Source organism: Theobroma cacao, chromosome 9 (genome assembly GCF_000208745.1).
Source record: "Theobroma cacao cultivar B97-61/B2 chromosome 9, Criollo_cocoa_genome_V2, whole genome shotgun sequence".
In the NCBI taxonomy this organism is placed as follows: domain Eukaryota; kingdom Viridiplantae; phylum Streptophyta; class Magnoliopsida; order Malvales; family Malvaceae; genus Theobroma; species Theobroma cacao.
Genome location: NC_030858.1, coordinates 2,262,098 through 2,329,881, shown reverse-complemented (window position 1 = coordinate 2,329,881; position 67,784 = coordinate 2,262,098). Strand labels below are relative to the sequence as shown.

At 36.1% G+C, this 67,784-nt stretch overlaps 11 protein-coding genes and 1 pseudogene across 18 annotated transcripts in view; 6 read left to right on the top strand and 6 right to left on the bottom strand.

Annotated features, from left to right (window-relative positions):
- The window catches only part of LOC18587987 (homeobox-leucine zipper protein ATHB-8), a 7,012-nt gene extending 2,233 nt beyond the window's left edge, over positions 1–4,779 (bottom strand). The window contains exons 1-14 of one of the 2 annotated variants that reach the window (XM_018128333.1): positions 4,158–4,779; positions 3,820–4,042; positions 3,490–3,649; positions 3,079–3,179; positions 2,857–2,947; positions 2,145–2,240; positions 1,942–2,055; positions 1,754–1,837; positions 1,507–1,662; positions 1,343–1,417; positions 1,053–1,159; positions 768–960; positions 270–455; positions 94–174 (exon numbers count right to left, since the gene is read on the bottom strand). In XM_018128333.1, the coding sequence (XP_017983822.1) occupies positions 94–174; positions 270–455; positions 768–960; positions 1,053–1,159; positions 1,343–1,417; positions 1,507–1,662; positions 1,754–1,837; positions 1,942–2,055; positions 2,145–2,240; positions 2,857–2,947; positions 3,079–3,179; positions 3,490–3,649; positions 3,820–4,037 (1,662 nt within the window). In that variant the 5' untranslated portion in view covers positions 4,038–4,042; positions 4,158–4,779. The remainder of the gene's footprint in view (positions 1–93; positions 175–269; positions 456–767; positions 961–1,052; positions 1,160–1,342; positions 1,418–1,506; positions 1,663–1,753; positions 1,838–1,941; positions 2,056–2,144; positions 2,241–2,856; positions 2,948–3,078; positions 3,180–3,489; positions 3,650–3,819; positions 4,043–4,157) is intronic. The other variant, XM_007012092.2, reaches the window with a different exon arrangement.
- Positions 9,387–11,950, bottom strand: LOC18587986 (thioredoxin-related transmembrane protein 2). Its single transcript, XM_007012088.2, has 10 exons — positions 11,620–11,950; positions 11,487–11,531; positions 11,335–11,391; positions 11,182–11,251; positions 10,997–11,038; positions 10,816–10,889; positions 10,363–10,433; positions 10,192–10,277; positions 9,974–10,080; positions 9,387–9,764 (listed from the first exon to the last, which is right to left on the bottom strand). Exons 1-10 carry the CDS (start codon positions 11,776–11,778, stop codon positions 9,702–9,704), a joined length of 774 nt encoding a protein of 257 aa, XP_007012150.1. The 5' UTR covers positions 11,779–11,950; the 3' UTR covers positions 9,387–9,701.
- On the top strand, positions 16,240–18,163 carry LOC18587985 (GATA transcription factor 12). Its single transcript, XM_007012087.2, has 2 exons — positions 16,240–16,768; positions 17,170–18,163. Exons 1-2 carry the CDS (start codon positions 16,466–16,468, stop codon positions 17,956–17,958), a joined length of 1,092 nt encoding a protein of 363 aa, XP_007012149.2. The 5' UTR covers positions 16,240–16,465; the 3' UTR covers positions 17,959–18,163.
- LOC18587984 lies at positions 21,815–24,666 on the bottom strand. Of its 5 annotated transcripts, none has more exons than XR_001929582.1 (4): positions 24,232–24,666; positions 23,890–24,071; positions 23,285–23,342; positions 21,815–22,151 (listed from the first exon to the last, which is right to left on the bottom strand). XR_001929582.1 is itself a non-coding variant. In XM_007012085.2 (3 exons), the coding sequence occupies exons 1-2, from the start codon at positions 24,360–24,362 to the stop codon at positions 23,921–23,923; spliced, it is 282 nt and encodes a 93-aa protein (XP_007012147.2). In that variant the 5' UTR covers positions 24,363–24,665; the 3' UTR covers positions 21,815–22,151; positions 23,890–23,920. The 5 variants fall into 5 exon arrangements, 3 of the variants coding, with proteins under 3 accessions (XP_007012147.2, XP_007012148.2, XP_017983697.1); XR_001929583.1 differs by having other exon boundaries at positions 23,908–24,071; XM_007012085.2 differs by lacking the exon at positions 23,285–23,342 and having other exon boundaries at positions 24,232–24,665.
- Positions 24,820–27,503, bottom strand: LOC18587983 (peptidyl-tRNA hydrolase 2, mitochondrial). 2 transcript variants are annotated; one of them, XM_007012081.2, is made up of 8 exons: positions 27,336–27,503; positions 27,040–27,246; positions 26,599–26,659; positions 26,359–26,395; positions 26,129–26,206; positions 25,942–26,014; positions 25,493–25,532; positions 24,820–25,228 (listed from the first exon to the last, which is right to left on the bottom strand). In XM_007012081.2, exons 1-8 carry the CDS (start codon positions 27,372–27,374, stop codon positions 25,179–25,181), a joined length of 585 nt encoding a protein of 194 aa, XP_007012143.2. In that variant the 5' UTR covers positions 27,375–27,503; the 3' UTR covers positions 24,820–25,178. The 2 variants fall into 2 exon arrangements, with proteins under 2 accessions (XP_007012143.2, XP_007012144.2); XM_007012082.2 differs by having other exon boundaries at positions 27,040–27,243; positions 27,336–27,499.
- LOC18587982 (mitogen-activated protein kinase kinase kinase 1) lies at positions 28,107–29,443 on the top strand. The gene has a single exon (XM_007012080.2). It carries the CDS (start codon positions 28,553–28,555, stop codon positions 29,288–29,290), a length of 738 nt encoding a protein of 245 aa, XP_007012142.2. The 5' UTR covers positions 28,107–28,552; the 3' UTR covers positions 29,291–29,443.
- Positions 30,963–33,495, top strand: LOC18587981 (ultraviolet-B receptor UVR8). Its single transcript, XM_007012077.2, has 5 exons — positions 30,963–31,117; positions 31,248–31,406; positions 31,563–31,598; positions 31,717–31,841; positions 31,923–33,495. The coding sequence occupies exons 1-5, from the start codon at positions 31,021–31,023 to the stop codon at positions 33,219–33,221; spliced, it is 1,716 nt and encodes a 571-aa protein (XP_007012139.2). The 5' UTR covers positions 30,963–31,020; the 3' UTR covers positions 33,222–33,495.
- LOC18587980 (nuclear pore complex protein NUP85) lies at positions 34,033–39,177 on the top strand. Its single transcript, XM_007012074.2, has 18 exons — positions 34,033–34,550; positions 34,645–34,747; positions 34,841–34,951; positions 35,059–35,142; positions 35,301–35,372; positions 35,487–35,543; positions 35,883–35,999; positions 36,094–36,294; positions 36,386–36,496; positions 36,596–36,633; positions 36,825–36,981; positions 37,243–37,344; positions 37,460–37,516; positions 37,692–37,838; positions 37,993–38,063; positions 38,165–38,252; positions 38,519–38,575; positions 38,688–39,177. Exons 1-18 carry the CDS (start codon positions 34,174–34,176, stop codon positions 38,880–38,882), a joined length of 2,145 nt encoding a protein of 714 aa, XP_007012136.2. The 5' UTR covers positions 34,033–34,173; the 3' UTR covers positions 38,883–39,177.
- Positions 38,717–44,464, bottom strand: LOC18587979. 2 transcript variants are annotated; one of them, XR_001929498.1, is made up of 6 exons: positions 43,798–44,343; positions 42,410–43,276; positions 41,723–42,178; positions 40,688–40,877; positions 39,362–40,595; positions 38,717–39,071 (listed from the first exon to the last, which is right to left on the bottom strand). XR_001929498.1 is itself a non-coding variant. In XM_018127599.1 (5 exons), exons 1-5 carry the CDS (start codon positions 44,341–44,343, stop codon positions 39,661–39,663), a joined length of 2,994 nt encoding a protein of 997 aa, XP_017983088.1. In that variant the 5' UTR covers positions 44,344–44,464; the 3' UTR covers positions 39,123–39,660. The 2 variants fall into 2 exon arrangements, 1 of the variants encoding a protein (XP_017983088.1); XM_018127599.1 differs by lacking the exon at positions 38,717–39,071 and having other exon boundaries at positions 39,123–40,595; positions 43,798–44,464.
- On the top strand, positions 48,162–49,476 carry LOC18587978 (annotated as a pseudogene).
- LOC18587977 (probable transcriptional regulatory protein At2g25830) lies at positions 50,927–53,778 on the top strand. Its single transcript, XM_007012069.2, has 6 exons — positions 50,927–51,228; positions 51,500–51,561; positions 51,784–51,940; positions 52,083–52,360; positions 53,034–53,154; positions 53,330–53,778. Exons 1-6 carry the CDS (start codon positions 50,968–50,970, stop codon positions 53,420–53,422), a joined length of 972 nt encoding a protein of 323 aa, XP_007012131.2. The 5' UTR covers positions 50,927–50,967; the 3' UTR covers positions 53,423–53,778.
- LOC18587976 (carotenoid cleavage dioxygenase 8 homolog B, chloroplastic) lies at positions 53,900–57,528 on the bottom strand. The gene is made up of 6 exons (XM_007012068.2): positions 57,188–57,528; positions 55,686–56,429; positions 55,404–55,597; positions 54,694–54,883; positions 54,469–54,571; positions 53,900–54,332 (listed from the first exon to the last, which is right to left on the bottom strand). Exons 1-6 carry the CDS (start codon positions 57,488–57,490, stop codon positions 54,187–54,189), a joined length of 1,680 nt encoding a protein of 559 aa, XP_007012130.2. The 5' UTR covers positions 57,491–57,528; the 3' UTR covers positions 53,900–54,186.

The window sequence follows — 67,784 nt, the reverse complement described above, 5'->3', positions numbered from 1 at the left end:
AAAACAATTGAAGAGTTTAATGAGCAAACTAAAGATTACATCAGTTTTTTTTTTTTTGGATTTTTAGGGGATGATTGGTGAAAGCTTAAGTACCTGCAATAGGAAGATATCACCAGGCATGATCATGTCGTCACGATAGTGGCCCATATTTTCAAGCTTGATGACCTCCATGAACTATAACAAAAGAGTGATAGCAATTTTTAGGATACTTTTTAATTGAAACTTAGGACTATAATGTAAGTGCCAAAATTCACTATCATGTTACTTACCTCTTCATGCTCAATCGTGTGAGCCAGTGGAAGAATGACCTGACCCCCAAAACTTCCACCTCGAGACACTGGCAAGCTACAGGGACCAGCTTTGACAGCAGCAGCAGAGTAAGCATCAATACCACTGTCTGCCCACTCTGATCGATGTTCTCGCAAGAATCTAAGAAGTATTGCTGGAGGCACATTCTACAAATAGAATGAAGCAGATGTTTAAACAATATGAAACATGTTTGACAGGATTCATAGATGAAAAGCTGAATAATCTATAAGGTCAGTTCCGAGCACTGCAAGAGTTCTTTGCTCAGTGCAACTCACCCAACAAAGATCCAAGAGCCCAAGACTACATGATTATTTTTCATCTTTCTCAAACCACTATTTTTTTGGTAAACTTCAACTATGTCTGGTTATATTCAACTTTACAAACCCAGTTTTGCTTTGTTTCATATCCCTACATCTTCTGCTGTGATTGACATACTTGCAACACAATTAGAAACTCACCTGCAATAACATGGATGCTTTGGCACATAGAACCGCATTGCCCATTGAAGGAAATCCATTACTATAGGAAAGGTTTATGCCCATCATCTTGCCAGGAGATGAGTTCACAAGGAGGGTAACATCATCAACACCATCACTTTCCAACATTGACCATCCTTCATCAGTAAATCCATTAACAGCCTCATTAAAGCCTCTGGAGAATAGAATGTGTCAGATTGCCACCTATCAAGAATCAATCTACTATTGCACAAACAATGTGAATCGAGAAGAGTTGGATGAACATACTTGCTCAATTTCTGACTAAGTGCACGAAGAGCTGCAGGTCTTCGCCCCCAACCAGTAACATTTGGCTGAGATATTTCTTGAGATATCTGCCTCAAATGACGCAAAGCCTGCACAATATACAAGTTAATGTCTTAGTTTAGTCACCTAAATCTTATTCAATTATTCTTGGCACAACATACTAGTTGTTTTCTTCAAATTTTTGCATTTTTCATGGCAAAGAAAAAAAATAAGGTTCTCTAAAAGCAGAAAGATATACTAACTCAAAGTTAAGATGAAAAGAATAGTTTTACCGCCATTGTTGTCTTCTGAGCAAGTAAAGTTGACGACTCATAAAGGGGGCGCAACACTTCAGGAACACTCCAAGGCTACATATAAGCAATTAGAACATTAAAACTGTTGCCCAATGCAGACAAAATGTCTATGTTTCACAATGGAAGCAAGGTGATTCACATACCTCCAAATCCATGTGATCAACTATGTGAATGATGGATCCACCCCCTTCACAAGGTCTAATCAGATAACCACTAGGAAGCATTTCTGCTCTCACAAAATTTGCTGCTGGCGGTATGCTTGGACCATTCTGAGTGTTGTTAAGTGATCTTTCACATACCTAAGAAGCATATCATGATAACAATCAGACAGCTGAAACTTTCTGACAACACTAAGGCAAACAAATTGCAAAAGCTGCATAGTAAACATACCACAAGACTACCATCCTCCAAAACAGACGTGTAGCGCAGCAACCAGAAGTCACGAGCTGGTGCCAACGTTGTTGGCGCGTAAAGCTAGAAGAAGGCAACCAAATTTTGAAACTTTAACTATGAGAAATTGCACCATTAAAATTCCAGACTTTAGTGGCAAATTAAAAGGAAGAAAAATGGGAGCCTACCTGCATATAAAGCAGTTCAATGGTCCCACCATTTCCAGTGGACAACACGTTCATAACATCCACAGCTCGGCAATCACGGAACCATGAAGGCCGATCTTTAAGGATTTCAGCGACCTGCATGAGAAATAAAAAATCATCAGCTTATTCTTCACGAAATTTAAACCAAGTAATGCGCTCTCAGCAGAAAGCAAAAACGAACTTACTCTTGTAGGATCTAGTCCCACGAGGCCGCATGCACGTGCTGCCACTCCAGTGCAACCATGAGAAATAGCAACGATTCCAATGGAATCCGGACCAGGCTGCACAGATAAGAAAGTTATTAGTATGTAATTGTAAAACGGAAGGTATTCAGGACTACTATTCATTAAAAAAAAAAGTCTCAAAGATGTTCTTTTGTTAATTAATTTAGCTTGTTGATATTGGATTATCATTTAATTAAAGTTCTGTTGTTCCATAAAAGGAAAAACAGGAAACTATTAAGAGTTTGATAATAAGACAAAGCCATGTCTGGATGACGTTTCATAAGGGAATACTATATTGCAATTACCCCCCTTGGTTCTGCTTTTTCATCTTTACGGTTAACTGATTAATTATTAATAAGCAAGGGATTAAGTTTTCCAGGAGAGATCTTTTGAAACTAATGGGTTGTCATGAATTTATAGGAATTGATTAAAAATTAGAAAATAGTAATGAGAAAGAGGGAAATATTATCCAATAGAGAAGGTGGGATAGTGGGGTTGTCCAAGATATTGACATAACACATATATGGTATTTGATGTTGCCAGGAAGATTAGCAAGATTTTGTACTTTATATTAGATATTCTCGAAAATGACAAGGACTAATGGAGTATAGTTTAATAGGAGTAGCAAAGAATAAAAGAATAATGACAGTAGAGAGAGAGAGAGAGAAGTAACCTTCATCCCAGGCATTTGGACCCACTCCACAGCAGTTCCAGTGGCCTTTGAAAGAAACTCTGTTAAAGTTTCCTCTGCAATGGACAAAAGTCTAGAAAGAATACAAAAGCACAAGGCGCATAAGCATATACAGCAAAAACCAAAGGTTTAATTTTATAGAGAAACGAGGAATGAGAAAGGGACACAACAATGGGAGTGAAACAGCGAAAAATTCCCACTAACCCTGCAGGGCTGGCATCCCTTGGAGGATGCTGAGGAGTCAAATGGTGTTGACCACTCGTCACCACTGATTCGCAGCTTGTATCTGTGGTGGCTAGGGTCGCCTGCAACAACAATCAAACATTAAAAACTCCAATTTCGATAATAATACTACTTATTCAAAGCAAATCAAATATTTGACGTTGTTTCCTTTTAGACTTGAGCTATTTCAAGTACAAGGAACGGGTTCAAATTATGTTAAGGGTTGTTATCTTATGCATTGAGGACAAAGGCTGATCAGTTTAACTTAACACAAGCTTATTAATTAGAAACTACAAAAGAAGGAAATTTTAATCTCTAAAGAATTACGATGAGCTTAATAATTTGATTTGTAGATTAATCTCTTCTACATCAAAGGGAAGATCAAGGACTTACATTTTGAGTCTGTTGGCGGAAATAGCTGTTTTCATAAACTAGCTCTGAGACTTGTTTCTGTAACCTATCATTCTCCTCCATTAACAGTTTATTCATAGCTGTCAACTTCCTGTTCACAGCTTGGAGGCGTGACGCCTCTTTCCGTTGTTTTTCTCTACATCTGTGACGAAGAAACAAATTCAAAAAATCCCAAAGTCACTACACCGCTATATTTAATAAAACCAGTAAAACTTAGTAGACGTATGCAGATATCTCTGGCTGCACTATATGTTTGAAAGATGAAAATATCAAAAGTTTCGACACAATTTAGTATGAAGGTAGGTTACTTACCTACGATTTTGGAACCAAACTTTGATCTGTTTGGGCTCGATGTTGGCGAGAATGGGGCACTCACGAATGAGCTGTTGGCGACGCATGGAGCTGGGCTTAGGACATTCATGGTAGAGGCGTTCTAAAGCGTCGACTTGCTCGGGCGTGTACCTCACATACTTGCCATTATCCATTGCTATCTTGTTCCCCTCTTTGCAGGATGAGGTCACCGCCATCATCACTTCTATCCCATCGAAACAACAACAACTTTTTAGAAACAAACAAAACAAAAAACGAATGATTCATTTCAAAAGCACGTAAAAACATGGTAGTAAAAAGAAGTAATGAAGATTGCTTACCGTTCTCTTCGGGAACTTTGGGACACGAACGGATCACCGGCGAGACCTCAAAAATCCATTCCAAATTCTCCAAGAACAAAAAAAAAAAAAAAGTCGTCTCCTTCTCGAGCAAACTCTGAATTTGCTTTGGGTTTTTAGCTTTTGTGTTTTCGCTGGGGGCGCACACTCTAGAAATGAATGAAGAGCTTTATTTGGCGAAACCTTCGGAACATGTTCAAAAGAGAAACAGCTGTTGTTGCTGTTGATGATGAACACTCAAACAAGGAAAGAAGGACGAAAGAGAAGGTTTCTATTTCTCTCTCTCTCTCTGGGTGTGGTGTTATATTATGAAAGATGGTTGTTTAAGGAAAAGAAAAAAAGACAGACAAGCAGGGAGAGAGAGAAAGGAAGATTGATTTGATATTGGGATTTGGTTGCGAAAGGGGAGATGATGGGGTGGCGTTAAAAGGAAGGAGAGACCCCTTAATACCAGACAGAATATCAGACTTTGTTTTGTTTTCACATCATAATCTTACTTCTCCCCCTCTCCCTCCTCTCATTTTTTACTTTTGTAGCTTTGGCTTTGGTTTTTCCTGTTCCTTCTGCTGCGATAAGCATAAGCTGCTTTCTTTTCTTGCACTCTCCTATGCTGTCTTTGGTTTTCCTTTCCCTCTTTCAAACTTAAAAAAGCCCTCTCTTTCTCTCTCTCTCTCTCTCTGCATTAGAGGATGGACTTTATAGAATCCACACTCTCAGTTTCAGCGCGTGCTCTTCCCAATCTTCTTCTAAGACGGAACTGCCCTCCATCTTACCCTAATGCCATTCTTTTTTTACATAAAGTTTTACTTCAATGAAGGAATTAATTCAAACCAAATGCAATAACCATACACACTCTCCCATGCTCATAAATTAAACAACTGGTCGGCCCAAAATTTTCTTAATTTTTGAGATTATAATATCATTTCTTATACATATAAAACGAGAATATTCATATCTAAATTTTTAATATCCAATACGTTAAGATTATAAGTAATAAGTGAAGATTTTGACAAAAAAAAAACATAGAGGAAAAGAAAAAAGAAGGATTGCATGGGGCGTGAGTAAAGAGGACAAAAATTATGAAGGTGTTTGCATGCGGCCTCCATTTCTGATAACATATCACCACCTTTCCTCTCTCATCATCATCATTTTAACTCCCTTACATTGTGACATAATCAAATATATGCCTCAATCTTTTTCCTTGGATGCTAGCCAAAAGATTGCTCCCAACCTTGTTTTCAACGCTATAATTTATAGCCATATTTCATTCATCATTAATTCCCCTAGCTACTACTGGTATGCAATTATATTAGGTACCCAAAAATAAACAAGGAAAAATATAACTACTAAAAGGGTAAAATGAATGTAGTAAAATGTTTAGGCTTGGAATTCTTTTTTTCCCAAGCTTCCAACCAAGTGGCTAGTACGAGGAAAGGGCTTGGTCAAACAATAGGACAAGGAGAAATTAAGAATTCAATATAGTTTCTGTATTTCTTATTGATATGAATATGTATGTTGCTGGTCAAAAACCCCCATCAGCACCTTAAGGAATGGAATTGTATCCCGATTTGACGTGATTAATGACTTTTTTTTATGTTTGAATGTAGAAAGAACAAGTCTATTTTATTGGCTTTCAATGGCGTACCGACTCCGACTACAAGGTAAATGTGAAGTATACTTTGTTTTTTTTTTTTTTTCTTTTTTTGTCATTTCTATAGTTTCAAAAGTTTTTGTTATGTTGTTCTTTATACATTACTTACATTAATATTTGAAATAAATTAAAATCCCATCATTCAAACTTTACATTTGATATGTTAAATATTAAAATTTTAAATCAAAATTATTATTTTATATATCAAAGAATGAATATACTTTAAATTAAGAAACGATAAATCTTAGTCAGTAAAGGTGAAATTATACCTAAGCAACAAAAAAAAAAGGATAGAATCGTAGACCAAATGTTTCCAATCCAACAAAAAAAGTTGGTATACTTTGCCAAGTCTCATTATAACACATCTTGAGAGCTAATCACTTAAAGACTTGGCAAGGGAATACACCTTTTTCTGTGGAACTATCTCTTTCAAAAGAGTAAACGAGTCAATGCCACTCAAGAAAAGAGGATTTTGCCTAAGTCAATGAAAGGTCATCTCAACAATCACCATTTCAAAACTCCCCCTTATCCTTCCGCGTCTCCCCTCAAACATGAGTTATACAGCAAACCAAAGAAAAATCTAAACCTTAATTTCCTGTCACTTAAGCAATTGGTTTAAAAACCAAGCAATGGCAGACCAACCTAAGTGGTGTTTGATTTTTCGACCACTCCGCATACTTACTTAGACTTTAATCCTCTACCAAAGATAGATTAAATTACGCGTCTTTATTTTTAAAATATTTTTGATTAATTTAATTAATCCCAAAAAATTTTATAGGTTTGTTAGTATTAGTCCTAAAAGCCTTAATGCGCCCCATTAGTGTTGTACCAAGTCTTTTTAATCTAAGGTGGAATAGGACATGGATGGCTTAACACAAAAGGTGATTTCGTGTTGTTTAGTGGTGAATTATTTAATGGTTTAACCCATTTTGTTGCAATATGTCAACGGCTGTTAAAAAAAGCAAAAAGAGGGAAGGGGAGGGGGGGCTAGTAAAAGTTCTAACAGACCCCGCCACTGGCGCTTGTTCCATAGAAAACGGTGCCACTAAGAAGATTGCGCTCAAATTTTTAAATGCTTTTTTTTTATTTTGAAATTTAGGAGCAGCGAATGGAAATTCGACAGGTGTGCCACGAGTGATTGTAACGTGAGGTTGACGCCAGCTGACTATATCCGGGGCTGTGGTCCACACTTGGGGGACCCATCGTGTGTGTGGCCCCCGCACGCGTGAAGGACTCTCCCCCTTCGCTTTACAACGTGCACCTTACCAGCCACCCAGGTGTACCATATTTTTTTTTTCTTTGCCTTTTTTTCACAACTTATTTAACCCCTTTTTTCACCTTAAAAATATCATATGGCTTTACCTCACGCGCTGCGAAACGAGAGCAAACCACGCTCTTGCATTGACTTTGGTGATGTTTTCACCTCAGTTTATTATCTTTCTAAAAATAGAGTTCAACTTTTAAGTAAAGAATTACAGATCCAACTTTTTAACTTTTTAAACTCCAATTTAAATAGTGTTGTATAAAGATCAAACATTAATATACATGCCATATATAGTATATAAATTTAACAAACATAAAATCTCAATTGGAAATGTGACAAATTCAACATAATTATAAAAAAGTTAATGATTAAACAGATAAGTTTATACAAATCGATATTCAATGTCTACAAAAACTTGATATTAATATTTAGTTAATAGACGTCATATAATTTTTGTTTTTATTTGAAATTTATCAATAAAATAACTTTAAATTTTGAAAAAAAAAATCATAGTACATATTTTAGAAAATATTTTTAATATGTGTTTTTCTTTAAAAATTATTCAATTCAAAATATTATAAATTTGCAGCGTAACTTGTAAGAATAAAGACCATTTATGTTATGCCAATTTGTATATTAAAGTTTAATCTATTTAAGTAGTACTAACATATATCAAACTTAAATAATCATATGTATATATCTAATCTAAAATCAATCATTTTCCTCGTTAATTAAGCCAAACATTTTGAACTACTAATCAAGCTTTTTGTCCCCCCCCAGGCTTTAAATCACTTGTTTGGGGTAATTTTTGTTTTTTCCCCCCAAGTGTCAAAAAAAAAAAAGGGGACCACTAAGCTGTATGTGCACAAGGAGAGGAGCATGGCTGAGTGGGCGGAGGAACGGGGACCACTAAAAACAGTACGCGTGTCGCCATCTTTCGGCGTGTCAGAGTTGGGCGCCTAAAAAACGAGGCATTCTCTCTCTATCGCCGGTTAGGGAAGCGTGACTTGGTGTTTCGTCAACGTAACGGACTTTGTTCACACACTTCCCTTCCCTTCTTCTTCTTTACTGTGACACCACCTCCCCATGTCTCCCTGCCCCCTGCCCTCCACCGTCTTCAAAATCTGTAACAAAGATTACAAAGAGTTACCCCCCAAATAAAATAAAACGTGACCCAGCTTAACAATGGAATGAAATGTGTCTTATCTCATTATAATAGTAAGATTTGAATTTGATAACTTTATGATTTATAATTTATAAATGATATTGTAATTAATAATGAGTATTACGTATTAATATAGGTATGTTGATAAAATAAGTGAGAAGTGAAGAAGAGGAAGCGTGTAATTAAAGTATGAGTAGATTGATAGTCCAATGCATATTGTTAATAAAAATTGATAGAGCAATGTTTTGGGTTAATAAAAAAAATGGGATTTAGAGGATGTTGGAAATCATGTGAGTCACGCACCCAAGCAGGTGGCAGCAAAATTTAGATGATTTTTTAATTTGATCTTTTGCTATTTCCATATGGGAGTAGTGTACTTAGTAGCAGCTTAGGAGCAGTATAATAAGCTTAAAACTTTGAGAAGAAGCAAAGCCCGGGGCAGAAGGGAAGGGCACGCCAAGCACAGGTAAAAATGGGGGAGGTGGGGAGGGGAGTGAGAAAAAGTGCGAGCCGAGTGGGACGGCCTGAGCGTGGGCCGACAAGGAAATGGAGGGGCCCACACTGCGGCGCGGAAATAGAGGATTTGGCCCACTCCTGGCCCAGCTGGTTGATAATGATTTGGTACTGCCATTACCTCTCTTTCATGTTTTTTTTTTTTAAACTTTTACTATTTTTTACTCTCTTTTCTTTTTTCCATTGAAAAAGGAGAATATTCGGCGGCGGCACTTTGCGAGATGCAAATCTCCTTATTTATTTATTTATTAAGTGTACCCAAGCTAGTGGGCCCAATCTGTGATTAGTGAAGTGAAATTAACGCGCTAATCCGATGATTAGTATGTACTTATACTATCAGCCTCAAACCAAAAATGTAAGAGCAAGGGCAACTGCAAAAACGATTGAAATGAGGAATCTAATATGGGCCGTGATGCTCACTTTAGAACCCATGAATAGGCCTAGAAGCCCCAGAAGTTGACATGAGTTGCTTGAATTTCTTCAGGGCCAAAAAGTTAAACATGGATGAAGAATTGTCGTCAGTCCATGTAGCGGCTAATGTTAGAATTGGTGCTTCAATTTCTTCAGGGCTTATCCATTAACAAGAAAATGAGAAAAGAATTGCTGGAACACAGAACATTCAGCATGAAGCACGTTTTCACAGGCTTATTCCAAAGACCGAAACATGTTTTCACATTCCACTCTTGACGTTTACACTTAAAAGAATGCCAATAACAAAATCCACCAATCAATTACATGAGAGGAAAAGTGGAACAAACAGGAATGTTGACCTCCATTTGGTAGTTATACAGGAAGCTCGGTTGATTCTCTACTCCCTAATGTGGCTGCAATAGTTCCTGGTGCTCTTTAGCTGTAAGGCCATCTCTAATCATTCAAAAAGTAGGAATCACAAGTTCAAGTCTGCAAATGATACGTGTAGCCTACATGAATCAGCTATTTTCCGTTTACATATTCAAGAAGATGCCGATCAAGCTCAAAATGGCGAGAAAGAAGCCTCTGCAGCACAAATAAATCCAAATATGAACGATGCAATCAAAATCAAGATACCTTGATAAGAAACATAAGTGCAGAATAAACTGGGCCAACTGTAGCCATATGTTGGAATTTTCATATTTCATTCATTTATTCACACATCTACAACTTGCAATAGAAAATCCAGCCAATATCTTTGGACCTTGTAACTAAGTATAGATAAAGAAGATTACCTTAGTTATAGGAGGAGTAGGCCTTGCTTCAAAATTAAACTCAGGAAAGCGTGTGACCTCCGTAGCATTCTCAAATAATATATATGTAGGAAGCTGTCCCATGCTCCCTGCAAGTACAAGATTACCACATAAATCCCTTAACCAAAAAAAATATTCAAAAATTAGTGACAATGGATCTAGAACTTAATTGGGTACTCTTCATAACTAATATAACTCACCACCAGGAGATATTCCAAATTTTTCTGCAGCATTTGGAAAAAGTCCAAGATCAACTATTCCAAATGATAGATTTTTGTTTGAATATCTGCCCAAAAGAAGCATCAAATACTAATAAGAACTTAAAAACAGCAATAACCAAGTAGAATCAATGATTTTGAAAACTAACATACGTGATTGACAGCTCAGGAAAGCACCGACTTGCACGTCTGCAACCAGATGAAAATGAAGCACGGAATTCTACCTGCCCGAAGCATGCATGGTTGTCACCCACCAAAAAAATGAAGTTTCAAGTTCATTAAATAAAATAACATTGGAAAATTGAGATGAGTATCCATATTTGGACCCTCAAAGGAAGTTCAGTCTACAAACTGACTTCTCTAAGCAGAACTTCCTTGTGCAAACAACTTCTTTAAGCATAAAAGATCAATACCAGTGCAATCTCTGTCTTCATATATAATACCAACATTCCCTTTATATTGTGCAAGAATATTATTAAATGAGTAACATAGATGATATCACTTCGATTCAATTTAAATGCTGGCTTGCAGCCAGTAAAGAAATAATCACAACTACCATTTACATGCTCTTAAATATTAAGAATCTAAGAAAAATTGCAAACCAACCAGCCAAAATCTTGACGTGTTCCCTTCAGTTAGCAAGGCTTCCAATTGCAATGGCGTTAATTTACTAGCAGTACCTAGAAAATTCAATTAGGAACAAGAGAAAAAAGCATTCCTATTAAAAAAAACAATGCAAGTCACTCTTCTAATTATAAGGAAAGCCAAACCGAAATTCTTTAGATACCTAGTTCTTGGTAAGGAGGTTGCTGTGTTAAAACATATATCACTGTAAGAAAAGAAAAAAAACACACTATCACCATAAAGCTGCATTTACATCAGAATCATAAAAAGTTCTAACATTTTCTGCATATATCAAAGTATTTAAAATTGCCATTGCAGGATAAGCAACAATAAAAGTAAAAATAATACCTGAAAACACCACTATGTACCACAAAGTCAAGTGGTAGTCCATTATTAGAGTAAGGGCAACAAGAAAAATCTGGAAAGAAAGGAAAAATATAGTTGCAAACCATATATAATTAAAATGACACGTAAATATGAAAATGAAATAGGTAAGCTAACCTTTCCAAAAAACAATGTATCAGCAACAAAAGCCTCCCATGTTTCTTCTCTTACCATCTGTTTGCAAAGCAGAGAAAAACGAACAGTACATTACTTGAATGCAAGTTTTTGGGTTTTTTATAAAGTAAAGTAAAGTGAGCTCCTCCGATTACCTTGTATGCAATCAGCATAAAAAATGCCAGAATAGCTTGAATTTCCTACACAAAAAATGTCAATTTGTGAAGGTTCAGAAAAACAAAAGGTTTTGCTTGCAGGAAGAAGAGTAAGGGGAGAAAGATTAATTACCCGATAAAAGAGAAGCTGAGTGATGTGAGCAGAAAGGGCGAGAGAAGCAGAGCTACGAACGATGAAATAAGAGAAGAAAGCGAGGAAATGGGTGAGATAATACGGCTCTCCTACCATTTGATTCAACCACTCCTTTGGGTTGCTTTGTTTCTTCTCCATTCTGTTTTTTTTTTCTGCTCTTGCTTTTTCTTGTGGGTGGATCTGGTTTGGGTTTAAGGGTTTCACCGGTCAATTAAATCTGCTTCCACCATTTTTGTTTCGATTTACAGTTTGAATGAAAATTTTGTTTCCTCCATCGCCGTGTGCCAATTTCACGTTAAGGATCTTCAGACCCGAATAACTAACCGGAAAAGAGTCGGACTCGGACCCTTTGATCTTCCATGGGCCCGATTTCAAAGATTGGTTTCAATCCTTGGGCTAAACATTTGTAAACACAGAGAAATGGGCTTTTTAAAGTCATAACAGGCTTGAGGCTCTTGGGTCTAAATTTTTTTCACAATGACTAATGAAATTGATTGCGATATTTACATCATGTGCTAGGGCTTGACATAAGTTGTTCCCAATTTAGATATAAATACTTATTTTATATTTATTTTTAACTAATAATTTTATATAAAATACATATAATTTTAAATTGTAAAATAATTATTCATAAATAATCAAATTTTTATTTAAGGTTACACAAATTTTAAATTTTAACAAAAATTAAGCTTTCATTAAACTCAATGCCAACAAACCTATTTTAATCACGCAACATGACTTGACACACTAATCTGGTTACAAAACGATTTTTATAATCATGAAATAGATGATGCGATCAAATAAGTAAAAGCTTTTGACAACGTCAACTCACCAAGTTATATACCGTGCGAACGATAATGGTCAACTAATATTAAACTTAATGACGATTAAATTTTTTTTAGAATTAAGAGTTTATTTAGACATAAATCAAAATTTAAGAAATGGTGATCGAATAAATGATCTTAATATAGAGATTATTTTAGGGGTATGTCTAATAAAATTGTATTTAACCAAAGAAATAGGATAAACTATTATAATAAATACGGAGTTGTACTAACTCTTTGCATTTAAAATTAAAGAAAGTTTCTCCTGTTGTGTGGCATTTCGATATACATCGACCCCTCAGTCTTCTCATTATTGACCCAAATTGATAGACTATCTTGTGTCAATTGTATGGATTATTATAGAAGTTTGTAGAAAGTGTAGAAAACATAGGGGAACAATGTTAAAGAGTGCTGCATCGTATCTGTGTGCTGGCTCAGAGAAGGGGAAAAAAAAAAAAGAAACCCTTTTAGAATCGGAACAGCGCCAAGAATATGCCATTCCTTCCTACATCTGCAAGCACCAAACTTAATTACGAAGGACGAGGGTTGCTTGGTCGGCATAGCGGTAACATGCATCCCTTGTTTTTTTTATTGACTCTCTGGCCCGCCTTTGCCAAAAGTTAAATGAAAGCAAATGGGCTTGTGATTGAAGTCTGTCGTGCTGAACCAGGGCCTTTTGTTTATACCATCCGATCGAATAGATGGCTCTTTGGGTCCACCAAAGACCTCCCTTTCTTCACACACCATGTGCTCCGGGGCCATCGGAAGCGTTTTGAATTTGATGCATTGGAAATCGGAAAAAGTAGATAAAAACTTGACGTTGTAAACAAGTTTTCCTCCTCGACAATTCAGTCCACCACTACTGAGTTATTGCCTCCGAGATAAATAGCTTAGACATCTTGGGTTTCCTTTTGCAATTACACTGAATGGTTGCAATTTGATTAGTGGTGAAGTAGACTTTTTTGTGATCACAATTAATGAGGTAACAAATGAGAGATAGAAAATCAGGCACGTAGGTTAATTTGCTTATAATATATATAATAATATAATATATATATATATATATATTTGTCAAGACAAGTAGACAACCAATAATAACTTTCTCCAGGTAAAACAAGCTAGCAAGTTCATTGAACTAGGGATAATTGATCAATTTGACGATATGAATTAGCTTATTTGAATTTATTAGGGGACGTTTTGGTCATTCACATAGAATGGGCCTAAAGACTAGCAAACCACGACCATTCCGAAAGGCAAAAGAAGGAACGTCCTCGTCCCACGTTAGTTGTCCCAAGGAGGATGTTACGCACGTGCGTTGTGAACAACTCACGTGACCGTCCCGGCACGTGCTCTCACGTTATCGTAAAAACTATAAAAAGACCCCCCTCCCCCACCCCCATGTCTTACTCTTATCGCTTGGTCGAAGCATCCCAGAAAAGGCAAGTAGACCATGGATCCGCGACACTTGGCATTGACCACCGTCAGTTCTGGCTTTTGGCACGAGCCAAGCACTCACATGGGTCGCTGACACCACCCCCCGGCTCTATCACGTGCAAATTGGACCCCACACATTGCAATACCCAAATTTTCCGATTAAAAAATACACTATTCAATACCAGTATTTGCAAAATAAAAAAAATCAAAGTGAGTGAAAAACATAAAGTCTGGTAAATGAAGACCTCCACGCCAAGCAACGACCCCGGTACCTTCTCTTTTTCAGCCTTTCCTTTTAATTCAAGCAAAAAAGCATGAAAAAAAAAACAGAAGGTGGTAGGAAAATAAAACTAAGAAAATATTTTTACAGCAATAAACAAAAACAGTAAAACTTTATGAGCTCTACGAAGTAGACTCGCATTGGGATTGGTGTCATTCAGCAGGACCCCACTTTACTCAGTCTCTCCACTTCTCGATACTTGCCACGTGGTAACGCTGTTAGTCGCTTCATGCAGCCGCATTTCTAAAAGGAGGAAAAAAAATCCACAAAATTATTAGAATTCATTTTTACGGGTGGTCTAATTTGGTAATGTGACAACGAATTAAATGAGAAATGCAAAGTACTTCAAAAAAAAATTAAACGCCAAATACAAGATCATTAAATTTGTATTTTTTTATAAAAAAAACATTTTTTCAAATCAATAATAAGATATCAAATTATTCAATTATTCCTAATAAATTTGTTGTTTATTATATTTATCTTATCAAGTGATATCAATGTTTTTTCAAAATTTCAAAACATTGGACAAAAATCCAGGTCAACAAATGACAAGTGTTCTTTCTTCTCATGTTATTCCCTTCCCTCGTGTGATGCGATGGACATCGGGCGCTAACAAAAATGCAAATATAGGATAAACGTCGCAACTCAAGCTCATTTACGCAGTAGATAGACTCGTTCATAATCCTACGTGGCTAGACGAGGTGAAAAGTGCAAACCGAATTGGCAGGTCCGTCTGTATAGGTGGGGACAAGTTTGAAAAATCTGGACCGTTCAATTCATCCGGTTGAGCTGCAATAATCGTGCTTACAAGTGGGGTTTGAATATAATACACCAATTTAGCAGAGGTATAAAAATTATACTATTCGCAAAAAAAATAAAAAAATAAATTAAGAGCGAATATCAGAATGGAAATTAAAAAAGGAAAAATAAAGAGAGATGTATTTAAAAATTCATAAGCGCGACTACCGAGGGAAATTAAAGCAGAGGAATCGGGCTGTAAACTTGGACGATAATGCCATAAGCCTCAGCGACAAACCTGCTAGATCGGTTCCAAAGGGGTTGAATTTGAATACATATTAATTTTATTTCCCTAATCATTGAGTAATTAATTTGCTAATTACCTCTTTACCCAATTATTCAGTGATTAATTGTTTTAATAATTCTGATAATAAACTTTTGCTTTAATTACCATTGATGCCAATGTAAGCCAATGAAAGTAATTGATTGTGTGCGGTACGTGGTTTGATAATTGTTGTACACTTAAGTGATCATCACCATCATCATCACGTGCACGTGTGGTGAGATTTTTATCATCTCAACGGTGGCTCTCCGGAATTTGAAATATCATGTGGGGGCCAAGCCTTATTAGGGCCTATGTCTTTTTTTCTAACAGTGCATGCTCAAATACTAACAAAACTGATTTGATTTGAACCATTTCGAACTGTATTGGATCAATTCACATGGGGGTTCCTAAATGGATTATAGTATTAAATTTTTGCTTGCTAATTTATTGAATGCAATAATGTTAATTGAATATTTACCCATATGACCTTTTTAACTCAGTTAACACTTACTTACAAGAGTAATCCCATGGATTGGAAAATTTTAAACCTAACTTTGGGCAAAGTGTTGTGACATTAAACCACATTATGTATAGTTAAATATGGAATGGAGGAAAAGAAGTGCCTCAACTTAACATGCACTTGGTTTAGACAAATGGGGGTGATTCCTTGTAGAATTTGACTTTTCTTCACCACCTCCCATGTTTTGACTTCTTACTCTTGCCATGCATTAACTAAACTTTAATGGTAAGTTACTTTACAATATAACGTAATGACATGAAATAAGATTGTTAAGAAAATAATATTATAATGTTTAGTATATATAAAAAAATATTGATGAAAAAATAATATAAAAAATCATAAAAGAAAAGGGTAATGAAGTAACTTCTCATAAGATTTTCCTTTACCCAATTAAAGGTTCTTTATTTATTTTTTTAGAATTTCCTTATTTTAACTTTTTTTTTTTTGTTGCACGTCGTCAAAATCCTCCATTTTAGCTGTCCGCCTGTCCCCTTCAAACGCAAATAAAACCTCTTCTCTCTCTCTCTCCTCAAGACCACAACTTCTCACACTTCTTTCTCTCTTTCTTTCTCTCTACACTCACACATTTTCCTCACTATACTCTCCCTATCCCACCCCTTAATCTCCCTTTAACGCCAACTTTGAACCCAAAAAACGAAAAGGAAAAAAAAAAAAACGAGAAACGGGAAAAACTACTAAAAATTATGGAAGCGCCAGAATTCTATCAAGGAAGCAGCTACTGTTCTCAATTCGCGCCCGAAAAACCCGCGGCCGGTGACCATTTCATTGTGGAGGACTTACTCGATTTTTCCAACGAGGATGCCGTTATAACGGATGGCACATTCGACTCCTCCGTTGCTGGCGGGCACTCGACGGATTCCTCCACCGTTACGGCCGTCGACAGCTGCAATTCGTCGTCGTTATCTGGTTGCGAACCGAATTTCGCGGGTGATATGGGTTGCCGAGGTTTTACTGACGGTCAGTTCGCGGGTGACCTTTGCGTGCCGGTAATTCTGCCCCCTACATGCAATAATGTGATAGGTTAAAAAAATTTTAACAGCAACAAAAAAAGAAAGTTTTGAATTTCACCTTATTTTTACTGCATATGCCGGCTAATAAAATAAAGTTTTACTTACTACAATTCTTGGACTTTTAGCTTTGGTTCAAATTTCAAAAAAAAAAAGAGCTAGTAAAAATTTAGACTTTCAAATTTTTTACGTATTTTTTGATAAATTTCCGGGCAACCAAACAAAGGATAAGGATCCATGTGCATGGCAATTTGATGACAGCTGCGTGAATAGTGACAATAGTTTCTTTATTAAAGTAGTTCAAATTTGATAGAAGAAAAGTGAAGATGGAGAAATTGCTAATAATAATAATATTATTATTTTTGTTATTCTTCTAACAGTACGACGATTTAGCTGAGCTCGAATGGCTGTCGAATTTCGTGGAGGAATCATTTTCAAGCGAGGACCTGCAAAAGCTCCAGCTGATATCCGGAATGAAAACCCGACCGGACGAATCATCACAGAGCGGAGGTTTCCAACCCGTTCTCACGAACCAAATGCACCACGTCATTGAAAACGGCGACACGGAACACGGTAACAATAACAACAACCCAAGTTTCCATCCGGACATGTCGGTGCCCGCCAAGGCACGAAGCAAACGATCCCGGGCTGCCCCATTGAATTGGGCCTCCCGCCTCCTCGTTCTCAGCCCAACAACTTCATCTTCCGAGCCCGACATTGTGGTCCCCGTCCAACCCCCTCCCCCGAACCACCCCGGTAAAAAGCCCGTCAAGACGAAGAAAAAAGATGGTGGAGAAGGCGGTGGCCTCGCCAATTCTGATGGACGGAAGTGCCTGCATTGCGCTACGGATAAGACGCCACAGTGGCGGACTGGCCCCATGGGCCCAAAAACATTATGCAATGCTTGTGGAGTGAGGTATAAATCGGGCCGCCTTGTGCCCGAGTACCGACCCGCTGCAAGCCCGACGTTTGTTCTGACTAAGCATTCGAACTCTCACCGTAAGGTGCTCGAGCTTAGGCGTCAGAAGGAAATGCTCAGGGCCCAACATCAACATCAGCAACAATTCATGCAGCACCATCATCATCAGAACATGGTTTTTGATGTACCCAACGGTGATGATTACTTGATCCACCAACATGTGGGCCCTGATTTCAGGCAGCTGATCTAGTGGGTGCTAGTGTAGGGAACTTTTTACTAAGGTCGAGTTCTTCAAAATTTTTTTCCCAGAGTTAATTTAGTCCAGTTCTCCTTTTTTCCTTACATTCTTAGGGGTAATTTTTGCCTAACTTTTTTTTTTGAGAATTTTCGTAGACTATTTAATGTTCTTGAGACCCAATATTCGTAATTCAGGTAAATTAGTATTTTTTTTTTCATTTTGATCCTTTCTTTGACTTCCTCCATTAAAATTTGACATTCCAACTCCTATATATATTTCACAAGATACCTCTATGTACCCTAATGTTGACCAATTGATATCTATTTGAAGTACTTAGGCCAACTTTATATTATAGTACAGAATGCATTATAATTTCAATTAATAGTCACACCCCATTTCAACAATATATTTTATTGAGAACATCTCACATCGGTGTAAAAGTGTCACTTCAGTCAAGCACAAGTAAAGACGAACACGATTTTATCAGAACTAAAATGTTAATTTCCAGCCATCCAAGTGGGTTTGCATTGCAAGTTTGTAACATGTAGCTTTTGATGAATCCATGTTTCCGTCTTTGTCACTTTACCAAATAGTTAATGACTTGAGGCCACTTGCCATCTCTTCCATCAATTGTTAACCAGAAATTGCATGAATGCCCACAATTCACATGGGACTTTTCCCTCAATTTCCTGAAAGCACAAGAAACATATTTCAAGGTCCATCCCCATCACCGACGGGAGGTAAATGCAGACCCTTTTTTCTTTTCCTAGTTGGGATAGGGAAAGGATGTACGTAGAGATAGGCATGGATAAGGTCAAAATCTGAAAAGGAAAATGAACCCCAAATTTGATGTTTTTAAGGTAATTAAATGCATATGTTATGGGTTTCACGTATTAAAAAATAAAATGTGATGACTTTTAAATTTATAAAATAAAAATTTTATTTTATTTAATATACATATTTTTTGAATTAAAAATATAATTTCGTGATAAGTGATATAAGAGTTTATTTAATTTTTCATTTATATGAATTTGTATGAGAGATATCAAAATCGATATATATTTGAATTAAAGTAAATTGCATGTTTTTTGAGTTAAAAATATAAATCGGTCCTACATAAGTTTAAACGACACGAACTTTTACATGTAAAGAGCTTGTGTGAAAGAGAAAATTGAGTGTGTTGGAAATGATTCTTCCAGTGCATAATTATCCTTAAGACTATGGAGCCATCAACATAAATTTCAGTGAACAAGAAATGCTGATGTAGCCTTTCACATTCAGAGAATGTTATAGTAGAACTTAAATGCCGAATTCCACAACCCAATTTTAGTACAACCCATTTTTCTGCCTTGTACGTACTTGAATCCCCCCTGGGCATCTTAACCTTTTTCTTGCACAAGTTCCCCCACCTTGGAGAACTTCCAGAATGAAATCAAAACTAGAAAAACATATAATTATATATAGTGATTAAAGCAGCATGTGAGTAAGGATTGGGATTCAGAGATTGTACTGGTAAAAGATCAGTAATCAGAGAGAGACTTTGGGCTTATATATATATATATTCTTTGATGGGTAGATTAAAACTAGTATAGTTTTTATTCGTTGACGATGCTCCTGTCTATGCACGATCCTAGGCAAAATGGTAATCCATGGGCCTCTATATTTTAATAGCTGCAAATCTTCTCAGCTCAATCATTGTTAATTAACTATTCTTTGCCCACTTCTTCTCCAACCCCATGGCTTTCCCTTCTTCTTTTTTTCTTTTCCTTTGTCTTAGTAGTTAAAACAAACGAAACCATACATAGCTCTGGTAATAGAGTTGGATTTACAGTACATAATATAATAAATTTAATTTAATTTAGTGTAAAAAAGAAGCATAGTTTGCGGTGGTCACATGCCTTTCTTCCATTCCGCATGCAAAGAGTTAGTACTCACCACCATTGCAAACACAAAAATAGTGATTAGGGTTCAATTCTTTCTTTTTCTTTTCTTCTTCACTTTTGGTAATGGAAAAAGGATTTGCAGTTAATAATAATTATATTGAACCACTGATGTAGGTATAAAAATCTTTTACCTCACTTGATGTCTCCTTTGATATATATTTTCATAATTTTACATCATGTGTTCAGTCATATATTATCAAAAATTTTTTTTAATTTTTAAACATTAAATCACAAATTTTAAACCCTAAACCTAGCTCTAAACCCTAATATGATAAGTTTACTTAACCCGTTGTGGAAAATTATAAAAGAAATCTCAAACGAGACATTAAATGGGAGCAAAGGATTTCTATTTATGCTGTAGTATATATGCAAGTTAACAAAAGTTATAGTGTAATTTATCAGGTAATTGAGATAATTAATGTTTAATTGATATAATTAACAGTAAGAGTGTATACTTTGGTGTTATTAAAGAGATAAAGTTAGTGATACTACTTCTTATGGTGTTTTCAAAGATCAGCAATGTCTTCAATGTGAAGTTGATATTTGGGAATAAAAATGCAAGGTCCAGTCTCAAATGCCTCTAACTAAGAAAAGGGTGCCCCAAATTCATTTAATTAATAAATGGAATAATTCAGATATGGGAATAAGTAATGGTGGTGTGATACCTTCCAGGTATTCCAGAAGGTTTTTGAATATATGGGCTTCCATGCATAGTGGTAAGTACTTTCTATGTTCATTTGTAAAGAGGCTGTCTCCTTTTCACAACCACTTCTGCTGTCAATGACTTGGCAATTGGCAGCTCCCCTTTTCTTTTAAGATAATTAATAAGCATTTTCTCTGTTGCCTTTACATGGAAACCCAATGTCTCTACCATTGAAGCGAGTTCATTTCCCTTTTCAGTTTATGGCAATAGTTTCGTTTCCTGGCCTTGACAGATGGAGTTTGTTTTGTTCTAATTATTATATATGGTAGAACCCCATATCTTAACTGAAACGATTCTTGTCTTAAAGAAGCTTATCTCCAAGGCATTGAACATGATTAGGAGCCATGGAGCAAGGTTCTCAGGAGCTATGACAAAAATGAATTCAGCTGGCCTCCATTTCTTGTCGATTATATGGACCCAAGCAGGAAAGGAAAAAGGGGATAATCAGACGGGACGGTTTGACCGTGCCAATCGCAAAACATTATCCCATATGTCCTCCCTGAGGCTGAGGATGGTTATTGTACTGTGGTTGAGCATGCATGGACGAACATGGTTGTTTTTTAGGAATACGTCCGAATTCTGAAATAAAAAAGAAAAGTAGAATGCCAAGGCCTTTTGAGAGATCGAAAGGGAGAGCCCCACATGCATATGTTTTGTTAGGGTGGAGACATGGGCGCCATAGCCAAGGCAACTTTTAAAACCAGGGGCAGATATGGGGACACCATCTCATCGCTCTCTACTTTCTCACGTGCACCTCCCTTGTTGCTTTGGAAGATAAAATATTGTCGTAATCATATGAACATGGCTCCCTCGACAAGGTTTATCCTGACCCAAATTCATAGTCCCGCTACGGTCGTTAGTGTCATGGTCATGGAATGGCTTGTACAACTTAAGAGGATTTACACTCACCCAGAATTGGATGCCTTAACCTTCTGGTACGATCGAAGTGCCTCCTCCAACAAGGTAAAACATCAAAGATACAATGGGCATGGGCTCTTTCCACATGATGTAATGGATTTAAGATTGGATTTGAAGGCAACCACGAAGACTTTTGCTGGTAGAATAAAATGAGAATAGAAAATGAAATCCATGCATCCTTTCGTTGCTTTTATTTCTCATTACTACAATATTATGAATAGAATTTGTATAAATAAAAAGACATGGTTAAGTAATTGGAATTCCATGATTCATTATATCCACCATGACTCTAAGCTAAGAAAAGTTGACCAAATAGCAAAGCAATTTTATTATCTAAAGTAAGAATGTTGCAGTGTTGCAACACATATCTTCTGTAAAAGGATCCTTGAAAGAAGATTGAAATCTAAAGAGAAAATTTCCAAAATCGGGAGAATCGGGAATAGGATTCTTGCAGTGTATGTTATGCCCATCATCTGGGACTTTAGAAATTTTACTTCAACTTAATAATGAAAATCACATAATTATCAAATAAAATAAATCGCCAAGTGGACATAACAAGAAGGAAAGCAATGACTCTGACCCATCATGCAGTACTTCCTTCTACTCTTTCATATGTTATCGAGGCACACTGAGACCTAGTTCTGCACAAAAAAAAAAAAAACTTCAAAAAATTAGCATTAGCATGTGCTATAAGAAAGAAACTAATTGAACAGGTTTCCTAAGTCAATGAATCTTGAATAAAGCTACTTCACATATAACAACCACTGGGGTTCAGAAAGAAACCAATATTTACTAAAATTATTTCAATGCATGGTGACTGTTGAGAGTTAAGCACCTTATCAAATAGCAGGATGAGCAATTACATTAGACTTTGCGAAACATGAAAGTAGACCTTGTTGGCTAGGGCACTTAAAAATTACTAGGGAAAAAGTTATTGGCACATCTACAATAGGTCAGAGATAACTTGCACGAACAACCAAACAATGAACTAATACCACTGGCAACAAGACTTGAATATTGGCCTTCAATTTGAATCCTAGAATTAAAATTTTGTTCCAAATTCCATAAGAAATTGGACATTTAGCATGCAGATTCAAAGCTAGATCGTATAAAATCTGAAAATTTGAATAAAAAACAAATAGCATAATCTTTGCATTTCATAAAAATGCAGAGACAAAATAGCAGAAATTAAAACAAGTTTGAACAATTATCATGGCCCTGCAATTCCCTATAGAAGAATATTTCACATGGATCTCCTGCAATTAACAGATCAAATTCTTCTCCTTAACCACACGGATCCCCAATCCATTTATATAGTCCAAGTACATGATCTGATAGACTGATAAGTACGAAACTATATCTCACAAATTATAAGGTACATTCAATTATTCATTTAAATAGAGAACCTACTAAGTTTTGCACACATAGCTCCATTAAAATTATAACTGACAATGAGGACAGAAAAAGGGCCTGAAGTTGTAGAAGAATCACACAAGCTTAGAATCATGTCAAAAACGAAAGCCAAATATACCAGAACAAAGACCAAAATAGAGAGCTAGGACTCATTATGCATATAATATCCATATTATATAGAGAACGCAGCAGTATGGTACATTACATGCTTATTGGAAAGTAAATATTCAACATAGCTAGAGCTGAGTTTCCAATCATATTAGAGTAGCAGTATTGGCAGAATCTTCTATTTTGACTAAGAAAGCAAGAACTAACAATAATTTTCAGTGTATTGCTTAGACAATCATAAATTATACACAACCTTCTCAAGCCATGTGCAAGCTCTCCAACTCAGGTTGTGTCTTGCTTTGTATGTACCCCTGTTCCAACACACCCAACTTAGCAAATCATGATACATGTACATTTAGTCTCACTCACTAGTTACTACAATTTAATCTCCACTAAGTAGTCTAGCTCTTTTTCTTTTGGCCAAGACCTTTTTGTGCTAATCTATATTAGAATAACTGCATTCCAAACTTTCTTCTCAAATAAAAAATTCGATTTGTCAATGACAAGCCTAATTGGCTGACATTGGATGCATATGTCCTAATTCAAGCAGATGCAAACATGCAAAATTTAATTTCTACTCTTCTACACACTTCTCATTATGTTCCCTTTCCTCTAGCTTAATTCTTATCTTCCTGAATTGAAAAAACCATTTCACTTTCTTCTAGTTTAGGTTATGAACCAAAAATTAAGAACAGAAGTAAACAAAAATACAACCAACAAAGATCAGGCAAATGATATCGAATTGATAGCTTTCAACCAGAATTAATCGGATATGAACATCATGCTCATGAGAAAACACAACCTAAACAAACAACATGGCTTTATCAATTAATAATAGAGTTAAAAAAAGTTGCTTACAGAAACAAAATTACAAACATTTTGGAGATTATCAAACTCCTGGATTTGCACTGCAAAGCATACCCTGAGACAACGACCTCGAGCTCCTTGAATCGATTCCCAGACACGACGTGAGCCGAGCCGAAGACACCGCTGAGTGGAGAGGCAGCAGAGATTGAAGACAACCCAATTGAGAAACAGACCTGTAAAATCAAAGCTTGCCAATTTAGAAGCAAAAAATTTGGTAATTTGACGGGAACCCAAATTCAAAAACAGACTCAACTACAAAGGGTACGGGTCCAAATTATTAAATTTGAAGAAATTGAAAGGGGCACATTAAGATAAGGTTTTTAAAGTTCTTGCCTTGAAAATGTGGGGGAAGAACGAGCAGGAAGGAGAGAAGAGGCGGGTCTGGGTTTAAGGGATGGTTTGTTAAGGGTAGATTTGAGGATAGAGAATGTTGGTTTTGAGAGAGATCTAAAACGAGACGCCATTCTGGAGAAGGCAAAGCAAAAGAGAAATGTTAGGGTTAGGATTTTGAAGAAAAAGAAAGGACTTTCAAGGGTTTTTGGTGGGGTTTTAGGTTTCGTTGGGGGGAAATTACCAAGAGGTGATACAGAGGATATTAATTAATCATATTGACAGTTGAGTCTCAACTCTCAAGTAACACACCAGCATTTTAGCAAATTGACAATTTGGGCTTGTCAATCTCTATGTTTTAAACTTTAATACAGGTACTTTATGATTCGAATTTATCTCATCTTCCTTGGGGAATGTATGCTGATATAAGAGGCCTTTCAAGGATTATAAATGCCTTGCTTCCCTCCTTTTATATTGTTAGAGGGTATATTACAAAGAACAAAGGATTGATAAAAAAGCCAGTTTTTTTTTTTTTTCAGTCAGACGAACGATTTGCACATCAGTATCAGATAAAAAAGCCAGTTTACAACCTTAAATTATAAGAAGATTTTGTATTTCTTCTGGATTATAGATAGCAGGATAAGGTAGCTTTGTTGGAAACACAATAGGGTACAGAATATTTGAAACACTGTAAGAACCAAAATATAACAAATTGACATTCTGATTCCTCAATCTGTTCCAGTAACCAGGCCAAATGGTATTTCCTACAATTGGATGGTTAGAAGTTGCAGAAATTCTCATCTAGCAACTCCTCTCAATTCTTGCAGCTGTCGTTAACCATGTTTATGAGCCAATCAAAATCCATCAAAGGATATTTTTCATTTCTTGTGAAGCGATTGAGATCATGATTATCGAGACCCAATAAGGCGAGGATTTTTCCTTCAACAACATTAGAGCAAGTTCAACTTCCCTGTCACTGAATCAACTGGCACTTTTGGTCCTGCAAAATCACAAAATTAGATGTACAATAAATAAAGAAATACAGTCTGTCTTCTTTTAGTCGTTTTTACTGGCTTTCACTTTTATCACTTGCTATTTTGGTGGCTGAAAGTGAACTGCAACATCCATAAGGAAGGCAGTTGTCAGTGATCATATCATATATCTTCTTTATCTACTAAGCAATGGACAGATCATGGCATGCAAAAAAGAATCTATCACACAGAAGCAACTACAACAGTTTTAGCGGAATGGAAAAGAAGCAAACCAGGTCCAATGGCAAGAACTGTCTTTGACCCAGCTGAAACCTGCAAAATAAAGTGGTCTTGAGATCTTAGCCACACATTTTTTTTTCAAATAATAAACACTCTGAATTTATAACTCAAACATCAAATTCGAGAAATTAAGCAATTAGCATAACTCAAGTTGAAAGCAAACATCAGACTCTATAGAAACCACTTAGAATCCTTAGTGCAATAAAGAATCTCAAACAACTAAAAATACATCTGCATTAGCACACATAAGGAAACACTAAGTTAATCGGTTCCGGAATACATATTAGATAAGAACTTCTGGCTCCAACTTCCCTTCATTTTGTAAGTTTCAGAAGTCAAATTTCTCTAGTCATTTTGAATTTAATACATCCTATGCATATGAATTGTCATTACATCCTAGTTACCTCATGATGAGTTTACATGCAGTGATGCAGACAAATACCTGTGTTCTTCCAGCATCAGCAACAACAAAAGTGGGGAGGCCAATATTCTCAGCTGCTTCCCTTAACTTATTCCTGATAAGAAAAGGAAAGTGCACTTACACTACTAAGGCATGTTTTAAACACGAGAGATGAATGTTGGCATATACAGTGAGAACCTAATTGTTCCCAATGAAATCACCTGCTTACATTTCTTGTTGATTCCTGCATGTAACGACTATTTTGGGTTGTCCACAATCCTCCCATTGTCTTAAAAGGGATCGATCGCTGCAATATTATTACATGATTTAACTTTGATAAAATGATTATAGTTATAAAAATAACAAATGTAGACAACAGGTTCCTATGGATCTCCAACTAAAGCAAGGTCACAAATGAAAGCTTGAATTCAGAAATTGACTCATAATCACGAAACATACCTTTTCATCAATTCTGCATACATGCCGGTGGCAGCATCTGTAAATTCAGCAGGAAAGGTTTAGTCAAATGATCCGAAGGTTTACATACATCGAAATGTGAGAAGACTTTTTTTTTTTTTTGGTATTATTTAGTTTGGGGGTGGGAGGGGACTGAGGAGTTGGTGCTAGAAAAACAGTACAGTCTAAAATTTGAAATCCAAAACAAAATCTCGGATATTAAGAACAGTTCAGGAATCTTACGGGCACACTGAGAGGCAATCTTCCCTGATTTCATCTTAAGGTCTTGTCTAACCACTAAAACCTGTCATAAGCAGTCCAAAACCCAATATTTCATATTTTTTAATATCATATGGGTGATGTCAACAAACACTATAAACAAAATCAAACTGCTTAAGTTACTAAACAGAGAAATACACGTCAATGAGTTCAGCAAAGCATATCGAAACCATAACCAGAAACAATATATACAATCAGCTTAAGCATTCTGAAAAAAGCTTCTAAGCTTTATTCCATCAAATAAGTAGAGCCACCAAGTCATTCCCTTTTCTACTAACTAAAATTCGGCCGTCAAAACATCCTAAAGACACTAAAAAGTCGTCACATTTTGTTATTTGTAACAATTATACTACGAAAGAAGCAAAATTTTTTTAAAATAATAACAATTAGGAAGCAAAAACAAACCATTTTAAGGTTTTGATCAGCATTAGTGGAAACAAAGTCTTCTTCTTGAAGCTTTCCAGGTAGGAAATTCTTCTTCTTGGAAGGGGTTTTAGAGGGCTTTGACAAATCCAGCAACAACCCAAATATAAAACCAAGTACGAGGCCTGGAATGAAGTTTTCTGGTCTGAAACTCACCCCTAACCGTTCTCTTTCCTGCTTCTGCAGCTGCTGATATTGCACAAAAGAAATAGTACCATCAATTTGTACAAATAACAAAGAGAAAGAGCTAGAAGCCTAGAGGAAGCGAGAAGAACTACCTTCGTAGGTTGAGAAGAGTTTCGAGTGGAAGCCCACATAATCTTCAAGAAGCGAGATTGAATTGGGTGGTCACTGGTAGCAAATGCTGAAAGTGGGAATGAACAGCCAGGAAAACTGGAAAATAAAAAGCACTAGAGTTGTAGAAGAAGAGATAAAATGGCTTTGTGAGGACTCCGGGTGTCATTTCCCAATTCAGGGTTAGAGCAAAACGAAGTCGTTTCTCTTATGCTGCTGCCAGTTTTTAGGAGGTAGCATTTCTTGCCATCAAACAACAAGAAGTATTTGTATTTTTGCATTTTTAGTAAAACTTTTGAGGTATGTAATTACTCAAATATTATTTTTTGGCCAAGAAATATAGCAATCAAATAGTTAATTAAACAAGTTTTGTATATTATATATTTACAAAATAAATTGTCATATATCATGTAACAAAATTAATACACTTTTTTTACAGAAATAAGCATGGATGCAAATTATCTATGATTAGGGTATTTGTCACGAACTTACATTTTGAATTCAAAATACATACTTATTAATTAAATTAAAATTTTTTTATAAACTCAAAATCCATCTCATAACATTCTTTTCAACTTAATTTTATAACGTACTTGTTCTATTGATTCTGGTGACCTTGATATCTTTAACGAAAGAGGCTCACAATGAGCTCATACATTCAATTAAAAATAAATATTTATTAATTAAAAAAAACCCTAATTATTAATTTAAAATTTATTTTATCATTTATTGATATGAAATTTATCACACTAGCATTTTATGCAAACAATCTTCAAACATATGACCAACAATTTAGCGTTAGAATTGCTCAAAGTCGCCCACAAATGACCTCCATTTGTATTTTAATCTTGGAATCACACATTGGATTCCTATCTCTAGTGGCATTGATGAGACAGAAAGGCAAGTCTCGTTTGCTTACAACATGCCATAACTTGCCTTACCAACTACTTTTAACCGTATCATGCCTTAATCAACCTCGACAATGACATAGCTATTAGCCATATAGGGCTGACCATATAGCACCCCTATCGCCACCAAGTTGAGGTTTCCCAACTCCCCCACCATCCCCGCTATTCCTTTCGTGTCCTTCAATTTTACACAACGAATCTTAGCCAAAAGAGTTCCGAACAAACATACGAATCTTTCTCTTAAATCGCACATTTCAAGCACTTTCATTCTCTCAACTTCACTTTTTCCAATAATGGACTCCGTTTCCAGTCCATCCTCAACACCGCCAAACATTAACGACCACCACCACAACAGGCTGCACCACCGGTTCAAGCCGATCCAACCCGTTGCAGACCGGATAGTCAGAGCCCTCCGCCACCCGCTCTTCCTCCTCCACAGATCTGATTCCAACTTATTCTTTATATTAGGTGCCACCGGAAATGTTTACACCGTTGCATTATCTGCCACACCTTCATGCACGTGCCCCGACCGTACAACCCCATGCAAGCACATCTTATTTGTTCTTATCCGAGTATTGGGTGTCTCCATCGATGACATGTGTCTCCGGAGGAGGACTCTCCGGCCATGCCGGCTCAACCGCCTCCTCAGCACGCCTACGTCGCCTGAAGCACTAGCGGGGGCTGGAATACGGGAGAGGTTTCATCAGCTTTACTATCAGGCCAAAAAGCAAGGTGAGTCGTCAGGAGGAGTTAAGCAGATCGAAGAAGGGACGACGTGCCCTGTTTGCTTAGAAGAAATGGAAAAAGGGGAGAAAGTACTGGCTTGTTCGACATGCCGTAACCTGATTCACGAAGAATGCTTGATGAGCTGGAAGAGAAGCAGAGGGAGGAGGTCGGCTAGTTGTGTGATTTGTCGTGCAAGGTGGAGTGCTGATCAAGAGAAGTATCTGAATTTGGCGGCTTTCCTTAGCCAGGACCGGGGGGGTGAGGGTGGTGGCGGCGGCGGCGGCGGCGGGCTCTGCGCTGGATAAATTGTGTTCCATTCTTACTTTGGGTTGGATTTAATTGGAAAGTTAATGTTATGAACAGATTTATTTGTTGTATAGATATACAATAACAGCAACTGCAAATGTTTATTTCACTTGTATAATAATAAGAGTAGAGCTTATTCTTGGGATGATGAACATCATCAATGCAATTTATAAAAGCATAGGAGAATCAATAATGTTTTTTTAAAATAGGAGAATCAGTAATAAATATACAATAATAAAATTTTATTTAAAAAATTGAATTTAAATAAAAAATTAAAGTCACAAAAAATTTATTATATCACAATCAAAAATATTTACTGATGTAGGATCTCTATGAGAAATATAAGGATCAAGGTAAATCTAAACTAAATATCCATCAGTAAGAGATAAGATCGATCTTGGTATATAAACATGAGTTTTATCTCAACTATCAGATATGTCATTTGAATTGAGAGCGTAGACCTGTGATTTATAAATTTACTTAAACTTGATTTTCAGAACTTGATTAAGACTGTATGCACGATATTGTGTTTAAGTTTTAACTTGTGACAATTAAGGAGAATCATACAAATTTTACAAACAAAACCATCTTTTTTATTACCTTTTTAATTAAAATACATAAAATTTGTTATACTTAACTAGATAAACATGTGATGAAATCATAATTGTTAAATTAAAACATGTAAACAATGCGATAAAAAATTTAAAATTAATTACAAATAATATGCATAATATAATTTAACAAATATAAAAATATCATATTCATTAATAACATTGAAGATTATGTGGTATAAATTTTAAAAAATTGATTACTTTATAGTTCAAACTCTCAAGAATAATACTTTTTTATAATATATATTTTCAAATTTATTTACTAAAAGTTAAAAAGAAGTTTTTGAATATTTTTTGTCAGAATTCTAAATCTTGAAAGTTGAAAACTCATAAAAAAAACTAGTTTTTCATATTTCAGCTTAAAAAGAAAATAAATAAAATAGGATTTTTAGTAATTGGATAAGATAAATTCAATATAAACATGGTTGATGTGTATCATATAATACATCTTATTTTATACTCATACGATATAACATGTGAATTCATTTTTTATTAATATTTATCATATTATATATTACACGTATAATATTAAATATCTATAAAATTAGGTGCACTTCCGGATGCTTTTTATTTGTGACTGAGAGAGAAGATGGATTTGGTGAGTCAAATCGTTTTCCCAGGTCTGGACAAACCAAAGAAATTTGAATATGTTTGGTAACATGTTGAACCGAGTCTTATCCATTCCTTATAGCCAATCACATTTTAACAGCAAAATAATAGATAAACGTTGTTCCTTACATAGTATTGCTTTATGTCACTGTCAAGTGTCAAGAAAGGCAGACCAGAAAATACACTAATATTAAGATTGCTACTATAGTCCTAGACGAAATCTTTGATTTCATAAGCTTAATTTTATAATAATTGAATTTGGACCGACGGATAACAGATATATAAGAATCGAACACGTAATTCAGAAAAAAAAAATTAAGTGCACGAAAGTCATATGACATTCCGAAATTCTCCCCAATATTTGAAGATAATTACCACTCAACCATTGCCAGGCGTCTGTCATGCTCTCATTTCCATGCTTACTAACTATTTAATCAGCTTCCGGTATTGGTAACCACCTCAAGTAAAAAAAAAAAAAAAAAGGCTAAAGCTCTATCTCGCCGGAGACAATGGAAAACCCCGCCGGAACATTCCCCGGTTCCAGCAACTTATTTCGCAAAGTCGTAGCAGTTGCCGCCGGTGAAGCTCATACTCTCGCTCTCTCCGGTAACAAAAAATGAAAAACGAAGCTTTAATCTATTAGTTCCATATTGCTCCTCCTCGATTCTATTATAGTGATTAAAATTTTGAATTGGAGGATTATGATAATGTGTTTCGTAATGGATGGATATTGCAGGGGATGGGTGCGTGTATTCATGGGGCAGAGGAATGTTCGGGAGACTGGGGACCGGTTCAGAATCCGACGGGCATTTCCCGGTTCGTGTCAAGTTCCAAAACTCAGAGCTTAAGTTTGTAGCTGTCGCTGCTGGCGCTTATCACAGTCTTGCTCTTGCAGGTTTAGTCTTTGGTTTTATGCAATTTTTTTTATACTTCCTTTTCGCTAATTCAATCTTTTTTATGTTTGTACATATGTTGCACTGAATTTCGTGATTGTAGTAGTAATTTTGAAAAATTTTTAGTCCATTGACACCTATGGTTATGTAAATGGCAGATGATGGATCAGTTTGGTCTTGGGGTTATAACATCTGTATCCTTTATAGTAAAATTTGCTGCAAGATTTTTTTTGGAGGCTCATCATTATTAGTATCTATTTTCTTTGCTTTCTGTATTTATGTATTTTGGTATATCCCTTGACTGTCATATGGATGGCCAACTTGGTGTACATGGGGAGAATTCTTTGGCACCTCAGTTGTTGGAGCGGTTCCTTGAGTTGGGTTCCCCTGATCAATCAAAAGATGAGTTAGAGATAAATACTAAAACACCATTGAAGGTATGACATGAGTTATGTTGCTGTAAATTAAAACTTGAAAGGCCTTCTTCCACATTCTTCTCATCACTTGTTCTACCGCAGATTTGTGCAGTCAAAGCTGGAGGAATGACTTCTCTGGCAATTGATAATCTTGGGGCCCTGTGGATGTGGGGCCTTTGTCCTCAGGAAAACAGCAGCAGTGATGGAGGCTTGACGTTTGTGAGTAGTTTTTCTCCAATTCCTGTTTGGGATTTCCATGGCCATACTGTTGTTAAGGTCGCATGTGGAAACGAGCATGTTGTAGCCCTAGTCAGTGCTGGAGAAACGTATAAAGGTGATGATCTTGTATGCTACTCTTGGGGTGGTAATGGCCATGGCCAGTTAGGCCTAGGAGACAGAGAGAGCAGGGTCCATCCTGAAATTGTTGAAACATTTAACCAGGACATCCCATGGACGGTTTATGAGGTAGCATGTGGTGCCTTCCACACAGCTTTGCTTACTCACAGAAAAAGACCTAGTGAAACACTTGAGAGTATGTGTTGGACATTTGGCCTTGGGGACAAGGGGCAACTTGGGCATGGAACCACTCAAAGTACATTAGTTCCTGAACCTGTGAAAGAGTTACCACAGCCTGTATATCTTGTTTCTGTTGACTGTGGCTTGTTTCACACCAGTGTTGTTTCATCGGCCGGAGATGTGTGGTCATGGGGAATGGAAAAGGGTCTAGGGCTATGTCCAGATGCTAGTTTTACCGGAACAGATGCAGGAGATGCCCTTTCTCCCCTGCAGATATCGGGTGATGGATTGCACGAGCCAAAATTTCGTGATCCAGTTCAAATTTCTTGTGGGGCTGCCCATACTGTTGTTGTGGCACATGATGGATATAAGCTATGGTCCTGGGGCAGGGGAAGGAGTGGAGTTCTCGGAAATGGTAAAACAATTGACTGTTTCACACCCTCAATGGTGTTATGGCCTCCACTGAATGAGGATTTCCAGCAAGAAGAGCTGAACAGTACTGTTGGTGAGGGAGATAAGATTGTAGATCATAAGAATTCTGACGCAGGGTCGGAAATGGATAAGAAGTTATCATTGGCGATGGAAGAGATGAAGCTGCTCCAGTCAAAACTTTCCATCATGGAAAGATATGCAAGCGTACTTCATGGTTCGATCTTTGGCAAACCTTTTGAAGAGCAAGATATCCCAATCTCATTGCAGAACTCTGGTACTTTTGACGTTGCTAGGGAATGGGAGAACATGTTGGAGTCATCAGACCGTAGCAAGCTTGTCAGGTTGGAATTGTTCTATCGAAACATGCTCGCAGGTGTTAAGGATAAGATGATGAAGAAAAGGATCCAGGAGATAATAAAGGAGTATCTTCCTTCTTCAACGCAAGAGAAATAGTGTTGATTGTTACATAGCTGCAGGAAACACCATGCTTTTTGGTTCAAATAGAGAACTTTTACAGTCCGCAAGTTGGATAAATTAGCTTGATACTATACCATACAAAGGATTATATTTGCTGTTGTCATCAATTACTGTGTAGTTTCTGTCCATAAAAAATCATGTACTGTTTTTAGGCATGATAATGTATGCATTTCTTTCAATAAAATCATGTATTGTAAATGACATGGCAGTTATTGCAAAATCCAAATCCTCTTGTCTCCATTTCCTGTTCCGTTTCATGCCTCAACTCTTATAACTAGTCACGTGTTTATTTTCTTATTATCGATTAATACGTGTTTAGTTTTACCTTTTTTTCCCTCTTTCTCTCTTGGCAAAAGGTTGGTAATCTTGAAATGAGGCAGAAAATTTGGATTGATAGTCGAATGGGGCGGCAAAGGCCAGATGCAACCCTCGGCAGCCAGCCGGAGGGAAGGAAACAAATAAAAAGTGAGAAAAAAGGAAAAGAAAGAAAATAAAAATGGTAAAATAGAGAGAGAAAATATATTTATAATAAAAATTATTTTTAAAAAAATCAATTTAACCGTTAACCATAAAATTATTATAAATTTAAATCTAAATTGTTTACGTTTTTGGCCAAAGAACTTGAATTATAAGTACAACAACAAAAAATTATAATTTTAAATTATATTTATTTTAATTTTAACTAATAAAAAATATTTTTTTTTACTTTTGATATTGCGTGTAACAAACATGGTATTGCTTTAAAACAGTATTTTTTTAAGAGGAACATTTTAATTCTTTGGGAAGGCTTTTTTTCGCCTCGTAACCAAACACACCTCAAATTAATCCCTCCTTTCTTTAACGACTCCAAAACGTTTCGCAAACTCCTCAAAAGCCCTAACGCAGTGAGACTCGCACTCGCTAAGCTCACTGATTCATCGAGAAAAAGATGCCCGGCGTTACGTCAGATTCCGGTGGTGGCGCGTTGGTATCATTCTCATCGGAGTCCCAGGGCGCGGCGGTGTATCCTCTACACCATGGCCTGAAGTCTCCAATCTCTCGGCTCTCCATTTCATGGTCACGCGGTGACTCCCTCCGCGTCTCGGTCTTCGCCGCACCGTCCTCCGATGATTCCGACAAAGAAGACGCCGGAGGAAGAGTAGTGGAAGTGAAGCTCGGCGGCGGAGACGGTGAGATCACTGACGCTAATTGGCGGAAGATCGCGTATGGTTCGGTCTCTCCTTTTGCTCTTCTACAGAGCAGGAAAAACGCCGCCTCCAGCTTGTCCAAAATGTCCATGAAGTCTTCGCGTTACGATGTTGACTGGTGATTACTTTTCAAAATTGTATTTTCGTAGCCATATATTCGACATTTATTTGGATTTTTGTTTTGAAAATAAATTTGAATTTGTTGTGATTAGGTGGGAGTACATAATGGAGTACAGCAAGGACATAAGTGCTCTTCTTGGTAATCGGAAATCCGCTTCCGGTCCGGTTATCGACGATCCAAAGTCAGTTATAACGGTAATTTCTTCTTTCTTCTTTATCATTTGCTTTATCATGTTTGACATTCTATAATTCCACTCTCACTTTCATTTCAATTCGCATTTTTCTTAGAAAGGAGAGGAACCGACTAGTTTGAAGGCTGCGTGGGAGCTATTGGAAATGTTTTATGCAGAAAAGCCATCTCAATCTTGGTTACCTGAACGTCTTGTCGATTGGTTAGCTGTAAATCACTTTTCTTTTCTGTTATATCCATCAAATCTTCCATTACTTTGGTTTTAAAGTTGTTTGTTACTTCTGCCGTACTAATAATCAATTTGTTATCTTGGCAGGATTACGATAGCCTTTTCTCAGGAACACACTCCACAGTCCACTCAAAGCTTGTTGATTTTCAAAAAGAACTTGTTAACTTGCAGGTTTTACATAACTAGCCTTCTACATAGCTTACTGGAGTTGACTTCTGGAGATGGTTTTTATGCAATTTTAGAGTTTAGACTTGTCAGTTGTTTGAGTTATTTGTACTTGATTCTAGATTCTCTAAGATGGTGGTAGTTAATCAGTTTATTCAATGCAGGTTGTGGAAGATGATCCAAAATACTGGGAAGTTATGTCATCAGCACTAGCAATTGGTTGGCTCGATATTGTGGTAAGTGCTTTGGTAATCTGGTCTGGTTTCGTAAGTGACACTGATCAAAGCATGTATATGTATTTCTTTTTGGAATTTTAATGATTGGCTACAGTTTGATGTTTTCACTTGCAGGTGAAAATGTTGCGCTTGCATGGATCTTATCAATTAGATCAACTCAGCAATCGTGAGGTTGGTAAGAAATTGATTATTACGCATTTCATATGAAAGATGTAGATCTATGTTTCTGTAATAATTGTATGTTTTTAGTACCATTTAAGCATAAACTTGTAATTCCCTCTGTAAGACCTTGTAATACAATATGTTGGTCAGAGGTTGGTGCCTATTGTGCTACGTCTGTCTTTGCTCCTTTCAGCCAAGTAGTACTGTCTCTTTTCATTTTCATGTGTCAAGGATTTCATTCACCTTTTTCTTAAGTTGGTCTGTCCATCTCAAGTAATGCCGGTTTGTTGTTGCTGTAAAAAATTGAAATCTATGTATTTTATGTCTCTTTTGCATTTACATCGACAGACAGAGAATGGTCTTGTAGAGGCAGTTGCTGTTCTTATTTCGAAAATGCCACGCATGCGTTTGGAGCATGCTGGAAATTTGGGTGAATGCTTTAAGTCCAAACCTGATTTTGTGAAGGTATCTTTAATTTTTTTAGTCATGTTCTTCTCTCATCTTGATTCATGATCCACTACCTCTAAAGATAAGTAACTCAAGTCTTTCTTTGGCATAGGCATGGGAGAAGTGGCGGGCACAAATAAATAAGCTGGATTTAAGTGCATTCTGGTTTCAGTGTGATCACCAGCAGACTCGGGAGGGCTTGAGAAGTATGTTACAAATAATGCTGGGTAATGCTAATAGTCTTGGCACTGCAACATGTCATTGGATAGAGCTGTATATTTCACACTTGCTATACATCAGGCCATTCACTGTGGTATATACTTTTCCTGTACTAAATTGCTCTTAGCCTTTGTACATGTTAGCTGGACTTTGAACTATTCATTTTATTTCTTTTCTTGTATCAGGGGTTAGAAAGCATGTATAGTTTGGCACAGAAATGCATTCAATTGAAACCAATGGCCTCTGCACACAGGTTGATGGAACTTATGATTGGAATTCTTGGGGAAAATACTGAGGTGACACATGGGGATAAAACATTAATTGACATTCTCCATTAAAATTCTCCTTTTTGATATCTTAACCATAATCTAAATTGTGCCTTTTCAACTTCTCAGGTCATATTAGCAGAATGCTCGAAAGGGTTTGGTCCTTGGTGAGCTGCCATATTTCCTTATTGCTTTTTGTTAGCATTTCATTGTTCAAGCCTTATTTGGGTTGTTACTTTTTCAGTTTTTTTTGGTCTGACAACTATGAGAAGTTATCATGAAATTGAATCTTGGACATGCCTCTGTGATTGTTCCTGATGGTCATTAAAATCTAACTCCGTATGTTGCTTATCATCAGGATGGTTGCCCATGCCATAGAGTTGTTGACTGCTGGGAGCAATCATGCAGAAATGCTTTTACATGAAGAGCGTCAGAACATGGGGGGAATAAGCATAGAGGAGCTTCATCGACTAGTTTATGCTCAAGTCCTATCCTCACATCCATTAACTTGGCAAGTAAGTGCAAATAACCATGTGAATTACTGTCATTGGTTTATCAAGGCAAAATTAAGCATGGTTTATACATTGTATGACTTAGGATAGCCTTTTAAAGTTGACAAATGAAATATGGAGTGCAACCTAACCAACATCATTGGATATCATTTGTAGTAATTAGTACATTTGTTCTATTTCTCATTAATATCATACTCGATAAAGAATAATATTTGAATGGAATGCTAAGTATTTCTCACATATTTTTTGTTGTAACATCTACAGATTGCTCCAATTTATCTTACGTCATGCATGAAGCAGGGGATGGTTCTGTTACAGATATTATTGTCCAAACAGCCTGTTATATATAATCAGTTGTTGCTTAAGGTCATTGGCTCATTTTTTTTTTTATGCCTCTCATCTTTATTATTGTGCATGTCTTTTCCTCTAATCTTGGATTATCAAGTGGTTGATAGATAATGTAATTTTATGTTGCATGCAGAATATAGAGATTTGCCGCCTTTATGAGCTTGACAACATAACTTCAAATATTATGAAGGTATAAGTATCTGTACTTTGGAAGGTCTTTTTTTTTTTGGTGATGGACAATGCATCAATCTTGCTATTCATTTTGGATATTATGTGTTTCCCAACCTGTTGAATGATTTAGTTGTAGGACACGATAATTGAATGTGTGAGCATGTCAATTAAAGATTCTCACTGTCCTTGTTCAGATTGCTGGAGTATACCACTGGAAGCATGGTAGGAAAGGTTCTGGAGTATTTTGGCTGCAGCAAGCCCGGGATGACTATCGTCTTAATAGGATAGCTCAGCAATTGTTTGATTCTGTTGGCAAAACAATCTCTGATGAGAGTTTCAAGGTAATTTGTTTAAGCAATCTCCTAAGCTCAAAGCTGTTTTCTTTCCTCCCTTCCCCAATTTGTTACTTATTATTTTCGGAAATAAAGAATTTTTTATCTTCAGTATTTATTTTAGTTTAAGAGATACTTAGTCTGTCCTTCTCTATCTTCACAGCAATGGGAAGGGTTAATTCAGTTATTGGGTTCTGAATGTAAGACTGCTGGTGGACTAGAGTTTCTGCACAAGTAAGAATTATGCCATTGCTTACTGTTGGATTATCATGTATATTGAAAAGGACCGCTATAAATTTTCTAAGCCTGAACCCTAACCTTTGACGCAATCACAGGTACAGAGATTTAAAGAAATCACTCCAGCAGGTTCAAGATGGAAAAACTACAGATGCTACTCGGCAGGCTGTGGAATCTCTTATATCGGTATATATTCGTATTATCATTCTCTCGATTGTTAGAATAATCGATTTTGCCCTGCTAGTCTGCTACTGGTTTCATAATGAGGAGATATTTTCTCAGATATCAGGTCACATTAAATTCGATAGAGTAATGGCTGCACCCATATGTATGGGACCTTTATATATGTCTGTTAATTCTCCTGAGTATAATTGACTATTGATTTTATCATCGTCATCAAGATCATAACAAGGGCCAGTTTCTTCTGTGATATTCTTCTTTTCAAACTACAGCTCATGAAAAACCCCTCCACACCTCAACGCTTTTGGTTGCCGCTTCTGTATGATTCGGTAAGCTCCTTTAACTACGATTGTGTACCTAAATTTCTTACTGAACTGCAAACTTTGGATCTACTCATGCCTCGCTTAACTGACTTGTGGCACTGGTTTGTTTTTTCCGCAGTTGAAACTGCTTAATTGGCAGGATCGTCCTTTGTTCAATGTCTCTCAGACAAATCTTCTGTTAAATAAACTAGAGGAATTGTCCATGGCAAGGCTTCGCCCAGACTTCATCGAAGCTGAGTTACCACCCCAGGCCTTACACTCTGTTAGACTAGCTCTTGCCAAGAATCTTGGTCGCGCTATTCTAGAGGAATGAGCCCTCTCGAGAATGCAAACCAGTGCCTGAACTTCACTGCGTCCACAAGCTAAATTGTTTGTTCCAAGGTCTTGAGATTGTCACGCAGCAGCTGGCCATGTCTAGAGACATTCGATTTGATTTAAGGTTTGTAGGCGGAGTTTATTTGTTCAGCCACAGAGATATGAAAGCACATGGGCCATGGATGAGCTGCAAAGTTGCAAATTAAGCTTTACATACACAAACAGGGCCTACAAAAGAGAATAGGAAATCTGTATTTCTTCTTTGCAATCAATGAAAGCCTGATTTTATGATACATACTGATAATTCATATCAATAAATATAAAAAGCAAAATGAACAAGCAAATGATGGATAAAAACAAATAAATGAACAAAAGAACCTCGTAAGCCAAAGCAAATTGTGCTAAATCCTATAGGGAATAGACAAAATTAGATCCCAAGGAATCTCATAATCTTGAAATAAATGAAAATCCACCCACCTTTTCTCACAAGCAAGCCCTTGAAAGTCCTCTCTGCCTCTATAGTTTCCTCTCTCTCCCGACTCTGCATCTTTTGGTGAGTAGCAACTGGACTTCATTTACCAGAACATCCTGAATAGATACTATGCAAGATTACTGCCACATCTTTAGGTACTTGCATCCATCCAGGCACGGCATGCTAAGGATCTTTTCTGGGTCATCTCACAAAAAGTATATAGGATTACAGTAACATTCCAAGCACACAATGCTACACAGGGAAGCAGCCTTCCTTGTTTTGCTGTACACCATAGCCCAGGTTATTAGAGTTTCTTAGGTAGATTATAAGTCTTCTTAAGGAACTTTGAAGCTGTGTCATCATTCCGGTAACACAACACGCGCAGGAGCGTGTTTGGCTCGGTAGGATTCCACTGCCCTGATGTTGGAGGTAGTGGAAGCCTAGACCTTGCTGATGAGCTGTATGTCTCCAAGGTCACACGTCTGAACCGCTCAATTAAGCTCTCTGTGTCAGTTCTGAAGAGAGGAAGGACACCTCCCACAGTAGCTGAAAACTTATCTATGAGGTCAGCAGGCAAACCATCCCCATTGGCCCAAAACAAGTCTTTAAGGGCTTTGAAATCATCCTCAATAATTTGAGAATCCTGACGAGAGAAAGAACGAGAGGGGCCTCCAGCAAGTAAAACCAGCAAGAATCCATCACAGGAAGCTTTCATGATATCAGTTATAATCCTTGTACGAACTCTTTCATGCACAGTTTCTGAGATAGTCAACAAGTTTCGCTCTAGTTCCTGTAATAGAGGGTCAATCCTAGAAGATGATGGCTCCCCTATATACAAACCATCCCATAAAACATGACTTAGGTCACGGAATACAATTTTGTAAGCTACTGCCTCAGACAGTTGCTGCACCCCTTCCACACAAGCAGCAGGTGTTAGTTCAAATTTCTTGCTCAAACCATTTGAAAAATCTTCCACATGAGCAGACTCACAGTTTCTCAAGTGGGTTACTATCCTCTTCTCTAAAACTTCCATCTCAGTTCGGATACGGTGCAGAGTATTGATACGAACACACAGCTGTGGCATCCCAAATGAATTATCTCCATTCATTGTTGCAACCTGAGAATTTCTCTTCTGAGAATTCTGTGACTTTTCTTTTTTCTTCCACACGCCTTGGAACTTGGATCCTGTCTCACACCTGGTCAATGCTGGCATTGTAGGGATGTATGTATTGCGTGATCCTACATGTCAGATTAGAAGGACAGTATATGTTAGAAACTCTAAAACCTTAGACAACATATTGAGATCATTTATGAGATCTGCAAGCATTTACCACAGCCAGATTTTGCCTTGATTACATAATACTGAAGACATTTGTCAAGGCCAGCCATCAAATCAGGTAGCAATGCAGGATGTGTTGGTATTGGCAGCTGGAAAAATGCATCTAAAGTCTCATCAATGATTCGCAATATTTCAACAGCAGAGGGAGCAAATCCTTCTTGATTTGCTTGCGGATTCCAAACCTACCATAATGCCATATATTGCTTAGCAAAAAGAAAAAAATACTAATAATAACAAAACTGCACCCAGAAATTCAGTAGATGTCCAAGTCTGTTGCATGACAAACAAGCAAATGTTTGCATGAATTGAAGCTTTAAGCTATTACTATTTGCTGTAAGCATACTATCCATTTATAATAATTAGCTTGATGCATCACATATTGGCTCATATGAGCACTTAGCAAGCTAACGCAGTTTACAACCCAAAAATTTAGCACATGCTACAAAAAATTACTGCAGTTCTTTAATGTTTTAGTGCAGAAATACTTGTCACTATAATACCTGTTAATGGAACATAAAGTACCTCTAAATAGATACTGCTTTGCAGGATTTCAAAATAGATAGGAGTAAATGAATTCCTGCACCTATAGAAAAATCATCTCCTACTAACATATGCATCCAGACTCCAGACCTACTTTCGTATAAACACCGCAGCAGCTTTTAGGAATGCAAAGCAGACTGCTTATTTTTTTAATAAATGCTAAGAGGCAACAATTTAAATTTATGGAAACCAACAGCTAATAAAACATCTCGGAGCTTATCAATATATGCTTAATTCTTCATTCCTTCACAATACCTATTTTTTAACTTCTTGTCTGTAGGCAAGGCATGCAACAGACCAGAGCCTAACTGATTTATCCATAAAGACAGAAATCTTTTAGCAAAATATGATTATTGCCGGTAACCAGAAGAGAGCAATAATTTCACCATGAACATATATGAAACTGAGAAGTTGTAGAACTTGATTTTGATAGATATAAAATTCAGATAAAATTTTAATCTAAATGACAAGAATAGCAAGCGCACACCTCTTGCTGCAAATTCCTGTCAACCCACTCTTTAAGTCTGTCTAATCTTGTCTTGATCCACCCTTTAACCAGATTGGCAATTGCAGCTTCAGCCTCGTAGGGAGGCATCTCACGGATTATTGCCTTCCCACCATCATCACTGTCTACTGCATCCTCAACTGCAATCTGCACGAGATCTTTCTCCAGTTTATCTGCAGCTCTCAGTACTTGAACAGCATCAGGGGTTAACTCCGTAATGCCTGATATAAACTGTTTTATCTCATTTGCATAACAAGCATGAAGGGTGGCCACGGCCACACCTGCAGCCAAAGGATGCCAACCCTTCAATATTGGACTGAACACCTGCTTCTCGTGAATTGCTAGATCACCAACATCCTTAGCAAGGATTGCAAGAACAGGAAGAGGATTCGGCTGGTTTTTGGATGCTCTCCTGCTTGAGTCTGCTTTCTCCATTCTCTATATAACCAAAAAAAAAAAAAAGCATATTCATAATTATTAAACCAGCTAAAAGGGAAGAACTGGGAGGAGAGAGAAAGAGTATGCAACACATCACACATTTGATGCATTTCAAGTCTCATACAGATGAGCAAATGCAATGAAGATTCAGATACCATACGTGCGCTATAGGCACTCATTTATTTTTCATTCTCAGTAAAGGGGAGCCAATAGCAGATAGTAAAGACTTGCCTGAGCAAAAGCAGTGCGCAATGATGACCTGATGTAAGTGTCAATTCTGCTTCGAGCTACATCAACTTCCCCTCTCCTCTTTCTGCGATACTCAGAGGACACATCCTCAACCAAAATCTTAGCCGCTGATACACCTAAAGAAACAATGCCCTGCATGGTATACATATTTACACTATCGAAAGTGTCATGATATGCAAGGAGTCTTTTCTCTGCCCAGCCCAGTATTGAACTCAATGTAGAACTTAAAATCTTGGAGTATTCCGGATCCTTGGTTGTCTTGGCATCTTTTGCTACTTCTGCTAGCTGACTATCAGCAGCATATAGTAAGTCCATTTCAACTTGGCCAGTGGCAACAAAACGGTGAAACAGGACCCATGTAAAGCAGAGGTTATGAAGCATCTGGTTAATCCCAAGGATCACCCATGTCTTCTTTATGTGCTCCATAAGCTCATCAACTTCCTCAATAATAGATGTTTCATCATTAATATCAAAGCACGTATCCAAAAGCATTTCATAGAGTCTAAGATTCAATGGAATGCCATCTGCCCAATGGCATGAATCAGAGAACGACCCGTCAGATCTGGAAGCAAGAGACATAACAGCACTGCGAAGAACTTGCATTGACTCATTGTTCTTTCCAGTTTCTATTGGCCTATCTAGGGCAGCATGAATGGCTTGTCGTAGCCTTTGCGATGCATTATGTGACTTATCAAGTGGAACACGAGGATGCAATAGTAACCCAGCCTCAAGAACCTTGAGGTTTCTTTTCTGCCATGCATCATATTCTTGTTGATCAGTAAAATCCGACTGCTTAAGCTGCTGTAACAACTCCAATGGAAGAACCACAGATTCAATCCGCCTTCCAACCTGTGATAAGTACATTTATAGTAGACCATTATCAATGCTAATGAACTACACACCAACCTGGTTAATCATAATGCATCATTCCACCCCACCCCCACCCCCACCCGTCACCCCCAAGAGATAAAAAAAGAAACACAGCAGACAGTAATCACTATTAAATAAATAAAACAGGAATAGAATTACAACAAATAAGAATTATAAACTTCATCAAAATACTATTAAATTCTTTTCTTAAATTTGATAATCATGATGGATTGCCCAAATATTCGAGAATTCACATTATCATTCCAACATTCAGGAAATAATTCTAGAATAAAATTTGTTTGTAACTTGAATCAAAATCCATTTTCCAACATCGTTATTATCGAATCCTACCGCATCAATTTTAATATTAAAAAATTTAATTAAAATTAATTTAACAAGCAGCATTACTTGGATCAAATAAATTCCAAATTAAAAAAAAAAGTCAGCAAAATTCCAGATCAACCAAAATTTCATATAAAACAAACTTAAATTGAGCTGACCAGGCCACCGCCGATTCTCAAGAGCGCTCTTCTAACACGCGAATCAACGGTCTCAGGTACTCGCATTTGAATCCTCATAAGCTCCCCCACAGTCGGAGGCCGCTTAGACTTGCCTTGGCCCGAGCCTGGCCCGGAACCCGGACTCTTCTTCGAGCCCGATGAAGAGCCCGGCGACTTCAATCCTAAAGCCTTCTTCATCTTACTAGCAGCTGCTGACGTAAGCGAGCGCTGCAACGCAGGCGAGTTAGGCGAGTGGTTGTGGTTATGGTTTTGGCCAGGCGAGTTGTAACTCGGCGAGTCGGAATTGAAGGAGGCGGAAGTGGAGAGAGGTTTGGAGGAGGAGGTACGGCATACGGCAAGAAAGACGTCGTAGGCTGTGAGTCGGAGGTCCGAATCGCTGAGTTGAGAGGCGAGTTGGCCGAGTGGAGATTGGAGATCGGTTGAGGTGAGCTTAGTCGGCATTGGTTGAGGTTGAGTAGGCGGTGGCGGTGGCGTTGACTCCCTCTTTGAATGGCCGAGTGAGAGGTCTCTGAAGAGATGCGCCATTGTTAACAGAGAGAGAGAGAGAGAGAGAGAAAGAGAAACAAGCGAACCGAGTCAGAACATTGGACTATTTGAGAGAGTAAAAACTGGCGAGAAACAGATAGGAGCTGTTTGGCATTTTGTTTTTTTTTTCAAATTCTATTTTATTTCGGATTTAGACATGTGAAAGAGAGGGGGGAAAAATTACAAAAAAAAAATCGGAGGTTTTATCAAAACATTTATAATTTTTTAAATTTTAAAAAAACGGCAAATATTAAGTAAAAATTACTAATTTGAAAATTAAGTAGTATTATCACTTTATCAGCGACGGTGGGTGTCAGGGCACGCAACTTAAACGACAGAGTGAAGCGCGTAAGGCTCGACAACGGTTTTCATGCAATTGGGAAATGACAAAGAAAAAGGTCAGAAGAGTATGAAGGAAAGCTGGAAGGAAGATGAATGGGGAAAAAAGGCTGGATATTTATTAAAGAACAAACGGTGGGATCCTTGATTAGTGGGGGCGGATAGGGACCACGCGCAACCTGTTAACACAGTGACACACACCAACCAACGGCCGATAATTTTGTTTATTTCTATTTTAATAAATGATGGAAACTGTAACTGACAGTGCCAGAAAATCTTGGTGCCGTTTTAATTATTAACTGGTAAGATTAGAGTGACAGCCCAATTATTTTGATTTATTTACTCTCTACCTTCTACCGGGCGAGGCAGCTACAAATCAAAATTTTATTTGATTTATTTGCTCTCTACCTTACTCAAGTCAACTACATTATTATAAAAATAAAATAAACAACCATGCCAACAATTTACATGTTTCCCAATTCTGTTTAGATTCCTTTCGAATTAAGTCATAAATTTAAAAAGATAAACTCCATTTGCCCTCCATTTCACTCTAAATCCTATAAATATTTAATTAATTTTTTTAATTTTTACTCAAATTTGCATTTGAATATCTTAAACACTATCCATTAAATATTCGTATACATTAAATACACGATTAAAATAAATTTAAGATCACTTTTATTTATATTATTATGCAAATTAAATTAATGAATTAAAATTAATTATTAAATAATAAATTAAATTTTAAAATCATAATTGTAATAAATAATGAATTTTAGAAAATATTAAATTTATTATAAACAAATTATAAATAAAAATAATATATATAACTAAAATTTAATATTAAGAATAATTACTTACAATTAGGTTTCGGTAATTGATACCGTAAGATCACTATGAATAATAATTTTACTATCTGAACTTGATTGTAAAATATTTTAATTTTATTTAATCGAGTCGAGCAATTTAAGATATTCGATTACAAAGTAGACATTCCTATTACATATATTGGGATAAAAATTATCTATAAGCTACTAATTAATAAAAAAATTATCCTTACTAGAATTGTATTTGTGATAATAATAATGTGTAAATTTTTTATGTAATAAAATTACAAAAAATGGTCTTGGATTCAATATATATAGATAGATAGATAGATAAGGTGGGATTTCGATTGTAACGTGACCCGTTTCCTTGCGTTGGAAACAGAAGAACCAAAGAACATGCAAAGTGAGCTAGGGGCTAGGTTGGCTTTTGATTAACTCACACCAATTAGCCTTTGACACGTTGGTGGCCGGTTTTGGGGGAAAGGTTGGCATGGTTGGATTTTATCGCACTACACTATCAGATCAAGTAAAGGCAAGCGAGGAATAAGCTAAAGCCAAAAGTTGCAGGAAATGGTGATTGGAGGAAAGTAAAGTTTAAGTTTCCACGTCTTGAATGTCGGCAATGACTAGCAAGTATTAACCACCAATGATTAGGTGATTTGTTCATTTTGGAGAATGCTTTTGGATTTCCACGTCGGCATCTTAGGTTGGTAAAATACCATATCTTTTTCTTCCCTTTGGTTAGAACTCCCACTCCAAATAGACTCTCTGTCTCATAAATCCAAATGCCATGTTCATATTCAACATTTCCATACTCATTGTCTATATATGGATATGCGTTTAGACAAACCAGAAAGAAAAAGACATGGATATGCATATTAATTTCTTGCTTTATTTGTTTACTTTTTCCAAATTGTGTTGGATAGACCTAATAATTTGTATTTGTGTGTTTAAATTGTGTCCTGTAAATATGGATGTTAACAATTGTACATATGTGTACGAATTCAACATGATTAATTAAATTTGTTTGGATATTAAACACGAATACGATTACATTTTATTATAATTGTAATATGATTTGCTTAATACGCTTATTAAACACATTGTGTTAAGTTTTATATACATGACACTCCACGATTTATAATTTGTTTAAACATTTAACACAATTAAAATTTAAAATATCATTAATATGATTAAATTAAAATAAGTATAAGTACAAAAGGAAAATAAATTCATTATTCAAATTTTAAACTAATAATTATTAAAACAATTATATTCATTAAACATAATAAAAAAAATTCACCGTCGTTGTCATCAAATTTATATAAGAATTTAAACAAATCATAAACATGTAAAATAAAAACATTTAAACATTTAATTTTATATCACATTCATATCATATTATTGCATCATATATAAATTTATCAAATCTATAATTAAATTTAATTCCTCCCCCCTTCCCCTTCCAAGTTCCAACACTTAAAAACAGGCTCTTTATTGAAAGAAAGAAGAAAAATCATTATATCAGTTGGTCGTTCTTCTTTGGCATTAATATGAAGCTTTTTCTCCCAATTCTCTTATAATATGGTAATGCATCGTTTTCTATACTCACGAAAACCAAGATATTTCATTTTTTTCTCCAGATAAAAATAAAAGATTTATCGAAATAGAATTTCCTTATGACATCATTATTTATAATTTTTTTTTAATTTTTCAAAAGCGTAATTATTTTGTTTTGGATCTTAGTTTAATTAACTTAGCTGGAGCAAGGCACGAAGCATTATGGCCATCATTTATTTAAAAAAGAAGGGGTTACATTAATTTACAGCAGGGCAGTTCGGCAATAATTTATGCAGCTGAGTCAGTGCTCCAATATCGCAAGCTCTGCAACTACCATACGACAACAAGCCACATGCATTTGCTCATGCTTCTTGGTATTTGCCAACCATGCATTATTATTATCCAAGAATGATTCTCAAGTCCAACCATAACGTTTTAACATGCTCTCTTCCATTATAATAATCTCTGCCACGTTTGGTAGCTTAGACTTTTCTCATGGGAATGACATAAAAGTTAAAATAGAAAAAAAAAATTAATTATTAGATATTGGTAAGTGGTCTGACTGTCATTCAATATTCTGTTGAGCAATTATAACAATCGCACACTTAATTAACGTTGGAAAATAATAAGTGCTGCCCCATTAATGTTTTGTTAATCTTGTTTGGAAACCCAACCTATTAGTGCTAAATTGAACTTAATTTACTCACTCAAAATTTCACATTCTTTAAATTTAGATCAATCTAATGATCTAATGTGAACTTTATATAAAGCAAGTTGTTAACATAATACAATCATTGTTGATCAATGTTAGGACAGCATAATCATTGTATCGTTTTTAAATATCAAGTTATTACATATACATCGTGTTATTACAAATATCTAATGAAATAATCAAATAATTTTAACACTATCAAGGATTGAATTAATTTTAACAATTTTGAAAAATATAAAATTTATTTTTTGCAAATAATTATATAAAAATTAAATTTATCATTTTGATAAAATATATGAATTAATTACAAAATTTTACTAATAAATTTTTTTACATTTGATTTGCACAAAAAACTTAAATAATTTATAAACACTAAACCCCAATTCAATTCACAAATAAACACAATTTTGGATTATATCTTCACGTCTACACTGGGCGACGACGAGTTAAGCTTAGTTCTCAATTGGGTTTATGACCAAGACCACAGGAAAGCCTTCTCTCAAGTCTGCAAGCAATGGCGGCGAGTGGAAGGCTTAACCCGGTTATCCATTCGCGTTCTTGAACCCGATCTCATTCCCACTTTCATGCCCAGATTCCCAAATTTGGTTTTGTTCGAAACACCGATGTTTGTCTCCAATTCCCACCTTGAATTCGTGGCTAAAACGTGTCCAAAACTCGAAGTTCTTAACCTTAATCTTAGGAAAACACGTGAAGAATTCGATGAAATTGATGGGAATTCTGGTTTTGAAGATGTTGGGAATGATGGGGTTTGCGCTTTGGCTAATGGGTGTCCAAATTTATCAAAAGTCTTGTTGAGAAAGAGAAAGAATATAGGCAATGTTGCCGTTATTTCCCTCGTTAAATTCTTGCAGAATTTGACAACTCTGGATTTAGGAAGGTGTAATCTGCTGGATGACCAAGCTGTTGAAGCAATTGGGTCTTCGAATTCGATACGGGCTTTGAATTTAGAAGCTAGTTCATTGGTTACTGACCATGGATTGGCTGCTTTAGCAACTGGTTATATCTCAAAATCATTGAAAAAATTGGTTCTTGCAGAGTGTGATCGAATTACTGATTCTGGGGTGTCAATGCTGAAGCATATTTGTTGCTTGGAGGAGTTAAATTTAGCTGAATGTGGACCAAAGACAACAGATTCTGGTGGGGTGGCAGTTTCTTCAATTACAAGTCTTAGGAAATTGAATTTGGCTTGGTTGATTAACTTATCGGATGTCACAGTTATTGCAATTGCCGAGAATTGTGTCAATTTGGTGGCTATTGATTTAACAGGTTGTGAGTTGGTTACTGGAGTAGGTGTCAGAGCATTTGGGAATCATGAGCGTTTGGAGTATCTCGTATTGGCTTCTTGCTATAATATTGGTATGGATGATTTGGATATGGTGCTCAGATGCCGGTCATTGAGGGATATTGTGCTTGATAAGGACTGAGAATGTGGATACCAATGGCAATGCAAGTGAATATCAGCAGGTTTTGTCAGTTGCATTGGAGGTGATGGATGAACAAAAGGGTTAAAAGTTTTTGTAGGATAGAATTGGCTTACAGCAAGGTTAGTGCTTTTCGATTTTTGAGCAATTCTTATTTATATGCCATTTTTTACTTCAAATTTTGTATCATTTATTATATCTTAAAACAAGAAGATTGTCAAAAGATTCCTTTGTCATTACTTCCTGGAGACAACTGATAGTTTCACTGATTCCTTACAAACATACTTCATTATCGCTTGTTCTGATTCCTTTTTAGCTGAATGAAATTAATGTCCCAGCGATTTTAAGCCTTCTAGGACTACGTAGGTGGGATTAAGATAAATGGTCGTAGTAAAAATTTCTTTTCTCTGTGAGCGCAAGGCAAGGCAAGGCAATCGTGTTCTTGTAGAAGGAAGCTGAAAATTTTAGTTTGATTGAAAGCAGAACTAAATGGTTGTGTTGTGAAGCTTTTTGCTCACTTTTCTTTGCTAGGTTCATGACACATTCATCAATCCAAAGCATCCTTCTTCTTTTTCCCTGTTCATTTAATCAAATACAAAACACAAGTCAATGGTTGACAATAGTATGTCACTTTCACCTCCATGCTAAATGATTTCTCCATTATAAAGCCTCTGGGAGCTGCTTAAATGGGCAGTTGTTCCTTTAGGTCATGACCTACTCCACCTGCTCTGTTGGAAGAATAAACTTAATTGCTCCACTCTCAGCTAACAGTTTTGTAGTTGAATTCCTTATTGAAAAGTTTATGTTCACAAAGACGAAGGCTTTGGGTCATTTTGGCCTTTATGTCACCGGTTTCGTTAAAGTCATGCAATTCTGTTAACATCTTAACATGAACTATGAGGGCAGGTGGCTATGGACCATTGAAGAAGGCTGGTTTCGAGCTTTTCCTGGCTTCTCTACCATCCTGTAATTAGCTGAGAATGAGCTTTAGATGTTGATTTTGATTGGGAGAATCTGCAGGGGATAACATGTTAAGAACTTAACTCACAAAAGGCCTAAATAATTGAGGATAAAAGTGAAATACTTTAGTACTACATTCTTTCTGCAATTGATTAATAAATTTTTTAAAAAATTGCTTGAATTGAATAAATTGAAAATTAAAAAAGTTTATTAAACCAAGCAAATTTGATATCGTTTTAGTTCCTTTTGTTAATTTTTCATACCAAAGGGGAAAAGAGAGACGGGATTAATATTATTGAAAAAAACATAATACTTGAACAAACTTTAAACTATTTAGAAAAATTAAATAAATTTTTATTTTATTTTAATCAAGTTTTGATATTTTTATTTTAAATTAAATAAATTTTTATAATTAAGAGTCGATTAATGTTAATATAACATTAATGTAAATGGTAAAAATACCACATGATTATGTCATCAATATCACATTAATATGTCACGTCATCATTTATTATGACATATCAACATAACATAAAAATAATAAGTAATATTTTGATATATAATATTTATTTAAATTTTTTAAAATAATTTATCTCAAATGAAAACAATCAACTAATTTGATTTCTTTCACATGAGCTGGGCCTGGAATTAAATTTCCAATTCTTGGCCCTTTTATGTGCAAATGCAAAGGCTTAAGGCCCCATATTTCTGATGAGGGTCCGTTCGTCGTCCGAGGCAAAACAAAACCCCCAGTAAAAGGAAAAAGAAAAAGCAAAAGCAAAAAATGGGATCATCTTCAACAGTGAGAGCAGTTGGTGCAATTCTCCACAGATTCACTAATGGGGTTCCTTCCAATTCCTTTATTGTTTCTAGAAATGGCCTATTAAAAAGCAGCAGGAAATTGTTGTCGTCAGCATCCTCAGTATCGTCGTCCACTCCATTGTATCAAGCTAGCATTAACAGCCATGAGCATCAACTCCGAAGTATATCCACTTTCCCTCCACTTTGCATGGGCAGGCGCTCTTCTAAGATTGCCGGAAGAAAGGTTTCTTATGTCCTATCTCTCAAATTCTCATAAATTTTTATGATTTCAAAATGCTTCTGTCAAAGAACAAAAATGGTTCTTTGAGTGAATGGTATCTGATTTATGGTTTAGATGCCACCCATTTGATGAAATTCTTGAAAGAAGATAAATTCAAAGGTGATTTGGTTTATGATGTGGAATTAGTTTAATCCTAGGATTAATTCTTTTTTATATATGAGGGTTAAAACTCAAGATCAATGAAATAATTTTCTACTGTTTTATTTAATTGCAGGGAGCTCAAGATGCAAAGAAGGCTAAACTCTACTCAAGGATTGGAAAGGAAGTTGTATCTGCGTAAGTTGGTCATTGATATCCGATTATCCCCTGCTTGATTTGCTACATTGATGCGAAAAAGAGTTTTCCAAATAGCTTTTATTAGTTAACTGGAAGGAAGTTCTTCGGTTGACAAATTTCATGTTTTGCAGTTTATTTCTACTGGTTTGTCCTACATTCGTTCTCTGCTGATTGTAATAGAGACTGAAATGCTCATAGTTTTGAAGTCATTATGTGATGCAGTGTAAAGAAAGGTGGTCCTAATCCAGTATCAAATATGGTTCTCGCCGCTGTACTTGAGAAAGCCAGGGAACTTGATGTACCCAAGGAAATTTTGGAGCGTAACATCAAGAGAGCTTCGGAGAAAGGGCAAGAGGCTTACATTGAGAAAGTTTACGAGGTTGGTTTGTGAATACTGTCTACTTTATTTGTATATTTGCTGCTATAGTGATTGGTCATTGAGGTATCTTCCTGTATTTAGATGCTCTAATTGTATACAAGACTGGGTTTTGTTGTCTCTTCAAGTATACTGCTTCTTTCAGGTTTATGGTTATGGTGGAGTTAGCATGGTAGTCGAGGTCTTAACAGATAAAATAACCCGGTCTTGGGCAAATGTTAGGGAGGTAGTCAAGGACTATGGAGGAAAGATAGCAGATCCTGGGTCCGTTATGTTCAAGTTCAGGCGTGTTCGAGTTGTGAATATAAAAGTCACTGATGCTGACAAAGATCAGCTCCTTGCTATTGCATTAGATGCTGGTGCAGAGGATGTTATTGAGCCTCCAGCATATGAAGATGATACTGATGAGGATAGGTCAGAGAGGTAATGGCCCCGCTGTTTAACACTAAAATCTTTCTACTTACTCTCTCCTTTTCATACTTACTGCATCTTCCGGACTTCTTTTCATTGTGAATTTCTTTAATACTTGCCAGCAATGAACTCCTAATCTTTGTGACATAAATTTAGAGGAATTAATATAGCCATCTTCTCCATATATTTTCCTTTGTAGAACCTAAAAGCTCATTTAAAGAGGTTAAGGGCTATCATTGGCTTTGCCTTAAAACATGTGAAGTGAAATTTGAAAGTGTGGGGAATCAAACCTTTACCTGGTGCACATGAAGTTGCATTGCAAAATTACTGTTTGTATAAAATGTAAAAGGACTTTTGTTTTCTTTTTAGAATGGATATTTCTGAACTTTTCTGGACAAGAAAATATTTGGACATACAATTGCATGCACGTTTCCAATTCCTCTAGAGAAACAGGAAGTACGAGGAAACAAAAATACATCTCTGTTTTTAAATCTACTTCTTATTATGTTTCTGTAAATATTTTACACATGATGTTCTTTGTTATCTGTTCATTTGACTATACAATGCTTCTATAAGTCTTCCTATTTGATTTCCAATGATATTTCCCTTTCTTTTTTTTTTTCAAATATGGTAAGTTGTTTTGCAACTGGAGCTGGGGGAACTCTAACTCTGATTTTCCTTGTAGCTCTTATAAGATTGTAAGTTCAGCAGAAAACTATGCGACAATACTTTCAAAGCTACGTGATGAAGGAATAAATTTTGAGACTGATAATGGTTCCGAGCTACTTCCAATAACCACCATTGAGGTATTTTTGTTCTCTGTAATGTTGATAATTTATGTCATCTACCTTTGATTTCTGGTAAATCAGGATCTTCTACACTTCTATATGGCTGGTGCTGACTGTACAAATTGCTCAATGCTTAGAACATATTAAACTGCCTACTTTAGTGGTACATCATTGATCTTTGGGTTGGTTTCAGGTCGATGATGAGGCTATGGACTTGAACAAAGAACTTTTGTCTAAATTACTTGAACTTGATGATGTCGATGCTGTTTATACTGACCAGAAGTGATATATATCTGGACCATTTCAGTTATGGAAATGAAGTTTTGATGCTGTGAGTCAGTTAAGTTGTAGTTAGTGCACTAGCCACAATCTTGACTGCATTGGTGCTCAGTTTAGCTGGGGCTTTCATAAAGGACCTTTATATTCTTCATCTGATTCTCAAGTTTCAATTATCTTTGAAAATGGAAGGAGGAAGAAGAGGTGGGGGATTTCAACTCATAACACAGTTTAAAGGATCTTCTCTTTTATTCTTATTACAAATTCTAAAGAGCTGCCATGGCTGAAACCACTCCTTTTATTATTATTATTTTTATTGTTTTCTTTCTTGAAAATAAATACATCCTATTCCTTTTTGATCATGAATTCAGATGATTTAATGCCAATTATTTCCTCTGCTTTAACCCAATTGCATTTCATTTTATAGCTGAGCCAAGATTTCCATTTTACATTTTACATTTTTGACACTAATTAACTGAATATTTTATTATTTTGGCTTACATATGGTTAAGAATGCACCAGGGGGTAAAACAATCTCTCTTCACCCCGCTACTTTATATCTTTCAGTCCTGCACACTATATATTCCTTTTCCTTTCTTATTGATTTTTCTGGGAATTACTCCATATCTATATGTGCACCTCACAGTGATGACATCAAATTGCATAGATTTTATCACATGACAAGGCTATCTCCAGTATTTGGTCCTGTCCGTGATGTATGGACCATAATGCATTGGGTAGCTTCTGGTTTGTGAAGAAGGTTCTCTACTGATTTTATTTCTTGGGGACCCAACATCCATGTAGCCCATATGGTAGACCATAAGGGAGCTTTGCTCTTGCAAGTTCTTCGAATGTTGATCCGTCCAACAATAAAGCATAGCCACTTCCATTTTTCTCACTAACAATGGAGATTACAACACCTGCAACATTATAGTATGTTAAGAAATTGGTCAGGATATTTAATCACATGTATCGTTTTGCTAGAATCCATGTTCAAGATTACACGATCAGATGAAGAAAACCAAACTTTGATCGGAAAGAATGTAATTTGCTCACCATCATCTTCCTCGGTCGGCCCTGGGCTAGCCACAAAGAATGGTTCGGATGGCACAGCCCCCTCATCGTGCCAATTCTTTGCCTTTTTCTTTACAAAATCAAGCTGCAATACCCATGGCATAAATAAAGTTGAGCAAATGTTTTTAAAGGGTTTGTGTCGTGTGCATAGGCACATAGCGGTAGCCAGCTAGGTAGATTGATGTAGTCATCATAAGGTTTAATTACCTTGGTGAGGGTATTGGGGAAGTGACATGGGCGTTGGGCTCCACAAGCATAAGCGTATCTGTATTTTTTACCCAAATTGGCAGGGTTGATGCTGCACATGTCCATGCCTCTCCCATGTTCATCTGGGTCCAACGCTGACTCCAGCTTCCCGAATGGACTCCCATCCAATGGAATCGTGAATCTTCCGACCCTGTTAATTATTAATTGATGAATTTCCACCATCGGATCAATCTCTATATTTGCCTCCAGTCATAATTAGGAAGTCTTTTACTCTATATTCAGCTCACGAAAACCTTAGGCTATAAACAGACTAAAGGCTAGTAGTCTACTGCTATGCCTAAGGATGGGGTGTTTTGATCCTGGCCTACGTCTTTTTTGACCTCGTGGTATATATATGACCCATATTCTTGAAAAGCATGCATGCAGGATTCGGAGTTTTAACGTGCAATGGTGATTTTTGGATTTGAGTGTCTCACCAAAATGAAGCAATAAAGATCAAGCAAAGTCTATTAAAATGCCATCAAATTCCCCACACAAACCATCTAAAAATAATAGTAATAATAAAAACCTCCTATGGGGTTTGGTAGGTAACAGGAAGATGACGATGAAGTAATAAATTCCGTGAGAATAAGAAATTGGTACTAGCAGATTGTGACGGTTATTGTATTATATAGTAGATAGTTGTAATAACATATATATATATCCTATACCTTGCATCTGGTAGCATGTCCTGGCCATTGAAAGAGCGGAGATTTTGAAGCCTAAGCTGATCTAGAATGGCAGTGTTGGCATTATGTTCGCAACAATCAGCGATAATAGCAGTCACCCTACCATCTTCATCTTCCTCTTCGTACGCATTGATGAAATGAAATGTCACGAATAATGGCACTTCCACACTCGTCACCTTCAAAATTTTCCACAAACCCTTAATTAGCAATTTAAAATGAATAAGAGACATACATAGAAAAGAAATCAAAGAATGGGGGACGTACGATTTTTCCACTAGCTTTACACATAACATGGAGAAAGGCTTTAGATTCAGGATGCCACTTGAATTTGTACATTGGAGTCGGTTCAGCTTTGAGTAGATTTTGCGCACTGTACCTCAATGGCATTTCAGGCACGATAACATAATGCTCAGTCACTGGAAACGAATGGACCCAACCTGGTGCTGGACCGCCCCTGCAGTTGACCCTTCCGATCACCTTCCTTTCGTTCGTCGCTGGCTCCATTCTCACCACCAAGTATCCAGGGTTCAGCAAATCAGGTAACAGGGTCAAGAACTCTGAGTCTGTCACTATCGGATGAGCCGAGTGTATCAAACCCCCCAGGCTGTCAGTATATTCAAACCTCCCAAGTGTTTCCAAGCTGTTCGGGTCAATAACTAATGACCCTTTTTGGGTTTCTGTCAAGCAAACTACACGTCCATCTCCAAGCTTGACAACGCCCGTGTTGGCGTTATCCGTTAAAGAAGCGCCGGAGAAGAGCTTTGCGAGGTCCCCAACATAAGCCATGAAGTTTTCATGTTTAGGAACTTCCGAGAATTCTCGGAAGCAAATCTTTTTGTTTTTCCTTGCAGCCTTATAGGCTTCGGATTCGATTTGTCGGTGGCCGGCGATTAACCTGCCGTTCTCGAAGTGAAGCTTGACTAGCGTGGCGTAGCCGTCAAAGAGGTGACGGAAGTTGTAGTCTTCTATGTGCCATATCCCTGGGCCATTTCTGAGGTACGTACCTTTCTGCATGTCATTTGGGTAGCTTGAATTAAATTAACTAATTCACCATAGAAAAGAAGTATTCTTGTTTAATATTGGATCAACCAACAACTTTTGTTATACTATATTCATATCGTCAAGAATTTATGATTACGTATGAGTTGTTAAAGAATTTCAAAATTTTATTTTTCTAAATGAATGAAGTATAAATAGTATGAGTAATGTTTTAAATTAATCATACATATATATGCAAGGAATATTTATGAATTAATTAGTGAAAGAATATACTTCAGAATCACCTTCTGACCAGCAGAATAATGTGTGTATTAGCTTCGGACCGTTGTTTCCCTTGGTTTCTTTGGGTGGACGGTGCACCATTAGTGTTGGTTAGAAAAAGGCCTTTCTAAAGGTTGGAAAAAGAAAAAGAGAGAGAAGAAAACAAAAAACAAAGGAAAAAGTAGCAGTGCTTTTAAGTTGCAGTCAAAAGAGCGCGATCGAACCCTTTTCTCATGATGAAAATACAAAAGCAGTTGATGTATAGATCAAGCATTTAAAGCAATACTGAAGTTCATTTCATGAATTAGATCTTCTCTTTGGCCTTTGAATGATTTGAAGACTTGAAAAAGGGGGGAAAGAAGGACTGTGAAAGTAATTAAACAGGAAGTGATGAGCATGTTTTTTATCGGAACAGTGATTTTCTTTGTAGGGTCACGATGAAAAGTTTCATGTTTGCATGTTCGAAAGAATTAACTAGATACTAGTATTATAGTCTTCTCACGTACCAGCCATAACGGTATTTCTCCTTGTACAACCAGCTCCCCTTCCCATCGTTCTTGTCTGACACTAGTCCATGCAACGTGATTCTGGTCAGGCACGGTTTCTTTCTCCAGGGATGGAACAATCGCCTGCTTCAATGGACTCGCGACACGGGTTATTGCTAAGCCTTGTCTGTCCTGTTTCCTATCAAAACTAGCCTTGTTCCCCAAGGAAAACCCATCTTTTCTATTATTGGATTGATCGAATTCCAACCTAGTTGAGGGTGATACACGGTACCTGCAGATACCTGAAAATGATAGGGAATCCATGCTAGAGAGCTAAAGAGACCAGCTATATATGTAGCTGGGAGAAATTAATAAGGACAAGGTTGAGATATAGTTAAGGGCGAAAACAACAAATGGTATTTATAGGACGGCCTCGGGCGAGGAAAGTTAGAAGCTACAAAAACCTATCGGAATCTTGATTGGTGGAATTCCTTTGCACCACACGACACAGGTTTTTTTGTTTGCTTGTTCAAGTATAAAAATTTAATGTTTAGAGAACTGCACGTATACAATTTGTACGATAACGATATAAGGAGTATAGGTTTTATGGGGTGCAGCAGCAGTGTTCAAGTGACTGAAGCCACATGGGGTTCATTTTCCGTCTACGAAAAGGTTCTCATCACTTAGAATTTGTCTTTTTCTTTGTCCTGGTGACCCGGCAAGAATGGTTTGGTGATGCTAATGTTGCCAAAGCTTGATGCTTTTTAGTACTGGATTCCCCTCATCAGAAATCTCAGATTTTGAAAACTTTCGGTGTGCCAGTTGCTGTAGTTTTTGTTTTATAATTTACCCAAGAATCTTATACCAACTCTGATCACCAGAACACATGGAAATGGGGAGGGGTAGCTTTGGTTCAAGCTCCTTAATTTAATACCCCAGATTTAAATAATCGAATTCCTTTTATCAATTTACATATACTCTATACAATCAATATTTGTTTCATTCTTGCATATGAATAATCTAATAGGTCATTCTCGATCAAATTAAAAAAAGGTTCATATTAATTTTCTACTTCATGAGTCAACGATAATCTTCTCCGTCATAAAATGGAGAGCTCAGTTTGAGAAGCTATTGCGATAATGAAAAGCATTCTGTCAATGTCGTCCTTCATGGTGCTTCCGTGCAGCCATTATTTACAACCCAATGATGTTATACTCTTCCAAGCCTAAGTAGCTAGCTAGAACCTACGCAAGGGCAAAGCTAGCCTAGGAATCTTTCTGATTGCTCAAAAATTTTGATCTTTGTGGCTTGGTCTCGTTACTTACAGAAAAAACAACAAGAACCATGATTAAAGACAATGGGGGAACTGGGATTAATTCATTTTTATACTGCAGACAAAGGTAAAATAACTCCAAAAACTAAAACTTTTGACGTGAAAATCTACAAAACTAATCAGAACTCCTATATACCTCTCTGAAGTCCAGCAGTTTAGGCCAAATCAGATATAAATTTGAATGTCTCAAAAATTAGGGTCAAATGCGTAGAATTGGAAAAAGAAGCTCAAGGGGGAATTAAAAGAAAGGCACAATGAGGAAATGGTTGAATATCTGACCGTCCAAAGTTGAATACTGAACAAAAGCTTCCCTTTGAAATCCAAAGAAACAATGATTTTCTGCACTGAAAATAAAGAATATATATATATATATATATACACATACACCAAAGTTTCCATGATTCTGTGCTTCATTTTCATTATTTTTCATAGTCCATACCCCTTTCGGAAGGTGGGATCCTCCAAGTTGCTGCTACATTACAATAATTAGAGTACGTGTAAGGTTGGTGACTTGTGATCCGGGGTCCAGGTGTTTGCCACCTAGTCTCATGAAAACGAAAATTAGACTTGAAAATTTTAGAATCTGCCTCTAAATGGCAAGCAAAATTCCTTTGTCTTCTACATTTTGCCACCTGAACACGTCATTTTAATCATAGTTGTGGCTGCTGTGGAAAGAAAAAAAGTGTTGCGCTTGGGTCCATGCATGCTTATACAAAAAATTCTCAATACATATTGCAGACCTTTAATTACTTTGATAAATGCCCAACAGGAGTGAAATCCGCCTACTGATCATATTACTATGCACGTTTTCCATGTAATTTACAAAGTTTTATTCAAACATAAAAGAGTTTTCCATTGAGAGATGGGCACTCTGTAACAAAGAAATTAAAAGAAAGCACTGATTTCAATATATAATAGCAGAAAACCAAACGCAGATTCATTTGTGTACAGGCCCAGGTATCATCAGGATGATATGAAATATTGTAATAGAAAGATTCAAGTTTCACAAACCCCTTAATTAGTCTGTATAAGTTTGAGCTTGGAAAAATGGGAATGCATATATATATATATCTGACAAGATGAATTCAAGCAGCTCAGTGTTGGCCGTACTTTCGAAATCTATATCTTCTGCAGTGAAAGCAAAAAACACATTAGCCGAAAGGATAACAGCAAGGGTACAAATGCGATACGATGGAAAAGGAAAAACCCAACTTTAATGGGGGAAATTGATTTCTTAAAATCTGTCAATGACCCACTTGCCCTATGTTTGTCTCGACTCTCTTGTTTCATCCATGTTTAATGTGTCTGGTTTTTGTTATTGGAGGATTACTGTTTCAACTGCACTAAGAAATCAAGACCCTTGTAATTGCTAAGGTCTCTTCATGCCTCTCTCGAATCCTACAATTATCAGTTGAAGATGGCGATAATTATTTCATTTCGTGGCAGACAAAATTAGGGTTTCCCCACGACAAGAAACACCTCCCCTTATTAATTTAATCAGGGGTTAATAAATTACGTAATTAGTGGGGGGTCCGATTCCCATGATTGCAATGAGGACCGGTTGTGAAAATGCTGATTCACGTTTTAAGTGTCACAATAACTTTGCTGTTGCTTTATATTCTTTCGAGTTAATTAAGATGCAGTCGAGATAATCCAGGTCGAGTAAGCAACTAATCATCTTCATTTGATTTATCTAAAGTGGACGGAGAATCCTAAATCTAAGACGATACGGATTGAAACAAACCAATGGTTCCAAACATTTTCAGATGCAGATGCTCTTAGAAGCACACAAGATCGATGCCCCAGACACCATCTTGTCAGTTTCATTTCGTTGCTTTCCAGCCTCCGCTGTTTGACAATTTGACAGTGATGGCTTGAAACTTAAGCTGCCATCATTACCCTTGACTAAAATTTTAGCCAAAGGGTTGATTCTCGATCGGCATTCTTGATTTCATGAATAAATTTTCAGCTGTAGAGATTCATTATATATCATCTAATTACAAGCAAGAAGTAAACAGCGAAACTTGTTCATTACCATTTTACTGTAAAGTCAATTGGTAAACACATTCTGTACGTTTTTTTCCGAGAACCCAAACAGAACTTCCCAATCAGGGTGGCATATTCGGACACTCCAGGACAAATATTCAACCTCTATCATGAAACCAAGTACGTGTCCTCGTTGAAAACTTGTAATTCGATATTTAATTAATCAATAATTCAATGGATTTTTAGCATTGAATATGGAGAAATCCGTACTATTCGATTAAAACACAATATATATAAAGGGTATGAATGAAAGGGCCAGGGATGATCATGCTTGCTGAGTCAAGTGTTACTTTCTCGCAAAATCTCTATTGCAATACTTATGACAACCAAGTTAGCCATATTTTTCAACGAGAAATCTGATGACTCATCGTGACGAAAGTTTAAGCTAAGCAATGGCAAAAACAGTTTTGGCCTGTTTGTAATGGACAAACATAAAATATTGCAGATAGTACGTTGGTTCGAAGAATTATAGTGTATTATATTGATAGAGTTTGAATCAAAAGCTTTGCAGAGAGAGAGAGAGACTTGTATTTCTCATTTGTCTCGAAATCAAAACTGAAATTATGCCTAAAAAATATGCGCGGAAATTTCATGTTGTCGTGTTCCATTGTGTAATTAGCTAGATGCTGGACCTTAAAGTTTTGTACACTAACTGGATGTTCGAGGGCCAAGTATCTTGTCGTTCGATAGCATTATTGTTCAAGCTTGTCAGAAATATGCCCATCAAGCTCTGGAATTTTCTAACATATATATATATATAGTTTTTGTTTGAAATTCTAATTATATATAGCCTTGTCTGTATGTGTTTGTATAAACATTTGAGGACAAGATTACCGTGTGCTCGGATGGAAGGATGCATCCATTGATGACAAACATTAAACCCTAGTTTACGAAATTTAAGATGTGAAACTTGAGCTGTGTAAACGGGAAAAAATAATATGGCTGCAGATTGAGTTGCTATTCAATGTAAAAGGGGATGTGCATGCCCTATATATATCGACTGAGTCATTGTGTTCCCAATCCTCCTTAGTTCATATTCTCAATAAGGATGATTTGCCCGCTCCTTCCTGAGACTAATAATTACAGGGATCTTAGGGTCATAGGAAGGGCAGACCTTTTCAATTTGCACCATGAACAATGTTGTATAGCTATCAAATGCAAAGAAATTTTTTCAAAAGTTGCATCTTCAAAGTGATTGAGAAGTAGCCTATGAACTTAATATTTACAAGTTATTGATAGGAATCCATAAGGGATTTTCAGGTACTATTTCTACCGTGATTGATTAGAATATATAAATGATACTAATTTGTTAAAGCCTTAGATCTTCGCAATACTACTACTACTACTACTACAATATTTTTATGAAGATGGACTTGGATCTTCCATTTGCTCTATCAAAGATTCACTGGGCTAATCGCATTCATGATATTGGGCTCACCCATTTCATGAATCTGGGTTTTCTGGACTAAATATCTAAGTTGGTCTTAGAACTTCCATTTGCTGATGAAGATGGTCTGGTCTGGACCACGTTCCAGGATCTGCCGACCATAACTTCTTCCCTATACCAACTAGATCTTAAAGCATTGACGGTTAGAGAAACCTTCAGGCATCGGCGTGGGACGGTAGAGTCCAACAAAGGAAGCTAGGGGGCCGGGCAACTCCAGGAGCCTAGTAAAGATGAGACTCGCAAGTCATTAAATCAGTGTCTCAGTCTGTCAATTTTTCGCTAGCCTCCCAGCTGTCTATTATACCCCCATGCATGTAACACCTGAGCTGGTACCCTGGAAAAATCACTTTGGAGCAATTGATTAAGACAGTTCTCTGCTCTCTTATCCATCAACTTCTCTCGTTGGTTTAGGCACTTTATTACTTACTTGGATTACTTTTTAATCCTCATTCACAAACATATAAATACTGTGAATATGGATTTTATAGAATTTGATGCTTTGTTTTCTTCTTATTTTCCTTTGGGTCTAACCAGAGTGGAGAAAAATCCTTTTACAAGAAAAAGAAAATGAAAAGAAGAAGATATTGGCGATATCCTTATCCAGTCAAGTAACCATCCCAAGAGCAACCAATTTAATTCTCTGTGATACTGCACATCTTTTATCTATATCTCAACGCATTCTCAGATTCTTCGAGTTGTCACAAACATGTGGCTCAGCAAACTCTTTTAAAAAGAAACACTGTTATAAATTCCCTTAACAGGTACACTGGCACCAAACATGAGGAGCCTATGCACATTTATCTCCATAAGTTTTTGGAATGACAAGAAAGCACACAAGTTTAGATGCACATGAACACAGAAGAAATAATATGTGACTTAGAAATGTGCAATGATTTTGATATGTCTGGAAAGCTGGTGTGGTCCAAAAAACTGAAAAAAAAAGAAAAAAAAGAAGAAACTGTAGCGGCCATGACTTCCAATACTGCTCTTGACTCTTGAGTCTCTCCACGAACCAAGCTCGAAATCTAGCTAGGGTCGTTAACTGGCACTCACATGGGTCTAATTTTGTCTGCCTCCTATGCAAAACCAACCCGACAACAGGATAAATGGCTATCTCTTCTAGGCCGTAAAACTTGCTGACAGCTCTTTATCATTACATTATTATCTCAGTTTTGTAGTGAAAGAAACATATGCGTTGTTTTCAGTAGACGTTTCAAGATTTTTGCTCAGATGCAAGTTGACGCCTAGTAGAATTGGAGGAGTGGACTGGACTGAGGAAAAAAAAGGTGGTTTCACCACAAGATAACAAAGAAGAGATTTTAATTACTATGTGGCAGATTTATGTGATGATGATGATGATGGTGCTGCTTGCAGGCAGCAGCTGCTGCTGTTTGCTGCACACACATGGAACTTTCTGAGCATTGTTATTTTGGTGGGTTATTCTTGTACACAAGTTGGTGAAAACTTTTCCTTGTCCTTGTTGAGTTTTCCCTCTCTGGTTTTTCTTTTCCCTTCCTCTCTGACTAATTTGCATTTGAATTCCAGATGGCGTTTGCCTGGGTGAAAAATGGAAAACATAGAATGGTCTATCCGACAAAGGGGTACATCAATTCCTATCTTTGAAAATTTTGCCCTGCCTGCTGGGGCCAGGGAAATGTTTTCTTGTATGTTTTCTCGCTTTCATACTCCATAGATATTGATTTTTCTATCAAAACTTTGGACCCTAAAAGTTTAAACCAAGTGAAAGGAGTGATCCATCCATCAGTAAATTTCCCCTTAAGTTGAGGGTCTGCAATTGCAGAATGATCAAATGATAAGAACAATTGACAGAACCAGTAATCAAATCACAAATGTATCTATATATAATCAGCTGTTTAATCCTCCCACATGATCAAAGTTTGACCAGTGCTGAAAAAGCTTGACAGCTAACAACTTTGTCTGACAAAATTATATAGATTGGAACCTGTAATTGTCCTTGTCTTGCTTGTTGAGATTGTCTCTGTATTAAAAAACAATGATATGAATGGCAACGGTGAAAGCTTAATATATAGTTTGGTTTATTCCCTTTCCTTGATTAAAGCCCTGTAAGGCTTTGTGCAAAACCGAGGGAAGCAGCAGTGAGTTGTTTGATTTAAACCATTGGACCCTTATCATCAGGTTTGTCTACTTCCATCTTCTGTCATCTCTCCCTTACTGTTTGCAATTATTGGAACCCTGTCTGTTTTCCCTTTTTTTAAAGTTAGAAAGACAAAAAACACTGAACTTTAATCGTTAATTAGATAATTAATTTACTACTCTACTTTAGTGTATCAAATTTTAAATTACATTTGGCTTGAAGAGAATTTGCTGCCAGGCAATAGAGAAACTGGCATTTGCAGAGTAGAGTGGTAGAGGGAAGCCATGCAACTTTCGCTGACAATTTTCACTTATCTCCACCGCCATAGCAAAGATAGACAAAGATATTCCGACTTTCTCCAAACCTTTATTTGATTGTTGTCCACTTAATTTCTTGTTACAACAATTGTAACTATTAACATGTTTTCTTAATTTATTTGTGTTACGGATATGATTAAATTATACTACACTTTAGTAAATTGCTAATCAGTTTCTTATTTCGGGTAAAGGTGCTTTTGACATATACATATAATATAATATTATTAAAAGTTAAAAGAAAAATTTAAACATCCAAATTTTTAATTCAATAGTAAATACTTCCTTAATTGCTTTTTTATTTATTATTTTTTTGGATATCTCTAAATGAATTTTTTTTCTTTTTTTTAGACATTTAAAACTTTTAATTTTTTATATTATAAATTTATTTTTCATGACTTTTTATATTAAAAAAACATTAAACATCTATATTATTGAAAGAAATTCAAATTTTAATATAAAGTAAATTAATGTCAAAATTTTTTCCTTAAATTTCGTAAAAGTCAAAAAAGGAGAAAGAAAAAGGCACAGTCAGAGTACATGTTTTCTTATTTGAAAAATCGGGTTCGATTTTTTTAAAAAAATTAAAAGAACTAAATGCTTGAAACATACTTGTAATACAAAGTTCAACTTTGTTGTAATAATTTTTTTCATAATTTTCTTTAAAGATACTTCATGAAACTAGTTCAATTCTCAATGTGAGATGAAATTGTTTAATTAGTAGATTGATTATTATTGTTATTATTATTCGGAAATTAGTAAGTAAAAATACCAATAAAAATGAAAGTGATAAGTAAAAAAAAACCGAGACAGAAGAAATATTTTAGGAAATAGCAGTGGGGTAAAACCAGTTTGGGTCCCATACGGTACGGCGGCCCATTGAGAACAAGACACATCAACATCATCAAAAAGCTGATGACGAAGTGATGGTTACGATCTGACGGCTAATCATCCAAATCTAAGGCTATCGTGTCGGCATGCAGTTGGTCGACACAGACCATCACGATATCTAGTCCCACGATCTTGTTGGGCCTAAGAGCTGGCCCACAAAGGTGGGGTCCAAATTTTACATGTGGACGTTAAATTCAAAAAGCCCTTTTGTTTTGGTTTGATGGAAGTCAAATGTCTTGTCTTTGGGGCCCAAATGCAAAGTTACTGACATCTTCGATGCCGACGAAACTGTTTAAAGATTTTGTCTTGCTTGCCTTGTGTTATATTATTATTTAATTCAATTTGTTCATCATGGGCAGGGCCCAAGGCCCATTCAGTGGGAGGCCCACCAAGTTGGGGGTTGACATGGATTTGTCCAATGGGCCCATATCAATAAAAACCTCATGTTTTTATTTTCTTCTTCAATCTCTCTTATTTTTCTTTTTTTTTTTTATGATGATGAAAAGTTTTTAAATAGAGAAAAACCCCAAATTGCTTCAAATCTTTTTAATATAACGCCTAATCGATGACATTTATATATAATTTGGCATAATATAAAAAAAATTCTGAACTATTTAATATAAGTCATACAATGATGATGTGGTACATTCACATGTCATAATAGATAAAAAAATAGCATGTTTATTTAGTATACTAATATAATCATATAGTATTTTCACCTTTCATATTAACACCACATTAAAATTAAAATGACAAATTATATTTTAAATAATGATAATTAGTTAATTGTTAATAATAAGAGTCTATTTAGTTAAAAATAATAATATAAAGATTTGATTGAATGCAATAATAGAATAATAACGTATTTATAAATTTTTTTAAATAATTCATAAACTTTTTAAAACATGATGCCTCTATAATTTTTATTTTTCTTAATAGCATTATATATTGACTTTTAACTAGTTATTGAACTTTTTGATATAATTAATTATCAAATTTATTTATTTATATAAAAAACATTAAAAAAAATATCGAATAAAAGGAGGCAGACTTAAGAAGGGAGGGTTCAAACTTGGCTTGATGAGAAAGAGGTTTAACATAAGGTTAGCTATTATATGAAAGTCTTTACAAATTAATTAATTTCATTATTAGACTTTTTGGAAGCATTAATCTTTATTTGGCAAGTGCCGACTTATGTTGAATGACACTAACGTAATAATCTTGGGTACTACATTATTAAGGATAAAGGAGACAGTATTAATTAGCCTTTACCAACATCATTTCTTTCCTTAAACTACAACGAATATATTGTTAATGTTATTTAATTTGGTTTGTCGGAATGGACAATTCCCGCAGTGATAGACGGAAAAATTAGCAAATTAACATGATTTGAATTAATAGTTTTAATACGTTATCTCCCACTTTCTTTCACTTTCAATGTATAAGTGTCGGACGCACCTCCAATTATTTTGTTTCTATTATTTGTTGCAACTTACAAGACAATTTTGCTACCTTCTTGTCTGGTTAGTTAACACCATTTTGGTTCTGCGACAGGTTGAATTTACAGGTGTAATTAATAGCACTTAATTAAGTATGTCACTTGTGAAGAAGTTGTATAAATCTGACATGCTTTGATAATTATTTTGTATTTGAGTATAAGCAAAGTAGAAATTATATATGAATGTAATGCATATACACTTTTACAAGTGAATTAACTGTTAGATGTTCTCTTTTGAGCATTTATTATCCGACCATTACATGCCTCAAAAGAAGTATTTTAATTATTAAAACTTGAGATTGAAGTTTTAAAACTTCAGGTTTTTAAAAGGAAGACAGAGATTTACAAATCTAGAGAAAAAATTATTTCATATCGTGTGTGATGGAAAATGTAAAAAGTTATTTAAGTATTATTATATAATAAATTTAATAAAAATCAACTTTTATTTTTATCGTTTATTTAAATTTATTATCATGAATGATTCAGCTGCAGATTCGATACAGTATTACTAATTTAATTTACTTAAGTGAAGATCTCTCTTTTCATGCAATCCACTATTTCTAAGATGGTGTTAATTGATTCTTTCAGCTTTATAGCATTGAATTAATTTAATTCTCTCTTTTGACATAGATACTAGGGATAATAATATTGTAGAAGTATTGCTGTATTAAACAAAGGCAATGAAATCCCAGGAGGATCATGGTCGTGAGGTCCTTAATCGTCAGGTTGGCTTAGACTTCGGAAGTGTCTTGAACCAAAAGCTTTTGTAAAGAACTATTATAAGCTAGGTGTTTAATAATTATTATTATCCTCCACGTAATGGTAATTAATTAGCAGGATTGAACAAGGCGTCCGACCTACATCCACTAAATCCTAATCCTAATTAATAGTACATGTTTGGAATGGGCCAAAGGTTTCTTTTGGCACATAGGTGTAGGTTTTATATGTAAATATCTTACCTACACTGTTATTA

Coding starts and splice junctions, on each gene's coding strand:
- LOC18587983 (XM_007012081.2), bottom strand. CDS start 27,374: ATGTGGGCTTCCACTCGAAACTCTTCTCAACCTACGAAG. Junction 27,247..27,335: donor ACTCTTCTCAACCTACGAAG/GTAGTTCTTCTC, acceptor GTGCAATATCAG/CAGCTGCAGAAGCAGGAAAG. Junction 25,533..25,941: donor CTGATGCTGGAAGAACACAG/GTATTTGTCTGC, acceptor TTTATTTTGCAG/GTTTCAGCTGGGTCAAAGAC.
- LOC18587976 (XM_007012068.2), bottom strand. CDS start 57,490: ATGGATTCCCTATCATTTTCAGGTATCTGCAGGTACCGTGTATCACCC. Junction 55,598..55,685: donor GTAAAGCTAGTGGAAAAATC/GTACGTCCCCCA, acceptor AAAATTTTGAAG/GTGACGAGTGTGGAAGTGCC. Junction 54,333..54,468: donor GCCGACCGAGGAAGATGATG/GTGAGCAAATTA, acceptor ATAATGTTGCAG/GTGTTGTAATCTCCATTGTT.
- LOC18587977 (XM_007012069.2), top strand. CDS start 50,968: ATGGGATCATCTTCAACAGTGAGAGCAGTTGGTGCAATTCTCCACAGA. Junction 51,229..51,499: donor CTAAGATTGCCGGAAGAAAG/GTTTCTTATGTC, acceptor ATTTAATTGCAG/GGAGCTCAAGATGCAAAGAA. Junction 51,562..51,783: donor GGAAAGGAAGTTGTATCTGC/GTAAGTTGGTCA, acceptor TATGTGATGCAG/TGTAAAGAAAGGTGGTCCTA.
- LOC18587982 (XM_007012080.2), top strand. CDS start 28,553: ATGGACTCCGTTTCCAGTCCATCCTCAACACCGCCAAACATTAACGAC.
- LOC18587980 (XM_007012074.2), top strand. CDS start 34,174: ATGCCCGGCGTTACGTCAGATTCCGGTGGTGGCGCGTTGGTATCATTC. Junction 35,373..35,486: donor TTGGTTGGCTCGATATTGTG/GTAAGTGCTTTG, acceptor TTTCACTTGCAG/GTGAAAATGTTGCGCTTGCA. Junction 36,000..36,093: donor CCAAACCTGATTTTGTGAAG/GTATCTTTAATT, acceptor TCTTTGGCATAG/GCATGGGAGAAGTGGCGGGC.
- LOC18587986 (XM_007012088.2), bottom strand. CDS start 11,778: ATGGAGAAGAAACAAAGCAACCCAAAGGAGTGGTTGAATCAAATGGTA. Junction 11,392..11,486: donor TTATGCTGATTGCATACAAG/GTAATCGGAGGA, acceptor CTTTGCAAACAG/ATGGTAAGAGAAGAAACATG. Junction 10,278..10,362: donor TTTCCTGAGCTGTCAATCAC/GTATGTTAGTTT, acceptor TCTTTTGGGCAG/ATATTCAAACAAAAATCTAT.
- LOC18587979 (XM_018127599.1), bottom strand. CDS start 44,343: ATGGCGCATCTCTTCAGAGACCTCTCACTCGGCCATTCAAAGAGGGAG. Junction 42,179..42,409: donor TGCGCACTGCTTTTGCTCAG/GCAAGTCTTTAC, acceptor TTGGTTATATAG/AGAATGGAGAAAGCAGACTC. Junction 40,878..41,722: donor ACAGGAATTTGCAGCAAGAG/GTGTGCGCTTGC, acceptor GCATTATGGTAG/GTTTGGAATCCGCAAGCAAA.
- LOC18587984 (XM_007012085.2), bottom strand. CDS start 24,362: ATGGCGTCTCGTTTTAGATCTCTCTCAAAACCAACATTCTCTATCCTC. Junction 24,072..24,231: donor TCTTCCCCCACATTTTCAAG/GCAAGAACTTTA, acceptor TTGATTTTACAG/GTCTGTTTCTCAATTGGGTT.
- LOC18587985 (XM_007012087.2), top strand. CDS start 16,466: ATGGAAGCGCCAGAATTCTATCAAGGAAGCAGCTACTGTTCTCAATTC. Junction 16,769..17,169: donor CGGGTGACCTTTGCGTGCCG/GTAATTCTGCCC, acceptor TTCTTCTAACAG/TACGACGATTTAGCTGAGCT.
- LOC18587981 (XM_007012077.2), top strand. CDS start 31,021: ATGGAAAACCCCGCCGGAACATTCCCCGGTTCCAGCAACTTATTTCGC. Junction 31,599..31,716: donor GTCTTGGGGTTATAACATCT/GTATCCTTTATA, acceptor ACTGTCATATGG/ATGGCCAACTTGGTGTACAT. Junction 31,842..31,922: donor ATACTAAAACACCATTGAAG/GTATGACATGAG, acceptor GTTCTACCGCAG/ATTTGTGCAGTCAAAGCTGG.